We start from the raw sequence: 72,089 nt of genomic DNA, 5'->3' as shown, positions 1-72,089 counted from the left end.
ACAGGGTGCTGATTATTCCTCCACACTATCCAAATCTTTTGCCATACTTCCTTAACTTGTGGATGGGGGGAGGGATGGTAACAAAGGGTGTAACAAAGTCTCCATTTGTCCCCAGGAAAAAGAAATTCCAGTCAGCCAACCACAGGCATCTTCCAAGCATAAACAATACATGCCAAAACTTTTCCCTGAAAGAAGGAATACGCAAATACAAGTTTCTCTTCCATGCTTTGTCTGCCTCCCATTGTTCATGCTTCCCTTAGCTCGTGGGGGGATGGTAACAAGGCTATAACAAAGTCACCACATATACTTGTGGGGAGATGGTAACAAGGCTATAACAAAGCCACCACATGTACACTCCATTCAGCCAACTGCAGACACCTTCCAAGCATAAACAATAGACACAAAGAAAAATAGTCCACAGTACAGCATCATATGATGCTTATTGTTGTTTGAATAAAGAATTGTGTGCCGTGAATAAACCTCGGATGTGCGCGGTTTCTCATTCTCAATTGAACTTTAATACTTTAGGAGTGTTACTTGGCATGACTTCGATGTCCCCACCGGAATGGTCACTTTCCATTTCCTCCTCTTCCACCTCCTCCTCCATTTTGCCCCATCCGCGCTGCAGCAATGGGACGCAATGAACTTCCCCGCTAGCCTCTTGTGTAACAATGAGATCATCTGCCACTTCGCCATCCTCCTCCTCTTCTTCCTCCCTCAATATACGCTGTGAAGCGGACAGGAATGTGCATTGACTATCCTGCTGGGATGGTTCTGTTCCTGTGCCTGACTCCTCAGCATATAATGCGTTATCCCTGATGGCGATGAAAGATTCTCGCATCACACACAGGAACGGGATTGTGACACTCATGAGTGCGTTGTCACAGCTGACCCTCTTGGTGGATTCCTCAAAGACACGCAAGATCTCGCATAAGTCTGCCATCATGAAAGCACATAGTGAAATACTAGGAGTCATAGCAACTATAAAGAAAGAAAAAACTTGGCCACTCGGTGCAGAAACTGCAGGAGCTGACTCTGAGGCACCCTTGGGTTTTGGAGATGGTACTCCATCAAGGGTCTCTGCTGCTCACACACTCTGCTCAACAGGTGGTATGTCGAGTTCCAGCATGTGGGGACGTCGCATAACAGCCGGTGTTCTGGCAGATGGAGGCATTGCTGGAGGCTTTGGAGGCTAGCAGTGGCTACTGTAGACTTGCCAAAGTGGGTGCACAAACTTTCAACAGTAGCTCTGGTAAATTGGGGTACCTTTTTAAAAAACGTTGCACCACTAAATTGAAAATGTGGGCCAAGCATGGAACGTGTTGGAGGTTGGCAAGCTCCAGAGCCGCTACCAGGTTCCGGCCGTTATCACACACGACCATGCCTGGCCCCAGGTGCAGCGGCACATCAATGAGGGCATCCCTTACCTCGGAGGCAGTGTGCTGTCTGTCCCCCAAGTTGATGAGCTTCAGCACGACCTGCTGTCTCCCCACTCCTGTGCTGCAGCATTTCCAGCAGGTAGCTGGGGTTGATGTGATGGCGGAGGCGGAGAAGGAGGAGGAGGGTGGTGGTTCAGAGCTCCTGCCAGGAATGTTGGGCAGGGAAATGAGGTGGACCGCCCCAACTACATTCACCCAGTGTGCCGTCAGTGAAATGTAGCTTCCCTGTCAGCATGCACTTGTCCACGTGTCGGTGGTCAAGTGGACCTTTGTGCAAAGCGCGGAACTTAGGGACCGCCTGATGTTGCTTGACACATGTTGGTGCAAGGCGGGGACGGCACAGTGGTAGAAGTAGTGATGGCTAGGGATGGCATAGCGAGGTGCCGCATTTGCCATCAGGTCACGGAAGACTTGAGTTTCCACAAGCCGGAACGGCAACATCTCCTGGGCCAGGAGTTTGGAGATGTGCGTGTTTAAGGTTTGTGCATGGGGGTGGGTAGCATTTTATTTTTGCCTGTGCTCAAACGTTTGGGAGATGGTGGGTTGCTGGGAAGAGGCGCATGACGGTGCAGGAGAAGGAGCTAAGGCAAGAGAAGGAGCTGAGGCAGGAAAAGGGGAGGATGAGGGAGAAGTCTCCAAAGTATCGGAGGCAGATGTGGAGGGGTCCTGGCTGTTGGTCTGGACAGCACTGGCAACAGTGGGAGAGGCAGTGGCGGCAATGCAGGATGACGATTTTCCTGCATTTGCTCTCTCCCACTGAGCCCATTGATTGCTTTCCAAATCACGGTGCATGTCAGTGGTCGTAAGGTTGCTCTTTTCAGAGTGCAGAGTGTGCAAACCGCACTATATTTGTCCTCCGCACATACATTAAAAAATTTCCACACCACCATTGACCGTGGCCTCGATGTGGGAGTTTTTCTAGGCTGGCTAGAATAGGGAACATTTTGGGCCCTGCTGGCTGTGGCCTGGCTTCGGTGAAGCAGCTGTCCTCTGCCTCTACACATGCCTCTGCCTCTAGCCACCCTCTTTGGTGCTACACTTCCCTCCACATCTACACTGCTTTCCCCGCTTGACATCCCCCTGTCCAGGTCGGGTCAGTGTCCTCATCGTCCACCACCTCCTCTTTCAATTCCTCTCTCGGCTCCTCTTCCTCCTGCACACCGACCATGGCAACAGGTTGCCCTGATGGCAACTGTGTCTCGTCATTGTCGTCACTGAGGGTCGATTGCTGGTCAACTACAACAACAGGAGATGGCAGATGCTCCAGTGTTTGGATATCAGGACACAGAAACTCATCTGGTACCTCCTGTGATTTGGGACATGGTGGGACAGAGAGAGGGACAGTGAATGGACTCGAAAACAGCTCCTGGGAGGTGGGAAAGGTGGGATTAGTTTGCTGGGAAGATTGGGCATGTTGTGAGGAAGGAGGACCAGACTGTTGAGTAGGAGGAGAAGTTGAGGTAGAAGCTGAATGGCTGGTGGAGAATGTGCTGGATACATTGTCCACCAGCCATTATAACACCTCTTCCTGGTGCTCGGGCCTAGTTAGGGTTGTACCCTGCACCCTACTTAATGTGGCCATCAAGCCGGGGACTGTGGGGAAGCACAATGCTTGCTGCCGCAGAGCAATAGGCATGGGAGACGCTGTTGGTTGACCACAACCTTGTTCCCCAGGTACATTTCCACGCCCCCATCCTCATCCCCGTCCTCGTCCCTTTGCGCTAGCCTTGCTCATTTTCAGATATATAGTAAGGCCCTTTTTATGGTCTATACACCGAGGAAGGCTGCTTTGAGCGTATATAGTCAGACTGAATTGCTCTGTATCCCTGTTAGGTGTTTGTGGGGACACTGCCTGCAAAGTTGGGTTGAGCGTATATATCTGGACTGAATTGCTCTGTATCCCTGTTATGGGGGAGACACTGCCTGCAAAGCTGGGTTGAGCTTATATATCTGGACTGAATTGCTCTGTATCCCTGTTTTGGGGGGACTACCCGTGGAAAGCTCGACTCCTCTCCCTGCAGTATATAGCTCCGAAAAGAGCTCTTGGTTTTCTTCCGTTTTTCCCTGCCTACTGGAAGCTAATACCTATCTCTCACCGTAAATGTCACGAAGATGGCGGCCGATGTTCTTATAAATCAGAGGTCACATTTTTTTCAGCAGCCAATGGGTTTTTTCAATTTTTTTCAATGCCACCGTTGTCGTAGTTCCTGTCCCACCTCCCCTGCACAGTTATTGGTGCAAAAACGCGCCAGGGAAGGTGGGTGTGGATACAAATTTTTAATGCGTTTGCCTCGTGGTATTCGATTGGAAACAAATACCTCGAACGGCCTGATATTCGATCGAATACCTATTCAATCGAACGGCGTTCGCTCATCTTTACATATGATGCATTTTTTACTACAATCACAAATTCCTGAATGTTCTCTACAATTTTGCATTAAGAATTTTCGGAAATTTTATATAATTTTGGGTCATACAGCACAGGTCACATCACACATGTGTGACATGAAATGTATAGTTATTTTGTTTTATTTCATTTTGTTCAAAAGGAGGGGATAACAATTTGTATGTGATATCTGTAATGTGTAATTCTTCTTCATTGAATTGGATAAAGTGTGATAGGGACACTAATATGCATGTCCGCAATATTCATATATATATATATATATATATATATATATATATATATGTTAATATTAAATATGGAATGCCAACTGTAGTGTGTGTAGCGCAAGCAATATAAAAATCATATCAAATCAAATTCTATACCAGTTAATAACACTCTTTTATCTCAAAGAGAGGGGTTAAACCAGGCTAACATTAGTAAAAGAAATGTGTAGAACCTTGTAATTAAATGCCATCAGGTCTCAGCAAAGACTAGGTAGTCCTAGAGTATAAAAATAAGAAAACCTCATTTTATGTTATTATTCTATGAGTCAGAGACTTTATGTCTCGAAACGCGTCAGAGTCTTTTAGGGGGTCCTTTTGTTTTTCTTTTTTTTTTTTCCACTGTATGCATTTATTTTTATTTTGAATGGATTAAAAGTTATACGAGACTTGTAGACTTCAGTGAGATGCCAGCTTGTTCTTTCTACATGTAGAGATCAAACATAAAAGACACATCTGCTGCTATTTCTTCTAGCCCCTCTTTCCTTTGTATGTAAACTGCATGCTATATGGTTAGAAATTCATTGTGTTGGATTCTCATAGTCTCCAAAATCTGAAGTCCTGCTCTGGACATTTGTTGCATGACGAATATGTTTAATCCTCCAAGGGAGGAAGAATTGTCAGAACTAAGCTCGTGTGATGAACTAATCCTGTCATTCGGGGATGAAGCGAGAAGTGAATTAGAAGAATTCATAAAGTCATTTCCTTGGTGATTAGCTATGATGATGTTGACACTAATGCAGTTTTTGCTCATTTCACTAAGCATACATGCTATGTGCACTGAGGAAAACATTGATCAAACAAAGAAAGTACATATTCTATTAATGCGTCTCAGACATCTTTTCAGAACTGACTCTGAATCACAGCCATGAGTACTTCATTATTGGCTGATTTGAAGCTACTTATCCTTTTTCATAAAGAAGAAAGAAAAGTATTAACCATTCAACCCGCTATGTAAGAAGTGCATTGAAAATAGCCTGGATCAAAAACTGATGTTTTTATGTAAAAATATACAATTTGCATTTCATATACAGATGAAGCAAGCATTAAAGGGGTTATTCATATACTGCTATTGATGATCTGTTCTTAACATTACAGAGCAATCAATTGGTTTCTGATGGTTTTTCTTAAAAATAAGACAGTCATATGCAGTATATCTAATACTGTCTAAGCTCTAGACTACAGGACATAGTTACATCCTTAAATAGGTGCCATTCTCTATCCCCCACGGTTACTGAGCTATAAGTACAGTTAGTTTTGGTGCCTGATGTTCTATTTAGATTCTCTCTACTATCAAATGGGTGGTCTTAGACCAGAGCAGGCAACAATGTTTCTGGTCTCTCTGACACTATTGTCTTCTGACTGGGTTGTGTCCAAGAGCTCTGCATCATGCCCACCTGCACCTGCTTGACACTACGCACCTGACAGTAGAGAGCCAAATTATCATATCTGGCACTGAAAATAACTGCACTGTTGCTCACAAATGGTGGGAGCTAGAAAAAAAAATAGAGGAACAGCAACTATTATCCTAGGATACATGACAATATAGGTGTAAGGGAATTGCTAGAGGAGCAATTCCCCTTTAGCTGCTGGAAAACCCTTGAGGAAGGGACACAACAAGACAATGAGCCCTAAGCTGAACCCACTGCTGTCCCTTCCTGCTTGCCTCACTGCCTTAGGCGGCAGAGGACAACTAGTCGACAAAGTCCTTCCAGTATAGGTGACAATACAGAACGAAGACAAGACAAACAACAAGGGAGGTCATCTAGCCAAGGGTCCAGTAACAGTCGAGCAATGCAGTACAGAATCAAACTCCAAGAGAACAGTCAATAGGGAAAGTCAGAGGTCAGAGATCAGTAATAATAGTAGCAGACAGAGAAGCTAGCAGGGACAATTTCTAAGGACAGAGTCTTAATAGCCAGCATGGCTGTGTGGGCGGATGGCCTGTATATAGAAAGCCCAGGACTAGCCCTAGACTTGATTGGAAGACAGGCCGACAATCACAAAGGCAAGGCTAGAATTAACCATTTGAAAAACAGAGAGAAAAAAAGTACAGGAGAAGGGTGTTCAATTTCTGAGATAAAGCAGTGTTCACACAGTGCAATGAAAAACACTAAGTAGTGAATCAAACTGGACACGCCTCCTGCGCTGCATTGTGTGAGCAGAGGGTAGCACCGAAACCCAAACAGGCAGAGACTTTACAATAGGATTATAGCTATGGAAGTGCTCTTACTTGATGCCATGATCAATTGAGACCACAGCTTGGAAGGTGTTAGTTTGTATGGGGACACACACACACCATTTTTCAGCCCTTTCCTGACATCCGCCTTAATCCCAGCAATCAGTGTCAGAATATGAGGACTTTAAGAAAAAAAAATATTTTTTTCAGTTTTGTTTTTTTGTTAAGGGAATAAAATGTAAATAAAACCATATAAATGTGGTATCCCTGCAATCCTACCGAAACATAGAATATAGAATATACTGTACATGTCATTTTGGATGCACAGTGAACATCATAAAAACAAAGCCTGCAAGAAAGTCACACAAATGCGCTGTTTCTCCAATTCCACTTCATTCTGATTTTTTTTTCCAGCTTCCCAGTACAATATACAGAATTATAAATGGTACCATTATGAAAAACATTTTTTTCCACAAACATTGGCATCCATATGGTGTCTTGGTGTTTCAAAAAAGGTGAATCAAAAACGAAAATCAAAAAATGCCCATGGCGGGAAGGGGTTAAATCAATCAGTACACCAGCAACGTCATAGCAGGTTGTTGATTGATTGTCATAGCAGCTGGAAGCCTATTGAAATCTCCTAGTTTAGGCTCTGTACTGGCAGGTGTGTAGTGTCAGAGCTCAGAATCCCAAGCCGTAGGGGCATTCATACGGAGTAACGCGGCGCTGATTCTGGCACAATAACTCGCTTAAGAATCAGCGCTGCAAAACAGAACCCCATTAACTTAATGTGTTACACATGTTAAACGGAACCCATTGAAGTCAATGTGATTCTGTTTTGCAGCGCTGATTCTTACACGAGTTATCATGCCAGAATCAGCGGCGCATTACTCCGTGTGAATGCCTCCTTACCTGTTCCTACCTGACAATACTCATATGACAGAAGAGAGCCATAATAGGCACCAAAAGTAACAGCAGTTATTGCTCATGAGCGGGGGAGGAGGGCTAGAGAAAAAAAATTCAACTGTGCTGGTATCAATGGCGCAGCGACCATTAGTTGCAAAGCGTTGGACTTGGCAGAGGTAGTGAATAGTCCTCTTTAATACAAAGTATTTTTTCTCTGTACCACAGTATGTATGATCCACATTGTACAATATCACCTATTAAAACCTGACTAGTTAATTGTTTTATTCTTCTCTAACTATCCAGTGTTTGTGTATATTTGTGTAGGCTATGCATGAAAGCAGAACCCCAATAAAGCACCTGTCACACTGTGATGTATGACTGTTCCTTAATTGCTTTACTTGGTAAGATTTTTATTTTTTTAATAAACAATTGTATTAAGCTCAAACAGAGACAACCGTGCGCTATCTGCAAATTGTTTGTGCTCAGTCAAGCATGCCATGCTTTGTGTTGTCAGTTCCATGGAAATTGAGAGGCTGTTTCCACTGGCAACAGGAAGAACTGAGGATGGATTTTAATGGGGAAGAGATATGCAAATTGCCATAGGGTTTTAGAGATCAACCCCAGGTGACTGTCAGATGCATATTCCTACAAATGACAAGCAAATACGCATTTCTGTAAACAGGCTCCTGCTTGAAATCTGTATGTGGTAGCAGTTCAGTGAAGAGAAATGCTGGATGCTAGAATTTCACCTGTCTCTGCGCCATTAAAAGCAGATTCACACAAATAAGCAATTTTAGCCACCGTTGACTAAGATTTATAATATGTTTTCGTGGCTACATGGAAACACATGAATTACTAAAAAGTTGTGTTGTATTGCAAATTAATTTAATGTGAGGTTTATTTGATTATGATGTTGGTTTAAGGGCTTACAGAATCCATGTGTATTACTTCCTGTTATGTCCGTACCCATCATTTGTCAAGGATCAAAGATGTGCTGTACATCATTTATTATAGTTCATTGGGATGTCCGGACCTAAAATGAATCCCCTCAAGTTCTAAGCAAAGGGGGACTTTGGACTCTTGAGAGTATTTATTCTCTGTATGTAATTTCATGGATATAGGGTGGGGTGGTTCTACTTTGAGAAGACGTTGTCTTTCTGTGTGAAAGGTGGTTAGGCTAGGCTCTATGACGATATGTAACGTCTAGAGATGAGCGAGTAGTACTCGATCGAGTAGGTATTCGATCGAATACTACAGTATTCGAAATACTCGGACTTGATCGAGTACTACTAGCTGTTCGAAGTTAAGATTTGATGCAGAACCAGCGTTGATTGGCAGAATGCTATACATTGCCAATCAACGCTGGTTCTTCTCTTACCTTTAGAAGTCTTCTCCCTGCGCAGCTTCCCCGCGGCATCTTCCGGCTCTGAATTCACTCTGCCAGGCATCAGGCCTGGGCAGAGCCGACTGCGCATGTCCGTTTGTAGTGCGGGCATGCGCAGTCGGCTCTGCCCAGGCCCGATGCCTAGCAGAGTGAATTCAAGGCCGGAAGAGGATGCGGGGACGCTGTGCAGGGAGAAGAATCCAGCCCGACCCTCACTCATGGACTTGGTAAGTAGAATTTGATCGAATGTTGCGTACCCATGAAACGAGCATTTCCCCCCATAGACTATAATGGGGTTCGAAACCCGTGCGGCTGTTCGAATCAGATTTCAAACCCCAAACATTTTAGTGTTCGCTCATCTCTAGATTACTAACGTCCTGTCTTGCTGTCTTTTCATTTCTCTCTCACTAGAATAAATGGCGGAAACCTTTTCATCGGCATGACGCCATTATCCTCACTTGTCATCATTCCTGTAGCCTTCCATTCCTCTGACACTAGTCTAAATATCAATTGGTAAAATTGATAATGAGCTGCAGTGCAGGAAAAATGGCTTTGTAGTAAGCATGCCATATTTCAGAAAAATCTGTATGGCTATTCCTTATTAAACATATTAGGATTCATCTACTCCGTGTAAATCTGCTATATCTAAATGGAATTATTATCCGAGCTACACATCTCACAAAGAAGATATTTTACCTTCCAAATTTATCCGAAATGTTTTAACCCCTTAGTGACCAGCCTGTTTTGGACCTTAATGACCAAGCCAAATTTTGGAAATTTGCCCTGTGTGACTTTATCAGTGAATAATTCTGTAACAGTACTGTATATTGCATTTAAGCAATTCTGATATTGTTTTTTCGTGACATGTTGTACATTACCGAGAAGGTAAAATTAGACTGATATAACTTGCATAAATTTATTTAAAAAAAACTCGCAAATGCTGAAAATTTTGAAAATCTTATTTTTTTTTCCATTTTCAGCTGTGATTTCTCACATATACACAATAAAACAGGGCAAAAAAGTTAGTAGTTATATATTTCCAAATGTTCCTTTTGTGTTTCAAGCATATTTGAAATAATTTTAGCATATTTGAGTAATTTAGATAATTTACAATTTTATAAGCAAATTTGGGAAATTTTGAGTATGTGATTTTTCTGGTAGCAAGCTATGTTTCCAGACAGGAATAGGTGGCATAATGATAGAACCTCCCATTAAATGGCCCAATTTGTAAAACTAGACCCCTTCAGGTATTCTTTGAGGGGTATAGTGAGTATTTTGATCAAACAAATATTGTTTTGCAAGAATTATTACAAATGATTACATTTTCATTTTATTCAAATGTGTGTCATTTTAAAGGCATTCTTTTGCACACAATACATAAAAAAAGAAACACACCCCAAAATATATCACCCCACTTATCCTGTGTTAAAAAATGTACACTTTGTGGCCTTAATCCTATGTACGGATGCACGGTAGGGCCCAAAAAGAAGGGAGCACCAACTAAATTTTAAGACACAATTTTTGCTTGCAGATATTTTAGGCCCATTGCACATTCAAACAAGATTTGAGTTACCAAAACAATTAAAACCCCCCATAAATGACACCATTTTATAAACTAGACTCCTTAAGGTATTCATTGAGGAGTATAGTGAGTATTTTTACCCCCTAGGTTTTGAAAAACTTTGCCTCAAACAAAACAATTTCATATTTTTTATACAAAAGTGTCATTTTAAAGGCAGTTCATTTGCACACCTCACATAAAAATTAAGAAACACACCCCAAAATATATCACCCCACTTGTCCCATGCTCAAAAATGTACACTTTGTGGCTTTAATCCTATGTACGGACGCATGGTAGGGCTCAAAAAGAAGGGAGCACCAACTGGATTGCAGGGGATTCTATCATTAAAATCACATTTTTTTTCGCGATCATATGTAGGAATAACCTTAAAGAGGACCTTTCTTCAGTTGGGTACATGCAGTGTTATATACCGCTGGAAAGCCGACAGTGCGCTGAATGCTAACATAGTTAGCTGAAAACCTGGTGAATTTCGGCACTGATAGGGTTAAAAACCTATCCTAACTGCCTGACGTAATTTTACTATAGGGTAGTCAGAAAGAACCTGTCAGTGCCGACATAATTTTACTATTGGTCGTTAAGGGGTTAAGTGACCAAATGTTAATTACACAGTATATATATATATTATATATCTGCGCAGCATGGAGGTTGTATACATTATGGCTCTACTTATTGTGCTTCATTACACAAGAAGAAACCATCGTACAGAATCTAACGCAAACAAAAAACTGGATGTAGGATCCTAAGAAAAGTTATACTAAAATTTTCTGACATTATATAGACTTACAGGCCTGTACCTCTATCGTATAAGAAAGAGGAAGCAGGATTACTTTAATGCATATCCTTATGTCAGATGTCATCTTCTTATACGAGGAAAATAAGGCTTCATGATAGGAAGTTTGCCCATCAACGAACACCAGCTAAGCAAAATTTCACAGATTTGCTGACCTCTAGTTAAAACTAGGATCAGAATCAAGTCATATGTCTTTAATAAATTAGACCATACGTTCTGGGATAAGGAAGGTTAAAAAGTAGGAGAATGCAGACAAGCTTCAGTCTTAAATAAGATTGTTGTCCAGTTGCAATAAAAAAGGGACAATGCTGAGAAATGATATAAAATAATAAAAACAGCATTACTTACGGTATCTATTAGATCCAGTGTTGCTGCTTTGGTTCTCCCCACCAGGCATTACAGACATCATATTGACACACATGCCCAATAAGTTTTGCTTATTTTCATAGATTTTTTTGTTTTGCTGAAATTGGATAACCCCGTTGCGGTTTTGGAAATCGCAGCATATCAATTATAGGTATAATTGAAGGCAAAAGTCTTCAGAGGAAACATTTGCAGACTTTGTGTAAAAAACACTACGGGAAAAACCACAATGCAGTTCCACTGCGTTTTTTTCACTGTGATTCACTAAGTGGGGCCTTAACATTACACTGGCATGTGAGCACTGGTCCAACATGCCAATAGACAGAGACTAAGAGTAAGTTCACATGTGGTTTTTTGGATCAGAACCTGAGGCGGAGGCATCCAGCGGCATCCAGCTGCGCACTCCGCTCCGGATTAGGCCTAATGAATGGGCCTAGTTCAGAGGAGGGAGTGTCTTCATGCCGAATTGCAAGGTGACTCAGCCTGAAGAATTAACATCTGGCTTCTTTTTTCCGGGAGTCGGAAGAAACAGCCCCTGGAAAAAAATCCTGAGCGGCTCCCATTGATTTCAATGGGAGCCGTTTTTTTTGGTCAGGATTTTGACGCAGATACGGCCTCAAAATACTGACCAAAAAACTATGTGTGAACTTACCCTTATTTATCTACCATAAAGATAACAGATTTTGCACAGATATGGATTTTTATATTTTTTTATCAGTATGTTTTTGAAGTATGGGAGGAACTCCACACAAACACAGGGAGAATATACAAACTCCTTGCAGATGTGGTCCTTGGCAGGATTTGAACCCAGGACTCCAGTGCTGCAAGATTACAGTGCTAACCACTGAGCCACCATGTTGCCCCCAGATATGGCTTCTTAAAGATGCCAGTCACCTGCTGACATATTGTTTTTTTTTTTTTAGGCAATACTGTAATGTAAAAGGAAACATGTAAAATAATTGTTGTGATTAATGGCAAACATTTGAGGTGCTTTAGGCCGAGTGTTTTTCTTTACCCAAAAGGGACGTCAGAGCTTTACAGTCCAATAAAATGTTTTGAACGCAATGAACGATGAAAGAGGAGAGAACATTTCAATAGCATTGTTAGGAGGCTGCTTGGTCTGTTGACTGCTCTGCTACAAGACATTAAAGATTAAGAATCAATAGAAAGTGATTCATTATTATGGGATGTGTTTCCATCACCCCTCAGTATCATATCAGTTAGCATCGCGGAGTGTCTTTCAGTGTGTTTATTCTGCTCTTACTTGCCTGGCAGCTTTTTCAGAATGACTAACCGCCCGAGATGTGCACGTTTGGTTGTGTAGCAGTAACATTCTCCTGACTTTATCTATTACCAGTGAAGCATATTCTACCAGTAAATCGAAAAAAGGACATAGAAGAACGAAACTTGATCAAACTCGAGATAAACAGTATACTGAGAGCTTGTATCATCTCAGCACAGACATTCTGCACAATGTTTGGCTTTAAATTCTTCTATTTCTGCTACATCTGGTATATAACTTTTCTATCTGATACATACAGTATATGTGTAAAGAACAAGATCATATAATATCCTCCTACTATTGTTGGGGGGGTCTCTTTTCTAAGTGGTTCAGTGATTGCCATCAGAAATCCAGCGATCTTAACCTCTTCTCGCAGATGACATTTTTTGAGTTTCAATTTACATATCTGACTCCCCGCCTTCCAAACCCCATAACTTTTTTATCATTCCGTTCTCAGAGCCATATGAATGCTTAATGTTTGTGGGACAAATTGTTCTTCATAATGGTATCATTTATTATTTTGTACAATGTGCTGGGAAGCTGGAAAAAGATTCAGAATGGGGTGGAATTGGAGATAGTTTTATTTACATTTTAACCCCTTTAACTTTTTTATATGTCCGAGTATAAAAATTTTGCGCGTTATACGCCCGTAACGACACATTGAAATGAATGTGATCTGTTTTGAGCGCTCACATTATGACATATGTATACGTGCCACAATGCGTGCGCTTTAACTCCATGTGAACTAGCCTTAAGGGTGTAGTTTCCAAAGCGTGATCACTTTTTTGTTTTTTATTGTATTGGTACTCTAGGAGTTCTGCAAATGCTACATGGCACCCAAAAACTATTCCAGCAAAATCTGCATTCCAAAAGCCAAATTGTGCTCTTTCCATTCTCAACTTGTGTAAGTTAAAGTGTCTCAAAGTAACTGCCATTTAAATTTGAAAATTTTTGTATAATGATCGGAGGCCCGGGAGAGATAAGAGAACATAAAAAAACACAGTTACTTACATCTCTGTGCTCCATACAGGCTTTGGGCCTAGTTGTTTGATGTCCCTGACGTCACTTGACCGGGACCTGCATCCCGAGTCATGTGATATCCTGATGTCATTGAAGATGGCTGACACCACCGAGGACTGCAGCGAAACGGGGGATAGGTAAGAGATAGTGTTTTTTATGTTTGTATTCCCCCCTTCGGTCTCTGATTATTATTGTTCTCTGGGGTCTGAAAAGACCCAGAGTATAATAATTGTTCATGGGTGTCCACAGTGGGGCATAATACTGTGTGCAGGGGCCACTATGGGGCATAATACTGTGTGCAGGGGCCACTATGGGGCATAATACTGTGTGCCGGGGCCACTATGGGGCATAATAGAGCGCACAGGAATGTGAGGGGGGGGGGGGTCAGTGGGCGAGCTCGTCGGTGTCGTTCGTGGGGGGGGGGCATTTCAAAAGTTTGCCACGGGGCCCCACCACTCCTAGTTACGCCACTGGCGGTGTCTTTAAGGGGTTAAGAAGAGTAGTCCCTTTTTGTGCCTCAACATGCCCCTTTTGTGATGCTGACACTGTCTATGCTGGCTTTGACTCTTTTTGGAATGTGACATAACATAAAGTGCCCAAGTCACATATTAAATGACTGCTAACCCAGTGAAATATGAGTCTTTTTTGGGGGGTTTGGGAGAATTGCCCAATCTTCTGGGAGTCCGGCAAGTCACTCCTCTTGTCAGTAGGGATTTTAAGTATGTTATATGGCCCAAATGTGGTTGTAGTTTCCCAAAATCTGAAACGTTACTGGTTTTTAACTATCCTTGTCTTGTCTTCAGTGTTATCCTATCAAGTAGTAATAACCTATATGATTAATTGACAAGTATTGCAACCATGGAAAAATATCTTTACTTATTGATAAATATACTTTTCATGTAATATTCACACACTAATGTGAAAAACCAATCACTCCAGTATTCTAGGTCATGCTGGAAGATGTTTGTTTTCCTATACATGAGGCTCCCATATGTTACGATAAAAATGGAAACTTCTGTCGCTGAACATAAACAGTCTTTGTGATGAAATCACAAGATGGAGATGATTATCTGTTCACATAAATCTGCCAAGAAGTCCTAATGAGTATTTGTATAAACCATTAAACAGCAGAGTCTCCCATTTTCATCTCACTATCATATAAAAGGAAATTGTGATGCAAAGTGGTGGTGTCTATGAAATGTCTGCACACTGCAGCCGTTGTATGAATACATCTGGAGATTTACGTAAGGCCCATGATCAGTCATGACCTTTGCTCAGCATTTTAATGGAGACTGGCCTTACTTTTCAGTGTGTACACTACAAATAGAAATAACTTGCTGCATACTGTACAGAGCATGATCACTATCATGTAGAATGGTAGATGCAACAAAAGGTAAAGATGTTTTGAAGAAACCCTTCTTCGATAAATTCTGCATAATCTTTCTTTTGCGGTCTATTCAATGCCATCTGCTGTTTAGGTAGGTTCCCTGATAACCTATGTTCAACTCCTTAAAGGGGTTGTCCATTTTCAGACCAGTATTGTGACGCAAATGTTCTATATAAAAAAAAGTTATGCAATTTTCCAATGGACTTTTTCTATTAATTTCTCACAGATTTTTCTAGTGCTCTGCTTTCTGTCATTCGTTCATTTTATATAGCTCTCTTCAAGTCAATAAAAAGCTGTCCATGGTCATGTGATATACAGACTATTGTCATATGATGAATACATAGGTGCACAGTAGATGTTTGATTACTAGGATGTGACTATATCGAGTGGTACACCTGTGTGTTCACCACATGACCATGGACTATATATCACATGACCATTAGAGGTTCGAAATCCGATTCGAACAGCTGCGCACTGTTCGGCTGTTCGAACGGATTTCGAACCCCATTATAGTCTATGGGGGGAAATGCTTGTTTCAGGGGTACGCAAAATTCGATAAAATTATACTTACCAAGTCCACGAGTGAGGGTCAGGCTGGATTCCCCTTGATGTCCTCTCCCGGCGCAGCGCCCCCCACGGCGTCTTCCGCCTGGAATTCACTCTGCCTAGGCATCGGGGCCTAGGCAGAGCCGACTGCGCATGCGTGGTTGGCTCTGCCCGGCCCGACGCCTGAGCAGAGCCGACTGCGCATGCGAGGGCATGCCCGCGCATGCGCAGTCGGCTCTGCCTAGGCAAGATGCCTAGGCAGAGTGAATTCCAGCCGGAAGACACCGCGGGGACGCTGCACGGAGAAGACTTCTAAAGGTAAGAGAAGAACCAGCGTTGATTGGCAGAATGTATAGCATTCTGCCAATCAACGCTGGTTCTGCATCGAACCTTAAACTTCGAACAGCTAGTAGTGTTCGATCGAGTATGAGTATCTCGAATACCGTAGTATTCGCTTGAACATCTACTCGATCGAACACTACTCGCTCATCTCTAATGACCATGGACTATATATCACATGACCATGGACTAGTTTTATTCATTGTAATTAAGTAGAATAAATGATAACAAGCAGAGATCTAGAAAACTAAGAGGATTTGATACATAAAATATATTGGAAAACTAGCAGTTACCCGCAACTTCGTCTGGGGGTTGGCGGTGGCGCCGAACCGCTTATATTTCTTGTTCTCCCATGTCTGCCCCCAGTTTCTTGTCCCCCCATCTCTGCCCCCAGTTTCATGTCCCCCCTTTATCTGCCCCCAGTTTCTTGTCCCTCTATCTCTGCCCCCAGTTTCTTGTCCCTCCCTTCATCTGACCCCAGTTTCTTGTCCCCCTATCTCTGCCCCCAGTTTCTTGTCCCCCCTTTCATCGGCCCCCAGTTTCTTGCCCCCCATCTCTGCCCCCAGTTTGTTGGCTCCCCATCTCTGCCTTTAGTTGCTTGTCCCCCCATTGCCGCCCCCAGTTTCTTGTCCCCCTTTAATCTGACCCCAGTTTCTTGTTCCCCCTCATCTCTGCCCCCAGTTTGTTGCCCCCCATCTCTGCCTCTGGTTTGTTTTCCCCCCCATCTCTGCCCCCAGTTTGTTGTCCCCTCATCTATGCCTCCAGGTGCTTGTCCCCCATTCATCTGCCACCAGTTGCTTGCCCCCCCTTCATCTGCCCCCAGTTTCTTGTCTCCCCATCTCTGCTCCCAGCCTCAGGCCCTCCATCTCTGCTCCCAGCCTCAGGCCACCCCCCATCTCTTCTCCCAGCCTCAGCCCCCCCCCATCTCTGCTTCCAGCCACAGGCCCTCCCATCTCTGCTCCCAGCCTCAGGCTCCCCCCATCTCTGCTCCCAGCCTCAGCCCCCCATCTCTGCTCCCAGCCTCAGGCCCCCCCAGTTGCTTGTTCCCCCTTCATCTGCCCCTAGTTTCTTGTCCCCCCATCCCTTCTCCCAGCCTCAGGCCCCCTCCCCCCATCTCTGCTCCCAGCCTCAGGCCCCCTCCCCCCATCTCTGCTCCCAGCCTCATGCCCCCCATCTCTGCTCCCAGCCTCAGGCCCCCTCCCCCCATCTCTGCTCCCAGCCTCAGGCCCCCCCATCTCTGCTCCCAGCCTCAGCCCCCCCATCTCTGCTCCCAGCCTCAGGCCACCCCCTCATCTATGCTCCCAGCCTCAGGCCACTCCCCCCACATCGTCCCTAGTGTAGTTGGACTTACCTTGCCACGCTCCACCGCTGCTCTCTCCGCTTGCTTGCTGTTCATCAGTGTCAGGCGGCTGGCTGCGTGTGGCGTATAGGAGGCAGAGCGAGGGCGTTAGGTTGCTATGACAGCCGGAGCCTCGCTCTGCCTCCCTGGCCTGTCAGGCGTGTACTTGTATTGCAGCCTAGGCAGGTAGACTGCAATCCAGGCGCCGGTATCATACAGTGCATTGGCGAATACCAGCGCCTGTATTGCAGGGTACCTGCCATACGCAGCCAGCCGCCGGACACCTTTGTGCAGCGAGCGAGTGGAGAGCGCGTCGGGGGAGCATGGCAAGGTGAGTTCAACTACACTGGGGCCAATGAAGCTGGGGAATGTGGTTGCCCCCCCCAGGACACCCCAACCCCCTGTGCCCGCTGCACTTACCTGTAGTATGTCGGGTGCAGCAGCTTCCTCCGTCCGAGAGCTGTGTAGGTGGGCTGGGACAGCTGCGGCGCCGGGAGCATGTGGGCTTCCACCATCTTCCTTAGTGTTTCCATGCTGAATCGGCACACCCACCTTCAGCCCCAACCTATGGTGCCGCAGCCCTGGCTCCAGAGCCCGCCCACAGCAAGCCATGCACCAATAGGAGGTGCTTGCACAGACCAGCGCTGGCAGAATGCCAGCTTCTACAGCCGAGCCCGGAGGATTGTTTGGAGGGTCACGGTGGCGATTTGGGGTGAGTGACCCAAATTTAAAGTAGCCTACTACCTTTCCCTGGCAAATATGTGTGTGTGTGTGTGAAATCTCCCCAAACTCCATTCAGCCGTTTGGCTGTGATTGAGGAACAAACATCCAAACATCCAAACACACAAACCCACAAACATCCAAACTCAAAAACTTTCACCTTTATAATATTAATAGAATTGTCTAACTTTATTATACAAACAATATCTTTTGTCTCTCAGTATTGGTCTGAAACTGGATGACTCCTTTAAGGGGAGGTTTAATATAAAAAGCTCATCAATATCAGGTCATTCAAGGTGTAGCTCCTAGCACCATTCATCAGATTAACCGGTTAAGGACCAGGCCCAAAAGTATGTTAAAGACCAGGCCTCTTTTTTCAAAACTGACATGTGTCACTTTAAATGGCAATAACTTTGAGACGCTTTAACTTACACAAATGAATTTGAGATTGTTTTCTTGTAACACATTATACTTCATGTTAGTGGTAAACACTAATCAATATTTTTGCATTTATTTATAAAAAAAACTAGGAAATTTGATGGAAATTTGAAAAAAATTGCAATTTTCAAAATGTGAAATTATCTGCTTTTCAGGCAGATAGTCATACCATCCAAATACATGAATAAATATTATCTCCCATATCTCTGCTTTATATTGGCATCATATTTTGATTGTCTTTTAATTTATTTTGGACGTCACAAGGCTTACAAGTGTAACAGCAATTTTCCAGATTTACAAGAAAATTCTCCAAACCAATTTTTTAGGGACCACTTCAGTTCTGAAAGTAATTATAAAGGCCTGTATAATAGAAACCCCCATAAATTACCCCATTTTCAAAACTGCACCCCTCAAATTATTCAAAACAGCATTTGGGATGTTTGTTAACCCTTTAAGCATTTCATAAGAATAAAAATAATATGGCAGTGAAATTTAGACATTTCATTTTTTTCACTAATACATTCATTTAGACCCAAAATTAACACATTCACAAAGGGTTAAAGGAGAAAATGCATCTGACAGTTTATTGTGCAATTTCTCCCGTGCACAGAAATACCCCACATGTGGGTGTAAACTGATTTTTGGGCACACGGCAGTGCATGGAAGGGAAGGAGCGACACTGGGTGTTTGAACAGCAGATTTTGCTGGAATAATTTTCAGCGCCATGCCTTATTTGCAGAGACCGTAGAGTACCAAAACAATGGAAACCCCCCCAAAAGTGACCCCATTTTAGAATCCACACCCCTCACAGAATTCATCAAGGGGTATAGTCAGCATTTAGACCCTACAGTTGTTTCACAGATTTTACTAACATTGGGATGTGTAAATGAAAAATTACTAAAATGTCACTTTATCTCCAAAGTTTTCATTTTCACAAGGGGTTAAAGGAGTAAAAGCCCCCCACAGTTTGTTAAACAATTTCTCCTGAACACGGCAATACCCCATATGTGGCTATAATCTGCTGTATGGGAACATGGCAGGGCTCAGAATGGAAGGAGCGCTATTTTGCTTTTGGATGGCAGATTTTGCTGGAATTATTTTTAGGTGCCATGTCGCATTAGCAGAGCCCCTAGAGAACCAATACAGTGGAAACTCCCTAAAAGTGACCCCATTTGGGAAACTACACCCCCCACAGAACATATTAAAGGGTAGAGTGAGCATTTTGACCCTACAGCTGTTTCACAGATTTTATTAACATTGGGCCATGAAAATGAAAAATTACTTTTTTTCCAACAAACTGTCAATTTAGCCCCAAATTTTTAATTTTCACAAGAGGATAAAGGAGAAAAAGCTCCCTAAAGTTCGTTACACAAATTCTCCTGAACACAGAAATGCCCCATATGTGGTCATAATCTGCTGTATGGGAACATGGCGGGGCTCAGAATGGAAAGAGGGCTATTTGGCTTTTGGAGGGCAGATTTTGCTGGAATATTTTTCAGGTCCCATGTTGCATTTGCAGAGCCCCTAAAGTACCAATACAGTGGAAACCCCCTATAAGTGACCCCATTTTGGAAACTACACCCCTCATAGAATTTGTCTAGGGGTAGAGTGAGTATTTTGGCCTCACAGGTGTTCACAGATTTTATTAACATTGGGACGTGAAAATGAAAAATTACTTTTTTTCCCAATAAATTGTCCATTTAGCGCCATAGTTTTAATTTTGCAAATAGTTTAAGAATTAAAAGCCCCCCACAGTTTGTTACACAATTTCTTCTGAACACGGCAATACCCCATATGTGGCCATAATCTGCTGTATGGGTACATGGTGGGGCTCAGAATGGAAAGAGCGCTATTTGGATTTTGGAGGGCAGATGTTGCTGGAATAGTTTTCAGGGGCCATGTCGCATTTGCAGAGCCCCTAAAGTATCAATACAATGGAAACCCCTCAAAAGTGACCCCATTTTAGAAACTACACCTGTCAAGGAATGTATCAAGAGGTATTATCCTTTTGAGCCTAAAATGCTTCCCAAAAATTTAATGTACAAAATGAAAATTGAAATTTTTAAAAATATGCCATTTCGGTGCCCAATACGTTGCACCCACTTTGTGTTGTCAGAGACCTGCACTCCTAAAACTATTAAGGGGCCATCCCGGGGGTCAAAAAATTATATATGTGGGTGTAAACTGCTGCTTGGGCACACAGCAGGGCTCAGAAGGGAAGGACCACTGTGCGTTTTAGCTTTTGGGGTACAGATTTAGAGGGACATTCTGGGTGCCATGTTGTTTTTGCAGAGCCCTGGAGGTGCCAGTAAACTGGAATTCACCAAGAAGTGACCCCATTTTGTAGGGGCAATTTTAGGGTCTCTGCAAATGTGACATGGTGTCCAAAAACGAAGAATCTAAATCTGCACTCCAAAAGCACATATTGCTCCTTCACATCTGCGCCCTGCTGGGTACCCAAATAGCAGTGTATGCCCACATGTATGACACTGGTGTACCCCGGATAACGGACTTAATACCAATATGTGGGTAGAATCGGCTGTTTGGGCACAGCCGGGGACAGAAGGGAAGGAGCGCTATTTTGGTTTTTGGAGCACAGTTTGGTTTTTGGACGTCATGCCACTTTTGCAAAGCCCCTGAATTGCCAATAAAGTGGAATCCGCAGACATGTCACCCTATTTTGGACACTACCCCACTGATGGGATTTATCAAGTGGTGTAGCGAGAATTTTTAACCCTTGAGTGTTGCATTTATTTAGTTTCCAGAAATGAAATCGCAACTGATAGAGAAGTTAAAAATGAAAATTTTACAGATTTGCCATTTCAGCGTGCAACATGTTGTGCCCGACTTATGTCAGCAGAGACACTCCAAAAACTGTTAAACGGGTATCCCAGGCACAACAGCTTTTAGAGCGATCATCTCTGATACAAGGTGGACACAACATATTACGCACTGAAAGGACGTATTCCTGGAAAAATGGTCATTTTCACCTCTCACAATCCGCTTCGTATTCATTTATGGATAATAAGTTATAGCAACACTTGGGGGTTAAAAATGCTCTCTGTACCCCTGGAGAAATCCTTCAGGGGTGTAGTTTCCAAAATAACGTCTCATATCAGGGGATTCCACTTTACTAGCGTTTCAGCTCTACAAAAGTGTCATGGCATCCAAAAACCAAACCGTCTGTGCTCCAAAAACCAAATGACCCTTCTTCCCTTCTGTGTCCGGCTGTGCCCTAATATCAGTTTATACCCACATATGACATTACGTGCATTATCCGGGGTACACCAGTGTCATACATGTGTCATACATGTGTCATAAACTGCAGTTTGGACGTACAGCAGGGCGCAGAAGGGAAGGAGCGCTATGCGGCTTTTGGAGTACAGATTCAGATGTTTGGTATCTGGACGCCATGTCATGTTTGTAGAGCCTGTAAGGTACCAGAAAAGTGGATTCCATGGGGCACCAGGAGTGACCCCATTTTGAAAACTGCACCCCTCAAAGAATTTATCAGGGGGTGTAGTGAGTATTAGTATCCCGGACGTGACTGCACAGCGGATGGCGAAGAGGGAATATATAAGCTCTGCGGAGGACATTGCAAACACCAAATTCCCTACTATGTCCCAGTAGCTCCTATGATTGGGGGAGTCACTCTGGGGGTCACTCTGGGGGTCACTTCTGGTGTCTGTTCCCTCATAAGCTGTAAATCTGGGGTGTCCCCTGATATTCGCTTGCACAGCTTATATATTCCCTTCCTGACGCCGCCAGTTGTATTCTAATAATTTGGCGATTTTTGAGGGTTTTTGTCTTCACATTGTGAGATGCTATATTTTCTTTATTTTTCTGGTGACGCGGCCATATAAGGGCTTATTCTTTGCGGGATGAGATGCATTTCGTAATGACACCATTTTTGGGTGTCTACATCTTTATGAATACATTTTATTAACCCTTTTTTGCTGGATTTAAAAAAAAAAAATCAATCCTGGCATTGAGTTTTACTTTTTTAATTTTGCGCCATGCAGCGTACAGTATAAGTAACATGTTCCCTTTATTCTGCGGGTCGGTACGGTTACGGCGATACCTCATTTATATTATTTTTTTATGTGTTACTAGTTCTGCAGAGGAAAAACACATTTGGGGACATAAATCAATGTTTTTTGCATCGCATCTTCTAAGAGGCGTAACATTTTTATTTTTCGGTTGACAGTGTTGGTTGAGGGCTTATTTTTTGCGGGACAACCTGTGCTTTTTATTGGTACTGTTGTCGGATGCATATGACTTTTTGATCACTTTTTATAGCATATTTTGTATGGTGAGATGGCGAAAAATCATTACTTCCGGCGAGTTTTTTCCGTTTTTTTTTCCCGACGTTCACCGTGTACATTAAATATTATTTCACTTTTATTGTACAGGTTGTTACGGACGCGGCGATACCAAATATGCATTGCTTTTTTTAATTTTTAGTGCTTTTTTTATATAATTCATTTTGTATAGAAAAAAGGGATTTTTGGACTTTAGAACTTTATTACTTTTTTCATACACTTTTTTTTTTTTTTTAAACTTTTTTTTTTACTTTTTCATGTGTCCCTTTAGGACACTTGAATCAGTTGATGCTTTGATGAAAGCATCAGCTGATTCAGCACAGTAGCAGACAGGACACGAGCAGGACATGAGCCTGCTCGTGTCCTGTAAGCTGCAGAGGAAGTGAGACACATCGCTCACTTCCTCCACCGCCTGGCAGGATCACCAGGTATGTGGGGGCTCCGGTAGTCTGGGGTCACTGGCCAGACCCCAGACTACCTTCTACTGACATCGGCACCCCCCGATCTCGCCGCGGGGGGTGCCGATCACTTTCAAATATCGGCGGATCCCTTTCGATCGCGCCGTGATGTTTGACGGCGCGATCGAAAGGGTTAACACGTCCAGTCGGACTCAGTTCCGACTGGACGTTATGGAGGAAGGGGTTAGGTGTTAGTAACCCCTAACCCCTGTCCCCCCCGCACCCCTCCCCCCGCCAGAAAGGTACCTAAAGGCCGGACGTATTTCGGCAATAGTCCGGTCTTTAGGTACCAGCACATGAGGCCGTAAATTTACGTACGGCGGTCCTCATGTGGTTAAATGGGCCATAGTACTTTCTACATTCTGTGGTGACTGTGCCTGGTTCTGAGGCTCACTATAGCTCAGTTCTATTCAAAACTGACACCATGACATAGCAGACTTAATATAATAATATAATGATATATAATAATAGTCAAAATATATTATACTGTCTATCATGATTTAGATTACTTAGTTTACACCAAAAAATGCACACACAGTTGCATCCTAAGTCACTCCTAATTATAAGTCACTCCCCTTTCACTTAAGACCATGTCTTTTTCATTTTTTGGGCTCAAAATACCGCAGAATTCTGTTGCATATATCTTATCTGCCTGTGTATCTAAATATCTTGGCCAAGGTAAGAAGGCTAGTTGATACCTTCTCTTGGCTCCTAGCACCATCAGCTCCTGCATAGATACTGTAGACCCCTGGAACAGTTGAGCTCAATTGCTTCCTGACAACCACCATAATAGTACAGCAAATATCAGATATTTAACGGGTCTCTATCATTGGGAAAAGTCCTTTTTAGCTAAGCACATACTTGCATAGCCTTTAGAAAGGCTATTTCACACCTACCTTTGTATGTAAATTGCCTCAGTAATTTTTGAACAAGTCTGTTTTTATTCAAATGCTAATTAGCTTTCTCCATGCACTGGAAGTCTCACTGCGCACCCCTCTCAACTATCCTCTATGTGTATGAGAGCAGAGAGGCTGCTGTGCTGATGACTCACCTCCCTGCTCTCATACACAGAGCAGACTGTGATCACAGACACTTCCAGAGTGTACGGAGGAGGCTAATTAGCAATTACATACAAAAGGTATATGTGAAACAGCTTTTCTAAAGGCTATGCAAGTATGTACTTAACTAAAAATGACTTTTCCCAATGATAGAGCCCTTTTAAGTATGGTGCCATACCTTACGGTATAATGCAATAAAGACCCAGTGCTATTGCCTGCGATCAATGCCTGCACTTATTACGGGAGTTAAGGCCCCTCGCACCTCAATGAAAGCTGATCTAGGTGCCATTTTCCCTGCAGTGCATGGCCGCCGACATTTTGGCAAGGTTCACCGGCACCCAGAACGAGATCCGGGGCCAATGTTCCATTGCTATGTCAGACTGAAGCCTATTGATGGCTCCCAGGCTTGTCTGACATGCATTTGTATGACAGGTTGCTTTATGCCAATATTTAGCAAAAAAATAAAAAGAAGCAAAAGTTTAAATTACCCCTCTAAAATATATACAAAAGATTATAATGACTATGAAATACACATTAGGTATCCCATATCCCAATAAAGAGAATGGTGTAATTCAAGGTGTTGATTTTTCGCTGTTTGGAATAAAAAGTCATCAAAGCAATAAACATTCCCCAAATTGGTATAAAACTAACGTTTTAGAATCAAAAAAATTTTTTTCAAAGATTTTGATTTTATTTAAGGGGTTAAACGGTAAATAAAACTATATCAATTTGGCATTTCCAGAATCGTACTGAAAAACAGAATACAGATGACATGTCATTTGGGCTGCAGAGTAAATGCCGTAAAAATGAAACCTTTAAGAACGTAGCGCAAATGCACTTTTTCTCCAATTCCACCCAATTATGATTTTTTTTCCAGCTTCCATGTACATTGTAGACAACAATAAATTGTACCATTATGAAGAACAATTTTTCTCGCAAACATTAAACTTTCAAATGACTCTGTGAATGGAAAAATAAAAAAGTTATGGGGTTTGGAAGCAGGGAGTCAAAAACGAAAATTGAAAAATGTCACCGGTGGGAAGGGGGTTAAAGGACTCTGAGGGAGTGAATATTAATTTCTTAGTTCTGTATTCATATCTGCATTGGGGGTTCTGTGCATAACTCACTGTAGGCTGCAGAAATGAATGCATTACAATTTACATATAGAATATGTGTACAAAATTTACTATAACATAATAGTGATGCCCCTAGGTTAAAAGGATGTGACACGAATCCGGTCTCTGCTCTAGATCTTCCATATACTGTACCTGATTGTGATTAATGGTTAGTCTTTGTCCACTGCTGCAGTGTCCTATATTTAGAGAGAGGACATTAACTGTTAATAGGAAGATGCAGCAAGAGCAGCACTTTCTGTGGCATTGCTACTATTTATCAATGTGTAAAGGTAGATATTAGCAAACAAATTTTGTGCACCGAATATTATAGTAAAATTAAGACTTGTAGTTAGTGTAAAAAGCTGAATTATCTTTAAAATAGGATATTATTTACCATATTTTATATTTAGCTTTATCTTTTATGTATTAAGTTTATATATTTATATTTTGTTCATGTTTTTTCCCTATAAATTTTCAAACTCTTTAGAAATTTTTTATTTCAGGGGCATGGCCTATCATTTGCAGGGAGCGGACATACTTTTTCAGAGCTCCATTGGTCTGGAACTAAAATCAAGTATATTGGAGGCTCACTAGCAATATTCGCTTCCACAACAGCTTCACTGAGCCTCCGAACCTACCTGGAATATATCTCGCCCATCGGAACCTCCAAGTCACCTTTATTACATTTGTGGCTTAACCATCTTGGCAAAGACAGAGACTGAATTTACGGCTGCCAGACATTGTGGCCCTGCGATTCCTCCACTGACCACCAGTACCCTGCTTGGGCCATAGGTGGAGTCACCTCGGCCCTGCAGTACCGCATCCAAGGTTATCTGCTCTGGATGATCCTTCTAGGTCCTGAGCTGCCATTTCTTTGGGGCACACCCCCTTCTGGGGCCGCAGCAGTCATCTTGGATTTATACCCTCCTGATTGCCACCATGATTCTGAGGTGCAGACGCTATAAAGTGCAGATCCCTGCAGTACAACCTTCAGCAGTACTCCAGGTTTGACTAGACTTACCTGTATTCACAATTTGTAAATTAAGGCCTGCTGTACTATTTAAAGAGACAGTACAAGCTTTCACTATTTGAGCTTACTCAATTCTCTCACCGCTCTTTACTTGCATCAGCAGAACCCGAGGGCTGGATGGGTGCTCTCTCTCTTCTGGGCCTCCAATATGCAGACATCAGGTTGATTGGCCCTGAAGAGGTATATCCCTGTGGACTCTAACCATTCCCTTGATGCAAACCTAGGACCATAATTCCTACCCTACCAATACCCGGCTCAGATTGACATAATCCTTCCTACCTCCGTCATGGTTAAAAATGGCCAACCTAAAAATACATGATAATGCATGGTAATAAAGGTGGCAAGCTAATGGCTTATCTGGCTAAAAAGAGATGCTCACAGAACTACATTTCAGAAATGTCCTCAAAGTCTGGGGCTAGCTTAAAAAAAACTGCAGATTTAACCTTTACAAAGGCTACAGGTATTCCACCGATCAATCACTTTACCGACCCTACAAACCTGACACCAATGAGCATTAACTGCACCGTTTACATTAAAAGAACTGCAGACGACTCTTTCTGACACGTCTCTAGGGATATCTTCTGGCCCTGACAGCCCTCCAGCCATCTACTATAAGAAACTTAGTTCTATTCTTCTCTAACAAATCCAACAGGTTTGCAATTCCTTAGATGCAACCCACACATTCCCGCCCCAACCACTAGAAGCACATATATCTATAATTTCTAAAGAAGGTAAAGACTCAACAAAATGTGGGAGCTCTTGACCAATCTAATTACTTAATGTAGATGTTAAACTTTATGCCAAACTATTATCAAATAAACTTAAAAACCTTCTTTTTGGACCTGGTCAACTCCAAACAGACAGGCTTAGTACCAGGTTGGGTGGGGAAACATAATATCCCACGTATCCTGTATCTGACCCACTCTACCCTGTTGAAGAATGCTCCTTTAGTGCTTTTCTCAACAGATTCAGAAAAAGTGTTCGACTGAGTAGACTGGACACTAGGGTTGAGTGATCGGGATCGGAAAAGATCGAATTCTGATCGGCGATCAAGCAAATTTCACGACCGGGATCGGCTGGAAAATGATTGGAAATCGGATATTAAAATCAATCCTGAAATCTCAAGATCGGTTCAACCCTACTGGACACAAAAGTCACAGAATCTCGAAATATTTGGACTCCCTATAGCTTTTATACACAAGATAAGGTCCTTATATCTGCAACCCAGTATGAAAGTTACAGTCAATGGCTGACTCGCTGAGGCATTCACTATTAGAAATGAGACCAGGCAGGGCAGCGTCCTATCTACCTTATTATTTGTACTGATGATTTAGACCTTGGTACAGAAGTTGAGCCAAGACCTGATGATAGAGAGAATTACCATTAGGAAAATTACCCATAAAGCTGCCTTCTTATCACCAATACTAAACTAATCTATTGCACTACTTCAAGTTTCTCTCTGACTTTAAAATCAATGCTTCCAAGTCAGAAGCCTAGGTGTTTACTGCCTCTGAAACAGAAAACTTCCTTTGACAAGATGTCTCCCTTCCCACTCTGCACAGACTTCATCAGGTACTTAGATTTGACTGTTGTGACCTCGCCAAACCATTGGTATGACTGTAGTTATGTCCTTCTTTTAAATTGAGCCTCTTCTAGCCTCCTGGCAGGTACAATACATTTCATGGACAAGAAGGTGTAATCTTTTAGAAATGGTTATTCTCCCAAGAATCCTATGTCTTTTTCAAGCCCACCCTATACTGCTCTCAATGTCCTTTTTTACCTCATTAAAGAAACTTTACTCTAGATAAATTTGGCAAAACTCACACCTGCTGACATTACCCAGGAAGTCCAGTGGCATAGGTCTTCCAGATATTATGGCCAAAAAAAACCTGACCTCAGTAGTCCATAATAACTGGCAGTGGGTTAAACGGCTCCTACCTGTTTCCCTTGGCCCATCCCCAATCATGTACATTCAGGACCTCATACTTTCTTTAGTGTCATCCCTTGACTCTCACATAGCTCTTCCGTGAATCTGCTGTATGATGCCATATTAATAGACTGAGCCTTCCCCTTCTATTCTGAAATTAAATCCAGGCCTAAATTTATGTCTATACATGTACCAATCCATCAGGGGCATTTACCTGGGAGTGCTCAAATTGGAACCTGCTGAACATTCAGTGACATGGCTGGAAATGCCACCAAAAAAACTCTATCCTTATTTAATGCTAACCTAAAAGCATGGAAATCTGTATTACAGATTTCCTTCTCTCTAGAATATATACAATCTATATAAATATATAAACGATCCCTAAGTCCCTTTAGCTGCTCCAGGAGTATACATGCAAGTTTACTACCAGATGGTACAGGACACCATCATTGATACATAAATACTCTTTGGAAACTTGCCCCTTGTGTTAGCACTCCCACAAGTACAATGGCACATACCTTCATCCCTAGTGGGAACGTGAGGAAATTAAGTCCTACTGAACCAAAGTCCAGCATATCCAATCTGCAGACCCAATATATGTCTTTCATCATCTATCATTTTTCCTCAACCTCTGGCTCACATTTCCAAAGGTTTTCCCAAACATCTATGGCTTCAGTTGCTATCAATATCTAAGGCCCTTATACTGGGTCTCTCATTCTCTCCCCCCAGATCCCAAACTTGTTAAAGTAAATATCCCAAGTTGGATGAATGGAGGAATTTACTATTCTAAAACTCTGTACCATGTATAAACACAAAACCATATGGACCACTCAGGCAGCCTACAAGTACTGTATGTCCAAGTACCAACTCCTTCATAAAGAGAGACGAATGGAAATACTTGTAGGTTGCCACAACTAATTACTTAAATCTGCTGATCCCCCCTCCCCACTTTAGTTATTTTCTTTTTTCTCTGTACCATTTACCAACCCTCGTTGAACTTTGCACTCTGTAGATGAGACCAAATTCACAAATAAAAGGTTGCTGTTCAGTTTATTTCACAGGTCGAACCTTTAGATTTTTTTTATGATATAACAGATCATTTCCAGAGCCTCTGTTTGATGTAATGTTTATATTCATTATCTTGTTGTCCTATAAAATTAATTCAAAGATATTTGAAAAGAAAAAAAGATATTCTTCCTTTTAATTTTCTTCAGCTTTATTTACATACGGTAAGAGATTATTCAGAAAGCTATATGAAAAGTTGTCTAATGAAGGGGCAACACGGTGGCTCAGTGGTTAGCACTGCTGCCCTGTAATGCTGGAATCCTGGGTTCGAATCCCACCAGGAACAACATCTGCAAGGAGTTTGTATGTTCTCCACGTGTTTGCGTGAATTTCCACCCATTCTACAAAGACATACTGATAGGGATAAAATGTACATTGTGATCCCTATATGGGGCTCACAATCTACGTAAAAAAATTTAAAAAATTGTCTAATCGAGCCAACAAGGCTGTAAATAGATGATTTTTCAGAAGTGTCATAGATTTAATGTTTCATCAATTTTTTAAATTTATTTATTAAAACAATATAGTGAAATCTATAACTTTTTTCTAATTTGATTTTTATTTTAGGACTATTTTTTTAATTCTATTTTGTGCACATGATTATGAGGGCTGCCATAGCTCCTGAGCGTCTTTTCTGCTCTATTAACAGCATTTAGTAATACGCTTTACAGCCATAATCAGTAACAGCCTGGAGCTGACTCATTGAGGACTATAGGAAAGTTTTCTAGACATGCTCTGTGTATGTCTTGTCTATGATGTAAATGAGGTGATTGCTGCAAGAAAAACCCCAACAGAATTAGTAAGTAGGGAGACAGACATCTCCAGCAGTCTCCAGGTCTATGTTCTGTGCAAACCAAACTTGTTGAAATGGTTCCTGCTGACACAGTATAGACATAAGTTATGGCTACAACTTTTGTTGAAGTTCATCTTGGGACAATTTTAGTCTCTCAATCTTCATTTACTTCTCTGGAGATTCAGATACTGAAGCAGCCTATGAAAAGTAGCAGGTAAAAAAAGATGATGGAAGAAAAAAAAGAAAACATCAGGAGTATATATCAAAGTACGATACAATTCTATATTTATTGAAATGCATACCATAAAAAGCTTATTATAAACACCCCCCCCCCCAAAAAAAAAAAAAAAAACACAACATAGAGGAAGGATATAAAATGTAAAGCTCAACTATATAGAACGCATGTGACAGGGGAACTACAGCACACTGGACCAATAAAAACATATTAATGCAGGACAACACCAGTTATAACATGCCTGCATTACAGTCAATATAATGGCATAAATATATAGCACATGGTATAGTATGTATTTAGACTCCACAGTCATCTCATATACACATTAATAATAATAATAATAATAATAATAATAATAATAATAATAATAATGTAATTAATATGGAAATACATAGATACATACATACAACTACAAGATAACCCAATACATCTTTAGATGATAAATAAAAATTACTCAATAAAAATTAATAATATCTGGATGTAAAAAATAAAATGGACTCCAAATGAAACAGTAAACAATCTCCATAGAGAAAGGCTTACCATCAATAATGGCAAGCCAAACAACAAATTCAGATATTTTATACATACATACAAACATACCCACAGACATGGTACCAATGAGGGGCGGTTCACACTTGCGCCCAGTGTCCGGTTTGTGCATTCCTTCGGGTTTCCGTCTACAACACCGGCAAAAGGGACGGAAACCCGATGGTCAGTTTTAAAAGCCATTTACTTGAATGGGTTTGTAAAAGTGACCGACAGTGTGCACTTTTTGTCTGTCTGTGAAGAAACCTTTTATTTAGCCAAACACAAAGTCGGACATGGGCGGTCACCTTTACAAACCCATTCAAGTGAATGGGTTTTAAAACTGACCTCCGGGTTTCCGTCCCGTCTAGTTTTGCCGGGGTTGAAGACGGAAACCTGACAGAATGAATAAACCGGAAACCAGACGCAAGTGTGAACCGCCCCTCAGTTGGAATATCCCCTAATGCTAACCCCAAATCTCATTTCACATCACCAGGTCAATAAAACCAGGGGTGATTTTACCAAAAGCACACATGAGCGTCTGAGATTTTTTGGTCAGGAATTTGAGGTGGAATCCACCTCAAAATACTCCTACAAAAACCACCTCACCATACAGTCCTTTGTAACCTGCTTTTTTTTTCTGCTAGCGGAAAAATCTGCTAGCGGATTTTCCGCTAGAGGAAAAAAGAAGCAACATGTCCATTCTTCAGGCCTGAGAAAATCAATGCAAGTCAATGGGACGCAGAAAAACCGCTAGCATTTTTTTAGATGTTTTTTGATACGGAATTGACAAAAAATGCCAGGTGGGTTTTCCGCCTCCCATTGACTTACATTGATTTTTTTAGGTTGAAAACGCCTCAAAAAAGCCTCACAAATTTAATGAGCAGATTTTTCCTGACCAAAAAACTTGTGTTCACACGGGGTATTTTCGGAACCCGCCTCAAAATCCTGACCAAAAAACGTCTCTCATTGAAATCAATGGGAGCCGCTCAGTGGCATATTCATTCTTTCAGGCAGATTCACCTCACCACATCCACCTGAAGACACCTCCCTCCTGACTAGGCCCATTCAAAATAACAGTTGCATCCAGTCACAGCTACCCGTATTTTGGACCGTAACCTGAGGTGGTTTCCACGTCAAATTCCTGTCCGAAGTACCCCATGTGAACCCGACCTTATATTGCAGGCCATTATCTTCCACATCTGGTGACGTCCATAATTCCTAAAGGGATGGCATTGAGCAGAGCTACCTGAGGAGAACTAGAGCACTTGCTTTCTTGAGGCAAATCTGGCCTATCACACTTCCCTTTAAAACCACAATTCCTAAGCAGCATACTAACCATTTGGGCAACTGATAGATATCAAAGCCTTTTTATGTAAAAACTTGCAGCAAAGGAGTTATAATATTTCTAGAACTGCCTCACTGGCTTTAGAAAACCTTACCTGTAAATCCAGGGAACATCAACATGCTCTGAGTAATATGCATAGATACATATGGTCAATTCAAATAAATGAATATTTTAGTAGTCTCCTGCTCTCTGGTGGCTGCAAAGCAGCGATATGTTCCCTCTTTTGTCATTCCAATGGATTTCCTGCTGTTCTGTATATTTTTAACATTCAGACAGCATCTGTGCAAGTTCCATGACTTAACTAGTTAGGAGTTCAGTGATGGCAAAACATAGCGGTTTTGTCATAAATGAATGGTTGTAATGAGAATTGTGCCGTTTAGCAGGATGTCAGTCATTTGAATACATTTGCATATCTAAGTAGACGGCACTGCACAGCAACTGTAAAAACTAATCAAGAAATGCACAAACAATATAAATCAGAAGAGTATTTACAATTTATATAGCGTGGTCTTTTAATAGGAATGTGCAAGATGGCATTACATCTGAGGATCTGAAAATAACTAGGATTTATCAAAGCACTTTCAATAGATTTTTCACTTATCAAGCTGGTTCTATTTTCTGCCACAAATTTGCTTTCCATGTCTGCAGCTGGAAATATTTGTACGAAATCCCTCCTATATGAAAATGAGTGGCGCTATGTTAAAATAAGCACTGATGGTAAAAAGTAGCCGGTGTGAAGTTTTAGAGATGATTAAGGCAAGGCTACTTATTGAAATTTAAAATTTTTTATATTCATTTATTTTAGAAGTCTTTCCTATCTCTAGTTCTCATGCAACTCTAACAGTCAGCTGCAGAATCAGAAGCAAGAGACACAGCAGGATAAAGATCTAGACTGAGTCCTGCAGCATTGACAAGCAGCACAACCACTGTTATTGGCTTTGTAGACCAAAATGGTTCCCAACCTCCTATGTGCTGCAAGTGACATCATGTCATAAGTCATGTGACATGATCATATGGTGTTGTTTGAGACAAATGAGAAGGGGAACGGACCTGTGGTGGGTAAGTATAAGGGAAGGTTCACACGGTGTAACAGCCGCAAAATAGTGCAGTGCATACGATCCCCGCTCCCATTGAAATCAATGGGAGCGTGTACGGCCCGCAAAGGCTCCCGCGGCGTAGATGTTCCACATCACGCGACACGTTACACCATGTAAACCCTACCTAAGTAGTGCCAGCAATATGGCTTACATAGAATAATGCATAGACACACCACTTTGTATAAAGTATCTATATTTAACACTGTGTGATATACCACTACAGTCACTAGCGGAGTTGTACATGTGTCTTGATTTTCTACCTGAAAATAATGATAGGAGGGAGAATTGTGGTGACTCTACTGTATGTATATATGAAGCAGCCATACAGCCATAGAGAGCATAAATAATTCAGAGGAGACCATGGATCAAAGAGACTACTATAAATGGAGAGGAAGGAAGGAAGGAAGGAAGGAAGGAAGGAAGGAAGGAAGGAAGGAAGGAAGGAAGGAAGGAAGGAAGGAAGGAAGGAAGGAAGGAAGGAAACATTATACTCTCTTTGTCCGTTTTTACACTTTCATATATATGTATCTATATTCAGCTGTTCATTTATTGCTTAGTGAACTGAAGTCTTTTGAGGGTTTTGCTACTATGTCACAATAATGTATATTATTGGTTTCATGAAGTCCTTTGTCAAATTTGATGTAAAATAAGGATGGGAACATCTGTATATCAGAATTCTCCTGAGCAAGAAAGAGATCAGGTTTGGAGCTGGATCTCCAAGAGCCCCATTGATAATATGTCTTTGTAGGCAATTCCCAAGAGTCCAGGCTATAAAACAGTAATGAGTCTCTCATACAAGAAAAGGTCCAGCAGAGGACAACCTGATTTGTTACTAGGGTCTAAAGATCTTATGGGCTGAATCACAAATAATCTAATGGTGACGTGTACTGAATAGATGCAGGATCCTCAGATCATTTCTTCTGTGGTCTCAAGGAACTCTAATATGACACTGGGTCACTGGGTTTACTCTATAGTTTATTACAATACATCTTTATCTTCAGTTTGTGTCTCAATTTTTGTTACCTGCAATCGAGAAAAGGTTAAAGACGTGTCAGGAGGGTACGAACCACAAGGCTCATACAGTATGCATTTACTTGACTCATATAACAGTTCGTAAAATTATATTCTAATACATGGAATCAATTCTAAATATTCTAAATATTCTAATATATAGAAAATGTGGAGGTGAAAAATTTTATTGAAATGCACATTAACTGTTGATAGATGTGTCAGCTTTGTCATAAGGTGTCCTAATTTTCTATTTTTTATTTCTAAATGAAGATAAAGGCACAAAGCTAATAACTTAATTGTTTAATTTTTACACAATGATCCAGGCATGGTCACCAGCACCGAAAGAGGATGCAGTGGAGAGGCATTCCAGAAGAAGATGAGGCAAAACTGGAGATTTTCCAAGCAGCATTGGGGGCCCCCAGTGCTTCGAGAAAAATCATTTGCATACCAAAGAGAACTGGGGATATCGAAATGGTGGCTTTTAAAGGTAAGAGAGGAATAGACTTTCTTAAGGCTATTCCTATGTGTTAGTATTAAAAAAATAGGGATTCTAATGATAGAATCCATTTAATAATAGAGATAATCCTGCCTGCAATGACAATGAGAAGTCTGCATAGATGTGAAGGCAACTAGGCCAACTTAGTCACTAAAATACATGGCTGTCTCTTCTTAAATGACTGCAATTATTGTAAAGTCATCAGTCTCCAAGTGCAGAATCTGTGTGTTATAGCATAATCCACAATGTGTGAATATGCCTTAAAATAGATATTTAGATTCTGTAATTGCAGATAACCTGTTATTTGGGACATATGCATACCATTAATGTTATGGCATTCTTATAATGAATATATTTAAGTAGTGCCCGAATAGCCTTTGTAACCCTACATGACTTAGCTACTGAAAATCAAAGGTAAATATGTCAGAATTCTTAATGGTGAAGAGATCTGTCGGGAAAGCTTTAACATTCAGACTGTGATTCTCCATCGTGGGTGACTGCTATATAAGAACCCAGTACATTTCCAGCCTGACAAATCTGGCAATTATTGATAAATCCCTAGTACTTTCCTGAGGCTATTAATCCATACTTCAATGACGGAGTCATTTCTTTTAATGCTGTGCCTTTGGTTCTCATTTTTCCACAATTTTCTTCAGAAAACACAATTTCACACCTAAACTCTTTGAGTCTTTGTAGCATTCAATTAATGCCGACACTTTCTGCAGCACTTAAAATTGGAAGAAATATATGATAGCTAATAAGTGATAAGAGGAAGTGTTACTGAGATTTATATCAAGTGAAATGTCAGCCTAAGGACCCTCACATGTTGCAGAAATGCAGCACTTTTTGTCTGTTGCGGAAATGCAGTGAAAAAAATTTGCAGTGTTTTCACTCCCAAAAAGTAAATGACATTTCATTTATCTCATCCACACATTGTGAAAAAAAATTCTATGGAAACAGCAGCATGTTAAAAAAAGAATGGATTTGTGAAAAAAAACAGCATGCTCATTTTACCTGCAGAAATGCTACAATTTCCCAATAGACTTATATGGGGAAAGGCAAAAATGAATAATGCATTTTTTTTCTGCAACATTTTTAGGCCAGGACCCCATGTGGCAAATCCTATCTCCACAAAGTAGTAAAATATGTGCAGTGGACATGCTGTGATTTCCAAAACCATCACAGTTTTGGAAATCACAGCATGTCAGTTAAACCTAAGGAAACGCCAGAGGTTTCCCCGTAGGTATTTAGGAAGCAGAAAGTCCACAGAGGAAACCTTTGCGAACTTTCTGTAAAAATCTATGTGGGAAAAACTGTAAGGGCTAGTTCACACGGGCAATGAGGGGGCGGATTATGGAGCTGAATCTACGTTATAATCTGCCTCCTCACAATGGAGGTCTATGTAGACCGCCAGGCTACTTTTTTCCGTGAGCAGTATGTTGCCGCTCACAGAAAAAAGAAGCAACATGCCCTTTCTTCAGGCGGACTCCGCGGCTGATTCAGCCACGGCATCCGCCTCGCGACACCTCCCTCCGGAGAAGGCCCATTCATTTGAGCCTACTCCAGAGCGGAGAGCACTGCACTGTCATCCCATCGCAGCAGTCACCCCGGAATATGCGCATATTTGTCGCATTTTTTTTCTCAGCAATTTTTCGCTGTGGCCCACTAAGTTGGGGCTTTAGCCTAAATTAGCTTTACAGATTTCCTGTTAAAAAACAAATGAAAATAGCAGGGCACTCACCACAGTGTTGTAAAATCCTCAAAAGACTTTATTTAATCTTCTTTTAAAAAAAATCTGCATACATGAAGGAGGTGAAAAGACATTCAGAGCAGAGCAACGATCGTTTTGTGTCAAAAACACTTCATCAAGCTGTGCTGAGTGCCCTGCTATTTTCGTTTGTTCTTTCCTGTGACTTTAGCAGTTTGCAGAGAGCACCTTACTCTGAATAGAGCAGCGTTCACCATCCTATTCACCCCTGGTCACACTCATAAGATTTTCTCTGATAATAAGGAATTTGAATGCCCTATGCAATAGTGCCACTGTTGTTTTTTCTTTTTGTGTCTAGATTTCCTGTTAATTTAAGTCAACCATATGTTGGGTTGTCCAATCACAAAAAAATAAACTTTCACTAATTTGCATATATAAATTATAAACTTTTCTAATATACTTCAATTCTGAAAACAGCGCCGATAGTCTGAGTTCAGGCTTCATTGCATGCTCCTGAAAGTGTGGCCTCTACTATACACTGTCATATTCTGACACACGCAAAGAACTTCCCTCCACTCCCACCAAAAGACCTAGCCCTAGGCCTTTTGGTGTATTTGGATAACCTGTTTAGGCTGAGCCCACAATATGGAAAAGCTGTTTTTTTTTGCTCATTTTGTTGTGCCTTTTTGAGCCAAAATCAGGAATGGCTTCAAAAGGAACAGGAAATATATAAGAAGTTCTTATTCTTCTCCCTTCTATTTAGTCCCCTACTGACTTTGGTTAAAAAAAAATGCCGCAAAATCTGCTCAGCTCCTCCTGCTCTATAACATGCTGTCTGGAGATTTCTTTGCTTTTTCCTGGGGACAGTGAAATTCATCTATGAAAGCAATTATGTCTTGGATCATCTACTTCATTTACTTTTTTCAGACATATTTTGTACATGTGTGTCTAAAAATAGAGGCTCAATATTGTCCCAGGTCATAAGAAGACAAAATGAGAAAACAAATCCAGAAAATCATATTGTCTAATTTGGAAAGAATTTATTTGCAAATTATGGTGGAAAATAAGTATTTGGTCAATAACAAAACTTCACCTCAATACTTTGTTATCTATCCTTTATTTGCAATGACAGAGGTCAAACATTTTCCATAAGTCTTCACAAAGGTTGGCACACGCTGTTGCTGGTATGTTGGCCCATTCCTCCATTCAAATCTCCTTTAGTTGTTTTGGGGCTGTAGTTGAGCAACACAGACTTTCAACTCCCTCCAAAGGTTTTCTATAGGGTTGAGATCTGGAGACTGGCTAGGCCACTCCAGGACCTTGAAATGATTTTTAACGAAGCCACCCCTTCGCTGCCCTGGAAGTGTGTTTGGGAGCATTGTCATGCTGAAAGACCCAACCACATTTCATCTTCAATGCCCTTGCTGATGGAAGAAGGTTTGCACTCAAAAAATCACGATACATGGCCCCATTCATTGTTTCATGTGCACAGATCAGTCATCCTCTCAGTCAGTCCCTTTGCAGAGAAACAGCCCCAAAGCATGATGTTGCCACTCCCATGCTTCACAGTATGTATGGTGTTCTTTGGATGCAACTCAGTATTCTCTCTCCTTCAAACACGACGAGTTGTATTTCTACCCAACAGTTCTACTTTTGACCATATGACATTTTCCCAGTACTCTTCTGTATCATCAACTTCAGTCGGGACAGGACATGAACTGACTTAAGCAGGGGGAAACGGCTGACACTGCAGGATCTGAGTCCCTGGCAGTGGAGTGGGTAATTGATGATAGCCTTTGTTATGTAGGTCCCATCTCTCTGCAGGTCATTTACTAGGTCCCCCCCCTCCCATGTGGTTCTGGGATTTTTGCTCTGCGTTCACCCCACGTGGTGAGATCTTGTGTGGAGCCCCAGATCGAGGGAGATTATCAGTATCCTTGTATGTCTTCCATTTTTTAATTTTTGCTCCCACAGCTGATTTCTTTACACCAGGCTTCCCAGCCTGGTGCAGGGCTACAATTTTGTTTCTGGTGTCCTTCGACAGCTCTTTGGTCTTCACCATAGTGGAGTTTGGAGTGTGACTGTTTGAGGTTGTGGACAGGTGTCTTTTACAGGTGCCATTACTACAGGTAATGAGTGGAGGGCAGAGTAGCCTCTTAAAGAAGAAGTTACAGTTCTGGGAAAGCCAGAAATCTTGCTTGTTTGTAGGTGACCATATTTTCCACCATAATTTGCAAATAAATTCTTTCCAAATCAGACAACGTGATTTTTTTCGGGATTTATTTTCTCATTTTTTTTTTTTTTTTTTTTTTTTTTTATGTAGATTGTGAGCCCCACATAGAGCTCACAATGCACATTTTTTTCCTATCAGTATGTCTTTGGAATATAAATCCATGCAAACATGGGGAGAACATACAAACTCCTTGCAGATGGTTTTTTGCCCTTGGTGGGATTTGAACACCAGGACTCCAGCGCTGCAAGGCTGCAGTGCTAAACACTGAGCCACCATGTGGGCCCCTTTATTTTCTCATTTTGTCTTTCATAGTTGAGGTCTATCTGTGATGTCAATTACAGGCCAACCTAATCTCTTTAAGTGGGAGAAACTAAGCTCAATTGGTGGCTGACTAAATACTTTTCCCCCCCACTTTAAGTGTGAAAAATGACACAACACGTTACATAAAGATAGGATGACTGCATTATATTTTGATCTAGCTTCATGACAACTATGAAATATTCTGCATCTCACTTGCAAGTGATACGCTTCATAATCCTTAAAGTCTTTAATTTTTTTCTTAAATAATGATACCTATTACACACCCTTTCCTTCATATGTCGTATTTATGACTTGTTCTATTGTCTTCGAAGCACCATATAACTGTCACCAGCCAGTATTACAATCAATATTAAATGTATAAGCCCTCATTACGTACTGACTTTATTGCAAATTGGACTACAACATTAATAAAACATGGAATCTAAGTGCAAGAATTAATTCAGCTGAAGAGCTATTTGGAGTTGTCAGCTAATTAGTAATGCTTCTTCTCAACAGCAATGATTTACCTCAGCTTCCAAGTGATAGATCACTGCCAGGAACCGTGGATCAATAGTGTGCATCCTCTCTGTGCTCGCACCGAACGTTGAAGGTGCTTAATTTGTTTACGTTGCTTAAGTGCTATAGTGAGTCGTGAATAAATGTTTATGCAAAGTTTTGCTTGAATACACAATGTATGAGGTGTGAAAGACTACAGTGAATGAAATTTGCATGTCATTTCTTTAGACTTGGCAAATAATAAACTGCGCTATGTATCTGTAATAGCAAATCTAATGCTAAAGTTAAAAGTGATGTAACATCTGAAGTCCGATGATATAACCTACAGTAAAGTAAAGCACTCACCAGAAATATTTTATATACTTTCTAGCTGAGAAACCTACCCTGTGATTGCAATTTAAAGGGGTTGTCCAGTTTCACACAAATATTAAGAGGGAAATGTCATTGCTTGTATAATGAAAAGTTATACAATTTTCCAATATACTGTATCACTTCCCCATGCTTTTATAGATGGTTTGCTTGCTGTCATTCATTCTGCTTATTTACAATGTATAAAAAAAATGAGTCCACAGTCATGTGATGTACAATCCATGGTCATGTGATGTACACACAGGTGCACAAGCAGTGCCCTGATTACTGTGCTTTGATTATAACATGTTGTTAATCTGTGTGTTCATCACATGACCACGATCTTTATACCACATGACTACGGACCAGTATAGTAGCTTATTTTTTATGGGACAAATTGTACCATTTAATATTTTACCAAATGTCCTGGGAAGCTGGAAAGAAAATTCGGAATGTGATGGATTTAACCACTTCCGGACCACCCATAGACTTTATACGTCTGGATAGTGGTTGCCTTGTTCTGACAGGACATGCCGGTACGTCCTGTCAGAACACAGTGACTGCACAAGATTGTGCAGCTGCTATTACAGGGAGCCGGCTGTAACTTCAGCCGGAGCTCCTGGAGAGATGGCAGGGAAGGTTTATTACCTTCCTTGCCTTCTCGTACACTGTGTATACAGTGCTCAATGAGTGCTGTAGACATAGCTATGGGCACCACCATTATGCGGCTGCCCTCTGACCCGGCGGTCACAGGACCCAGATCAGCTCTGAATACTGTGTTTTCAACATGCAGGAGGCTGGATTCCTCCTGCAACTGGGGCTATATGTACCAGATCCAGTTGCAGGGAAAATCAGCCTCCCTAACAAAGAAAAAAGTGATCAGATGTCCCCAAAGGTCTCTTATGACCTTATGGGGACACCACCTGAAAAAAAAAAAAAAATATAAAAACAATTAATAAAAAAGTTTAAAAAGAAATTAAATAAAATAATAAAAAAAATAAGTAAAATAATACGCCAATAAAATGCCGTTATTAAAGGTTCTAGCCCCACCCCCGACAACACCATACAAAATAATTACGAAGAGGAAAAACTATTTTATAGAGTTTTTCAGTAGCACTTTGTGTTATTAAATAAAAAAAAAAAGAAAAGAAAAGTGAAAAACAAACACAATTTCCCTCCTATTTTGTTTATATTTTCCCGGATATATAAAAAAAATAAAACACAATCGAAAATAAAAATAACATAAAAATAAAGCCCTATGTGTCCCTGAAAAAAGATGCAGAAATTAGTTGAATGAGATGTATGAGAAAAATGTTACAGCCCTCAAAACTGCACATACAAAATAAACCTAAAATGTGTCTGGTCCTGGACCACAAATTGGCATGGTACTGAAGTGGTTAAAGGAAAACTGCGTTTGTCCATTTTCTTATGGGTTTTGTTTTTACTGCATTCACTGTGCAACCAAATTGAAATTACCTATATTGTGCAAGTCAGTATGATTACAGAAATACCAAATTTGCAAAATTTTGGTTAGGATTTAACACCTTTTTATTTCTTGGAGTCACCATATTTGGACGCCAGTAACTTTTTAAAATATGTTCATATATGGAGCTGCATATGGCATTTCTTTTACAGGGCCAGATGTTCTACTTATTTACACCATTTTGGGGAATATCTGAAGTTTTTCTCACTTTTTATTCGAAATTTTGGCAAAAATACAGCAGCTTTTTAAAATATTATTATTATTATTATTATTATTATTATTTCCCACTACAGCATTTACCATATAAGAAAATTATTTTTATACTTTTGTAGATCTGGTATTTTCAGATGTCTGGACATCTTTTTATATTTATTTATTTATTTATTTATTTAGACTTTTATTAGCCCCTAGAAGTTTTGATCCAAAGAGGGTCTGATCACTATACAATACACTGTTATGCTAGCACAGTCTGTAATAGAGCCCATTGAAATTAGGCCTTGCAGCATTTAATAGGATCCTGCCTGCCTATTGATGATCCTGCAATGGATCACCATGGGGTATAACAAACAACAATGTAAAAATTCTTGTAATGGAATTAGTGATTGTCTCCCATAAAGAAATATTGAGGTTGTGCATGAGACACTTTACTGTATAGATGTGATGTGTGCGCCCTTACCTTAGTTCTGTTTTGCTTGTCCAAATTGTAATGAAAGAAATGTAATATTATATCAATAAATACTTGCAAAAGCCTTGGCAACACAATAATTGTGTTCACAACACAATATTTGACTGGCCGCAAATAGACACATATAGAATACACATCTTGAGATATTCATTGAATCGGATTATTGTTTATACCTGAAGATTTCCCTCTTTTATTTTTATAGTAATAACTTGCTGTCTGGGCCCTAACAAATGGTTCTTCAAGTGGGGTTTAGACTAATAGTAATGTAAACATTTTTTATGAAATCTCGCAGAGAATTCGTCAAGAGCACTTGAAAAATCAGGTCCAGGAGATTGAAAATACACATGAACAATGCTAGGAAATGTATTTGTAAATCAAAAGAGAAAACCCTGTGTGAAGAAAAATCCTAAAGTAGAATTAATATTCTGATTATATAGTTATAAATGCAGTATTTTGTCATTCTGCTATACTTTACGCAGGGGTGAACCTACCTTTTTTGCCGCGGACGACAGAAAGACGCCCCCCCCCCCCCCGAGGAGGGGGTGGAGCGGAGGGGGCGGAAGGGAGTGGAGGGGGCGGAGCGAAGGGGAGCAAAGCAAAAGGGGCGGAGCGAAGGGGGTGGGGTGAGGTGGAGCGAAGGGGGGCAGGGCGGAGCGAAGAGGGGCGTGGTGGAGTGGCGTTAGCAGGCAGAGAGCAGGCAAGGAGAGGACCTGCTCTCTGCCTGAGCGTGAGGGGAGGCTGCTGGAGCAGCGCTGCGTCCACAGGACTTTCCCAATCCACCGCCCGCTTCCCGTGCCGGGCTGCCGAGACGGTGACGCTAAGCCAGTCCAGGACAGTTTGTCCTGGACTGGCTTAGGTAAGCAAAAATGCCGTCCCTCCCCCGGGGCCCTGGCATAGCGCCGCCTGAAGCGGTCGCTTCAGGTCGCCTCATGGGAGGTGCGGCGCTGACTGTACAGTACATACAGTTTGCTCCACAAGTTTAGATTGGGTAAGTTTAGGACTAGGTAAAATATACCTCTCAAGTCATACAGTAAAATCTTGCAAGTTGCTTGTTGAGCTGGACTTCTGCAGGGCCCTCACTCTGTACAGCTTTACACATGTCTGTGAGGCAGTTGAAGAAATATGTTGGACACCCACTCAGTTTTATTGAGTTATTATAAAAATTAGTGGCCTGCTTAGCAATCTAAAAATAATATCTGTAGCCCTTGACTACACCATGCCTCTGCTGCCGGTTCAGTCTACGGATGGCGGATATTTTCTTTTAATGATATCATATTTACAGAAATATAGACTTTGCTTTATGGAGAGCCATTTTAGTCCTGAATGGAACTAAGTGGTGCAAAAGTTTTTTGGGCTTTTTTTGCTACTGTGTCAGGGATTGCTTGGTGAACATTATAATACACCGAGTTAACCTATCTAACTTCCTGGTAATAGAAAACAGACTCTAAAATTCTCCCCAGCACCCCTCTAATTTATCTGTTACCAAAGAAAGTCTGTACATATTTATATTGCCAGTATGTAGAACTTACAGAATTTATACATTGCTCAAAAAAATAAAGGGAATATTCAAATAACACCTCCTAGATCTGAATGAAAGAAATATTCTCATTGAATACTTTATTCTGTATAAAGTTGAATGTAATGACAACAAAATCACGCAAAGATCATCAATGGAAATCAAATTTATTACCCAATGGAGGCCTGTATTTTGAGTCACCCCTAAAATTAATGTGGAAAAAACACACTACAGGCTGATCCAACTTTTATGTAATGTCCTTAAAACATGTCAAAATGAGGCTCAGTAGTGTGTGTGGCCTCCACGTGCCTGTATGACCTCCCCATAATGCCTGGGCATGCTCCTGATGAAGTAGCGGATGGTGTCCTGAGGGATCTCCTCTCAGACCTGGACTAAAGCATCTGCCAACTCCTGGACAGTCTGTGGTGCAACGTGGTATTGGTGGATGGAGTGAGATATGATCAGGTCTGGGGAATGAGCGGACCAGTCCATAGCTTCAATGCCTTCATCTTGCAGGAACTGCTGACACACTCCAGCCTCATGAGGTCTGGAATTGTCCTGCGTTAGGAGGAACCCAGGGTCAACTGCACCAGCATATGGTGTCACAAGGGGTCTGAAGATCTTATCTCGGTACCTAATGGCAGTCAAGCTACCTCTGGCGAGCACATGGAGGGCTCTGTGTGGCCCTCCAAAGAAATGCCATCCTGGATGAGCTGCACTACCTGAGACACTTGTATGGGTTGTAGAGTCCGTCTCATGCTACCACGAGTGTGAAAGCACAACCAACATTCAAAAGTGACCAAAACATCAGCCAGAAGGCATCGGTACTGAGATGTGGTCTGTGGTCCCCACCTGCAGAACCACTTCTTTATTGAGTGTTTCCCGATAATTGCCAATAATTTCCATCTGTTGTCTACTCCATTTGCACAACAGCATGTGAAATTGATTGTCATTCAGTTTTGCTTGGAGTTACATTGTGTTGCTTAAGTGTTCCCACTGTAGCAGCGGGCCCAGACGGTCAGAGACAGACACACAAAAATTGGGGTATAAACAGGTTTTACTCTGTATGTTTATTTTCAAAAAAACTGGCAGAAACAAAAAATAAGCCTTAACTTCAGGCAACAACAATAAAACAAAACCTGCTCACTTGAGCTGCTAACTAAACACAGGAACACTGACTATACGTGTGGCTTGCTCCAGCCACACAAAAAAACCCAAAACAAAGCAGAGGCTGTATTCACACAGGACTCTCACCAGTAGACAGGCTTTTAGAGACAGGACCCGGCACCTCCTTTCTCCCCCAGGAACTGCTCAGGACTGAGGGCTTGACAGGGTTTTATAGGCTTGTAATGAGCCCAAGCTCCCACCTGTGCATGAGCTTCTTCCTGCAGCGGGACAAGAAGTGGTTAATCGCCCAGGTGAGGGTTTGCTACAGCTCTGTATTAACCTCACTCACCACACATATGTGAGGAATCTGGGGGAGATATAGCGTCCTTCTAGAACTTTCCCTGTCACCATCTCACAATACACATTGTGAGGAAGTTAGCTCAGTAGAAGCAGTGGTGTGGACCCAAATAGAGATGAGCGAACAGTGTTCTATCGAACACATGTTCGATCGGATATCAGGGTGTTCGCCATGTTCGAATCGAATCGAACACCACGTGGTAAAGTGCGCCAAAATTCGATTCCCCTCCCACCTTCCCTGGCGCCTTTTTTGCACCAATAACAGCGCAGGGGAGGTGGGACAGGAACTACGACACCGGGGGCATTGAAAAAAATTGGAAAAAGTCATTGGCTGCCGAAAACAGGTGACCTCCATTTTAGACGAATCGTGGATTTCAAATCCGGGTCATATGAGAATGTGAACTTTGTGACTATGAGACAGGGATAGCTGTACAGGCAGGGATAGCTAGGGATAACCTTTATTTAGGGGGGAATGTTATTAAAAATAACTTTTTGGGGCTCTATCGGGTGTGTAATTGTGATTTTTGTGAGATAAACTTTTTCCCATAGGGATGCATTGGCCAGCGCTGATTGGCCGAATTCCGTACTCTGGCCAATCAGTGCTGGCCAATGCATTCTATTAGCTTGATGAAGCAGAGTGTGCACAAGGGTTCAAGCGCACCCTCGGCTCTGATGTAGCAGAGCCGAGGCTGCACAAGGGTTCAAGCGCACCCTCGGCTCTGATGTAGGAGAGCCGAGGGTGCACTTGAACCCTTGTGCACCCTCAGCTCTGCTACATCAGAGCCGAGGGTGCGCTTGAACCCTTGTGCACACTCTGCTTCATCAAGCTAATAGAATGCATTGGCCAGCGCTGATTGGCCAATATATTCTATTAGCCTGATGAAGTAGAGCTGAATGTGTGTGCTAAGCACACACATTCAGCTCTACTTCATCGGGCTAATAGAATGCATTGGCCAGCGCTGATTGGCCAGAGTACGGAACTCGACCAATCAGCGCTGGCTCTGCTGGAGGAGGCAGAGTCTAAGATCGCTCCACACCAGTCTCCATTCAGGTCCTTAGACTCCGCCTCCTCCGGCAGAGCTAGCGCTGATTGGCCGAAGGCTGGCCAATGCATTCCTATGCGAATGCAGAGACTTAGCAGTGCTGAGTCAGTTTTGCTCAACTACACATCTGATGCACACTCGGCACTGCTACATCAGATGTAGCAATCTGATGTAGCAGAGCCGAGGGTGCACTAGAACCCCTGTGCAAACTCAGTTCACGCTAATAGAATGCATTGGCCAGCGCTGATTGGCCAATGCATTCTATTAGCCCGATGAAGTAGAGCTGAATGTGTGTGCTAAGCACACACATTCAGCACTGCTTCATCACGCCAATACAATGCATTAGCCAGTGCTGATTGGCCAGAGTACGGAATTCGGCCAATCAGCGCTGGCCAATGCATTCTATTAGCCCGATGAAGTAGAGCTGAATGTGTGTGCTAAGCACACACATTCAGCACTGCTTCATCACGCCAATACAATGCATTAGCCAGTGCTGATTGGCCAGAGTACGGAATTCGGCCAATCAGCGCTGGCTCTGCTGGAGGAGGCGGAGTCTAAGGTCGGACCTGAATGGAGACTGGTGTGGAGCGATCTTAGACTCCGCCTCCTCCAGCAGAGCCAGCGCTGATTGGTCGAGTTCCGTACTCTGGCCAATCAGCGCTGGCCAATGCATTCTATTAGCCCGATGAAGTAGAGCTGAATGTGTGTGCTTAGCACACACATTCAGCTCTACTTCATCAGGCTAATAGAATACATTGGCCAATCAGCGCTGGCCAATGCATTCTATTAGCTTGATGAAGCAGAGTGTGCACAAGGGTTCAAGCGCACCCTCGGCTCTGATGTAGCAGAGCTGAGGGTGCACAAGGGTTCAAGTGCACCCTCGGCTCTCCTACATCAGAGCCGAGGGTGCGCTTGAACCCTTGTGCAGCCTCGGCTCTGCTACATCAGAGCCGAGGGTGCGCTTGAACCCTTGTGCACACTCTGCTTCATCAAGCTAATAGAATGCATTGGCCAGCACTGATTGGCCAGAGTACGGAATTCGGCCAATCAGCGCTGGCCAATGCATTCTATTAGCCCGATGAAGTAGAGCTGAATGTGTGTGCTAAGCACACACATTCAGCACTGCTTCATCACGCCAATACAATGCATTAGCCAGTGCTGATTGGCCAGAGTACGGAATTCAGCCAATCAGCGCTGGCTCTGCTGGAGGAGGCGGAGTCTAAGATCGCTCCACACCAGTCTCCATTCAGGTCCGACCTTAGACTCCGCCTCCTCCAGCAGAGCCAGCGCTGATTGGCCGAATTCCGTACTCTGGCCAATCAGCACTGGCTAATGCATTGTATTGGCGTGATGAAGCAGTGCTGAATGTGTGTGCTTAGCACACACATTCAGCTCTACTTCATCGGGCTAATAGAATGCATTGGCCAGCGCTGATTGGCCGAATTCCGTACTCTGGCCAATCAGCACTGGCTAATGCATTGTATTGGCGTGATGAAGCAGTGCTGAATGAGTGTGCTTAGCACACACATTCAGCTCTACTTCATCGGGCTAATAGAATGCATTGGCCAATCAGCGCTGGCCAATGCATTCTATTAGCGTGAACTGAGTTTGCACAGGGGTTCTAGTGCACCCTCGGCTCTGCTACATCAGATTGCTACATCTGATGTAGCAGTGCCGAGTGTGCATCAGATGTGTAGTTGAGCAAAACTGACTCAGCACTGCTAAGTCTGCATTCGCATAGGAATGCATTGGCCAGCCTTCGGCCAATCAGCGCTGGCTCTGCCGGAGGAGGCGGAGTCTAAGGTCGGACCTGAATGGAGACTGGTGTGGAGCGATCTTAGACTCCGCCTCCTCCAGCAGAGCCAGCGCTGATTGGCCGAATTCCGTACTCTGGCCAATCAGCACTGGCTAATGCATTGTATTGGCGTGATGAAGCAGTGCTGAATGTGTGTGCTTAGCACACACATTCAGCTCTACTTCATCGGGCTAATAGAATGCATTGGCCAGCGCTGATTGGCCAGAGTACGGAATTCGGCCAATCAGCACTGGCTCTGCTGGAGGAGGCGGAGTCTAAGATCGCTCCACACCAGTCTCCATTCAGGTCCGACCTTAGACTCCGCCTCCTCCAGCAGAGCCAGCGCTGATTGGCCGAATTCCGTACTCTGGCCAATCAGCACTGGCTAATGCATTGTATTGGCGTGATGAAGCAGTGCTGAATGTGTGTGCTTAGCACACACATTCAGCTCTACTTCATCGGGCTAATAGAATGCATTGGCCAGCGCTGATTGGCCGAATTCCGTACTCTGGCCAATCAGCACTGGCTAATGCATTGTATTGGCATGATGAAGCAGTGCTGAATGTGTGTGCTTAGCACACACATTCAGCTCTATTTCATCGGGCTAATAGAATGCATTGGCCAATCAGCGCTGGCCAATGCATTCTATTAGCGTGAACTGAGTTTGCACAGGGGTTCTAGTGCACCCTCGGCTCTGCTACATCAGATTGCTACATCTGATGTAGCAGTGCCGAGTGTGCATCAGATGTGTAGTTGAGCAAAACTGACTCAGCACTGCTAAGTCTGCATTCGCATAGGAATGCATTGGCCAGCCTTCGGCCAATCAGCGCTGGCTCTGCCGGAGGAGGCGGAGTCTAAGGTCGGACCTGAATGGAGACTGATGTGGAGCGATCTTAGACTCCGCCTCCTCCAGCAGAGCCAGCGCTGATTGGTCGAGTTCCGTACTCTGGCCAATCAGCACTGGCCAATGCATTTCTATGGGGAAAAGTTAGCTTGCGAAAATCGCAAACTGACAGGGATTTCCATGAAATAAAGTGACTTTTATGCCCCCAGACATGCTTCCCCTGCTGTCCCAGTGTCATTCCAGGGTGTTGGTATCATTTCCTGGGGTGTCATAGTGGACTTGGTGACCCTCCAGACACGAATTTGGGTTTCCCCCTTAACGAGTTTATGTTCCCCATAGACTATAATGGGGTTCGAAACCCATTCGAACACTCGAACAGTGAGCGGCTGTTCGAATCGAATTTCGAACCTCGAACATTTTAGTGTTCGCTCATCTCTAGACCCAAACAGAGACACAAAATTGTGCAGCAAACTGGTTTATTTTCAAAAAACAGGAAGAATACTTTCACTTCAGGCACAAATAAGCAAAACAAAATACAGCCTTAACTTCAAGATGTAAGACACTGACCTGGAGCTCCCAGAAATCCGTGACCAAGGAGAGTCCCCAACGTCCCTGCAACCTCTAACCTAGATTGATTACGGCTGGGTGCAAATCCAGGAACATAGGAAGAAACAGATTGGGAAACTTTCCCTAACACATTCCGTGACAGAACCTGCCTAACCTCAGAGCAACATCCTTACAAGGACGCCACTCACTGGAACCTAAAATAGATTCCCTACAGTTACTCTAACAGTGGGCTGAGAAGTACTAAAAGAAACAAACCAAGTATTAGTAGTAGTGGCAGATAACAGAGAGCAATAGCTGTTAAGAGTAGTCAGGCTAGACCAGTGGTGGATATAGGTAAGCAATGGAATACAAAAATAAGCAATGAAACTAAACAGGCAAGGAACAGGAAGGGTAAGGGAAAAACAAAGCTTAAAGGGATATTCCCATGTCGCATACTCAGCAGTCTTCACTCCTGTAAAATCTTCTTTCTTCCTGGTTTCTTGCATCAGTTGGTGGGCGGGGTTTCACATGCAACCTGCCGTTTAGCTCCACCCCCAAATTCACATGTAGCTCCACCCACCCATATTAGACTATGAAGTACAGGCAGCAGCAACTCCATTCTGTGTTACATACAGAGACTGCCTGTCTCTGCCATAATGAACACAATTGAATTAGCTAGCCTGATAACTGGGGGAACAGAAGAAATGAAAGCAGCTCCTCTCCCCTATCTGAAAGCAGGAAGCTAGGTCACATGGTGTAGCTAGATACACAGGCTCGTTCCCTGCACTTAGCCCCTCCTCCCTCCCCCCTGAGAGCAGCAGATACATCACTTGACTCATGAGCAGCTAAGTCAGGGCTGTGGCCACAATGAATTGAATAAAGTAAGATAGTGGACAAACAAAGCAGTTTTGCTGAAGCAATGTATTTAGGAAAAGTCTTAAATCCACAATAACAAGCAGTATAGATAGGATCCTTGTGATGGGACAACCCCTTTAAGGTCATAAGCAAGTGTACAGATAAAGTTATAGAGAACCTGGAAGTTGGCAAACAGAAACTGAATGCTATAGCAGGCACATGAACATGGAGGAGGGACCTAAATAGGAACAGAGATACAAACCCACCCGCCACAGATAAGAATGACTGGCCAGACAGCCTGCCAATCAAGAAGATAACAAGGAGACAACTTAACCCCTTAATGTACTAAATACAGCCAGAGGAGTCTCTGACACGCCTCTGGGCCATGCGCCACATATCAGGAAGGTCGTGGCGTCCCCGACACAGGAAAAATAAAACTAATTCCTGCTCGTCCGAGTGACTAACTAAGCAGAAGTTATAACCAACTATATGTGTTACTTACTAACAGCCACACGAAAAACAGAAGCATAAATTGGTCTCACCAGACTCAGGGTTACAGGACAGACCCAGTCACTTCCTCTCCTCCTAGGATCTGCCCTGAAATGCAGGCTCTGTAGGCTTTTATGGCACAATAATGAGTCTATCACCCATATGAAGAAGTGTGATGGATGTGGGTGGCTAGAGGGTGGGATAGGGTCCCAATCCGTAAACTATATCATAAATGATCACACCGAGAGACAGTAAATCTTTTTGCGTTATTGTGTTTTATTCACAAAGCTTCTACAATGCTTGGTGAGGAATGAAAATAAATGTTTTCAGCCTGACCGGCCTTCATCAGACTCTACAAAATAAGTATAATACAAAACAAAAGACAAAAGTGAGTATCACACCATAGCATGTGTCTTATACATTAGAGGTGGGTGAACAACAATGACTATACAAAATATACAAAGTCATCACTACTGCGTTATGTTAGAAACAAGACAAGATAATCAAGTAGATATCACGAGAAACAATCCTGGAGCGTGCAAGCTGGTTATCGTAAAGTACATAGAAAATATTTCGCCGTCTCATCGCGTAGGTCCTTGGTCACATATAAGTAAGTATGAAGCATAGAAATGTACTGAAAGATAATATCACCGTCACACTGATAGTTTATGTAGTGATCTCTTGATCTTCTATGCACCCCTATAAGACGTAATTAGAAATGGGAAAGTGATTAGAGATAAATGTATAGTAGGACATACCGTTTCAGGTTTTGGTAAGTTAAGAGATAAGAGGACTTCCACAGAAGGGTGAGTGGCCCTGTGGGTAGATGCATAATATTATATGATACAGGATAGTAAGGGAGCTATGTAATGCAGAGTTAGAACGTGGCTTACCCTAAGTATTTATCAAGAGTGTTAACTGATTGTTGTTAACCGGACAGGGTATTGATGTAATCACAGATATCGTGTAAGAGTTCTGTAGGCAAAGACACAAACTTATGATTAGGGCCATGACAAGACTGTATATGACTATATAGAATGGATAAGTAGCCAAGTGTAGAGTCAAAACGTAGCTTACCCTCTGTAAATATATAAAGTAGTTATGCACAGACCAGAATGCTGGTATCATCAAATGTAAAGAATATGGTAACTGTGGATAAACATGCAGATGATGCTTAAAATCTGAGTATGACATTGTGTGTGACTAGTTAACCTGATAAAGAGATTTACCTGAGCAGCTTGTCCTCACAGTGCTGGCTGAAGCATTGGTGGTGCAGTGTGCCCTATGGGGTAGAGGGATCGCTGATGAACTGCTGAGGTTACAGGGTCATATGCTAAATACTGAAGTAGATAGGGTCCCCAGTTAGCCCCCTTACCTGTGGAGGAAGCTCAGAGTGTGTCCTCTATCATTGGTGGTGTGGTAGAGACTGCGAGTGGCCCGCGCTTTAACACACGCTGAGCCGTCCTCGCTCTGACGTCACGACGCATGCGCGTCGCTCGTCATGCCGTCTCACACTGCGTGCGTCCCTTCGCAATGCCGGGGATTACGGCGTGCGGGGAGACAGAGCGGTCACATGGGACGGAGTTCCCATGTGACTGAGGTTGCCTTAGTAACAAGAGACGCCCTGGTTCCTGCCTATGTATGTCAGTAGCGTCGTTGTTATGTATAAAGGGCTATAAGGGCGTGTGTTGGCAATGAAGTATGTATATAGAAATGAGATAAAGGGTATAATGAATGTCAATGTATTTAGAATGTCAATGTATTTATAAAGATGAGGCATTGGGGACAAATGGAGAACAATATGTGTGTTTGTATTAAGATACACGGTAGGGAATACCAATTGGGGGGTTATGAAATGAGTTAGAAAAAAGAATTAGTAGTACTGGGGATATTGTGAAAAATGGAAATTAAAAGAGTAAAGATAGTGTACAGGATATATTTAGAGGAACTAAAAAAGTGGGAAATAGAGATCCAGTATTGCTGAGAGAAGCAATACCAAATTATGGTGGACCAAGGATACCTTTGGCACGATGTCACAAATTCTGAGATTATAGTCATCTTACCTTTAGAAGTCTTCTCCGTGCAGCGTCCCCGCAGCGTCTTCCAGCTGGAATCCACTCTGCCTAGGCATCCGTTCTAGGCAGAGCCGATTGCGCATGCACGGGCATGCCCCCGCATGCGCAGTCGGCTCTGCTCAGGCGTCAGGCCGGGCAGAGCCGACCGCACATGTGCAGTCGGCTCTGCCTAGGCCCTGATGCCTAGGCAGAGTGAATTCCAGCCGGAAGAAGACGCGGTTACGCTGCGCCGGGAGAAGACTTCAAGGAGAATCCAGCCCGACCGTCACTGGTAGACTTGGTAAGTATAATTTTATCGAATTTTGCGTACCCCTGAAACGAGCATTTCCCCCCATAGACTATAATCGGATTTCGAACCTCAGACATTTTAGTGTTCGCTCATCTCTAATAATGATGTCCTATCCTAAGGATAAGTCATCTGTTTATAACTCCCTGAACTCACTTTGGGGTTAAGGCCCCACGTACAAGGCTGCAGTAAAAAAACTGTGGGAAAATTCGAGGCAGCAACGCATTGGGGTTTTTCTCACAACGCTTATTTAAAAAAAATCTGCAGAGGTTTCCTTTGCAGACTTTTTGCTTCCATTACACCTTTAGGGAAACCTTCAGCGTTTCCGTAGGTATAATTGATATGCTATGATTTCCAAAACTGCAATGGTTTTGGAAATCGCATTGATTCTGTTTCACATATTTTTCTTCAATGTGTGGATGGGATTTGCCAGAATTCAGGATTTGTTTCTGCCACGTGGGGTCCCAGGCTACAATGCAGTTAGAATGTATGGTTTCACACATACTAGAATACTACACTACAGACAAATCTACCAGCATATCCATATTTTTATGTAGGGATATTGATGTGGATGTTGATGCATCTTTGCCATGCAATTGCTGTACATTTCACCCTTTACAATGCAATACAAAGTGTGAAATGCACAGCTATTCTGTGGCAAATCTGCATAGAAATCCACATCAAAATCCCCATATAAGATATGCAGATTGTGCAGTGGGTTTGACTGTGGTGTAAAATTCTAGTACGTGTTATGCAACTCTAATGCTGACAATATGCGCAACTGGACTGCAGTGTAACGCTTCATAAATAACCTGTACAAATTGCATTTCCACGAGCTCAGTTAATCCTCTGAAGTGGGGACCTTATATGATACGTTTTCAGAAAATTTCATATTCTGGTTTTGTTCATAACTGTGGGATATGAAAATGTAAATGATTAAATCCCACACTGTTTCCATTAGGAAGACAAGCAATTAAACAACTCTCTGGTTTTCTGAGCCACATAAAAGCTTTTCCATTATATTATTAACCACACATTAAGTAGCTGTGCAAGCCCTCAACATAAGGAATTAAATGCAGCAGTAAAAGGTACAAGGTTAGCTGTGTTTGGTTTCTTTCACTCTTAGCAAATACAGTGCACTGGGTCAGATCAAAGTGATATCATTAATATTCATTTTTACATTTGGAACATTGATTGGTAATCAGCTTAATTGTAATAATTTTAGATTTGGCCATGCTAACACAGTATGCTAAGACAAATCTCTTTATTAAGGTCAACTTCCCGAAACACAAAATATTACATGAGGAATGGGTACAAGTAATAGACAAGTAATATAGAAGACAAATAAATAACCATCACTTTATCTCCCTAAAGTGCTATGCTTTTCAATCCAGTTAAAACATATTGGGACATATTTATAAAACTGTCTAAGGCTAAGGTCCAAGCCAAAAAACGTTGCGGGAAAGGCAGCGGCATAAACACATCGTGGCTTTTACCACAGTGCTTTTCACAGAAAGTCTGCAGAGGGTTTCTTCTGCAAACCTTTTGCTTTCACATAGGGAAACTGCCAACGTTTATGTAGGTATAATTGGCAATGTGTGGATAGAATTAGACAGAATCCCATCCACTTTGCAGGTAATGTAAAATGCAGAGTTTTTTTTACTGTGGCGTTTTTGCTACGGCCAAAATGCTGCATACTTGAAATGTATGGACCTGGCCTTTTTATTTTAGACTAACTCCTCATAAACCACCATTCTGCAGTTTAAAGTTGACTTTCTTGGAATGATGACACAAGTGCAGGTACATTGATGCAATACACCATAGGGAGAGAAATAGTGCTGCACCCATTTCCCTCCCTGTGGTGTACTGCATTGGTGTACCTGCACTTGTGTCATCATGACTACTGGTATGTAATTACATCTAACTTATTCCTTCATGGGTATCTATTTTAGTACAACTGTGGTTGTGTCTATATTAGCACTTTAAATTGTTATCAGAGGCCCAGGGAAGGTAATTAAAAATAAAAAAAACACTGATACTCACCTTGCCCCACTTTTCCTGTTTGTAAAAGAAAAAATATATCCTTGTACCGTGTTAGCCAGTGGATATGAAATGAAAGACTTTTTTTGAGAGAAGTCCTCAGTAGTTGATACCTTTTTTAATGGTTAACTTAAAAAGTTTTTTGATGACATATTTCGAGCTTTTGAGACTCTATAGAGGTCTCTACATCAGGATGGTATAACACAATTACTGAAGGTAGGCATATATATAACACAATTTCTGAAGGTAGGCATATATATAACACAATTTCTGAAGGTAGGCATATATGGTAGGCTAGCATCTATTGGAAAGTGGCCCTGTGATATGCCAGGGTGCCTTTTCATTTATAATATGTGTAGCAGTTGAGAAACCAGGCTTTCCCCGACTGCTATCATAGTGGTAGGGGGCCCGGCCATCTCCAGCTGGCCGCTTGCCCTGTCCCCTGCCAGGCCCAGTCACAGTTGCAACCACAATCATTATGCCACTGTACTTTGTACCTTATATGCTTCTCATCTGTGTACTTGTTTGCATTTTCTCTTTGGCTAAATGTGTATGGATATTTCTTGTATACAAGAATAACTATTATTACTATTTTTCTATACTTGGAGTCTCTATAAAAGTATTTTCTCTTTAGTAGTTTGAATATTATGTGATTTTGAGACATTTCTATTGAGGAATATCTTTTTGGACTTTCCTGGAATGTCTGTTTTCAGAAATACTTGGATGGGGTTTCAATGGAGCAAGTTCCTATACACACTGACTCTATACAGTAGAGATCTCAAAGTGTTACACTGTATAATATAGTCATACGTGTCAAGGTGATGTAACAGAGGGAGAGCACAACACAAAGAGTTGTTACAGTATTACATCAAGAATACAAGTATCTACTAAAACTTCTATGGCAGGGGTATACTTTCTTTAATCCCTAAAATTATGTAAAGATTTTATTGTAGTCTTTATTTGTCATGCCATTAATTTTGCTTTTGTTCATTGTCTGCAGTTGATCAGGAACACTAGGAGTTTGGCAGCTTACAATTTGATGTGTGCAAGTTAAAAGCATATTTGTAGAGATTTTCCTGACAGCGAAAAAGATTAAGATGGACTTGCACTTAGGAGGATTAAGATACTGCCTTTTGTCCTTTGATCCCATTCCTGTTTTGCAAAATTCTGTGAGGTCAGTGGTATGGGGGATTATCCCTGGACTAAATAATTACCGAGCCTTAGAGTGTCAGAGTATGGACAGTGATCTGAGGCAGAGATTCTGGAGCTAGCCCCCCTCAGGTTCAATCTGGGAGTATAATGCAGAGCTGTAGCCTTTCAAAAGCTCTTAAAATAATTGGACACTTCTGTCTTTCATCATTAAATACATTTTAGTTCTGAACATCTGCAGTTTCTTTACAGTTATTGAGTTCTTTATATTTGATTGTATGTATGGGGACAATGTCCTACAATATATTAGGTAATGCTATGTACCAGAAGTCTTCATTTTATTAAGAAAAGTTTAGACATTTAGTATAGAATGTTTGTGTGTGTAGGACAGGGGTGGGCAATTAATGTTCCCATGGCGCCACATGAGAAATTGTAATGGTTCTAGAGGGCCATGCGCGTTGCGGCAAATTTAGCTCCATCCACTTCTCCGCTGACTCCGCCCATTCTCAATCCTTTTTCCATGTGCCCCACAAAGTAAAATCCTCCTAAAGTCACACTAACATTATACCCCCCACACACACACACATTATAATGTTTCCCTCCAAATGACCTACAGTATTAAGTCCCTCTCCTGGTGCCCCAGTATAAACCAGCAGAAACTAGAGGGGACATTAAACTGGGGCAGCTGGAGGCAGACATGTCCCCCTCCAGCTACCCCACATGGTTTAATATCCTCCTCCAGCTGCCCCAGTTTAATGTCACCTTCCATCTGCCCCCTAGTTTAATGTCCCCCTACATGTGCATTAAGTTTAACTGCCCCTAGTTCCCCCCTCTTGCTCACACATGCTGTCTCTTCTCTCTTCATCATCCAGCAGCCCCCATTGCCGGCAGCTTGCAGAAAGCACATAGTCCCGTGTGTCTCCGCCCACCCTAATTTGATTTTCTCATTGAAAAGAGATATATATATATGTTCACTATACCATTAAGTGGTTTAGGTTTTTGTGGACTCCTTTTAAATATTCTATTTTATTTTTTTAGCACAAGTAAAATATTACTGTTTATTTATACTGTGGGAATTTAGCTCGGTAGAAGCAGTGGTGCGGACCCAAAGAGTCAAGACAGGGACACAAAATGTGCAGCAAACTGGTTTATTTAAAAAAAAGAACAACCAAAAAAAAACAACCAAAAAAAACCTTCAGGCACAAAATAAACCAAACAAAATACAGCCTTAACTTCAGCAAAAACAAAATAAATACCTGCTCGTCTGAGCCACTTGCTAAACAGAATGAATAACCTAACTATACGTGTGGATTACTTCCAAACACACAAACAAAACAGGAGCAATATACGGTAGTCTCACCGGACTCAGAGTTACAGGACAGAACCATACACCTCCTTTCACTTCATGGAACTGCACTGCAATGCTACACATACAGTATGTCAGAAACCTGGGGCTAATATATCTGGACTCCAGCACTCGGTCTGTCACCTTCTCACAATACATAAAGACACCCTTGTTATTTTGTCATTCCTCCCAGAACAACTAACTAATGCACTCATTGCCAGAGGACACACACGCCCAGTAGTTCATCTCCATTTCAGTTTGTTCTAGTACACAGGCAGTAAAGGAATTGCTGGTATTCTTCAAGTCTTTTAACTGAACATGCTGCATAACATGCAGCTTCTTTTTACTTTCCCAATTGCCATTGAACCTGGAATTGCCTGCATTTCTTGGTGATAGCTAATATAGGCTATGTTTGTCTCTGCATCTATCTTTTTAGAGAAAAAAGGGGGTGATGCTAATAATAGAGAGATCGCTAACACTGACTGACATGGACATGTGGTAAGACGAAACCCTAGGGAACAAGATTTCTAATCTTAGATAGAAAACTGGAACACAAGGCAAGGGTTCAAAGACATATCCAGTGAAATTGCACAGACATTCACACGTTCAGATTCTTACATGGAATAAAATTATAGTTTACATATTTTGTACATGTGTGAATTTTAAAACAAGGAAAAAATCTGTATTTTACATATGGGTCTAACTTAATGTTAACACCCATGTGGGTAAAATATGTTTTATAACACCAGATATTCCATACCCATGTTTCACTAATATAAGGAAGCCTTCTTTCTAAGAACAATAGCAGTTTTTCATGATAATTAAAATATTACTCAACAGCGAAGAGGCTTCATATAAAAGGCGTCTAAATTAATGAGACATATTAGCAGTGCGAAAATGTAAAGTAGGTTAAAAGTTTTCACTTACTCAACATATTCTTTGTGGCATCATATCCCAGCCTCTGTTTTCAGTTTTCTTGTTCTCTCGTAAAGAAATACCTCTAATGATTTTGTGTTGTTGCATTTTGTGCTGAGTTTACAGTAAAAACCTCAAAGAACCCAAATTTAATTGGTCTCACCTGCACCAACAGTGACAGCTCTTCTTCTCCGCAATGGATAGATTGTCAATTAAAACCCTTTAAATATTTATTCCGAGCACATACCTTGTCTCTTTTTTATAGTGCTAACATTCGCAAATGTTGAGGTCACTGCGTGAAACATTTCATTATTGTCGGTATTATCTTTTGTTCTAATGCTTTTTTGCGTGGTTCCCCACATTTTTCAAAGAAATGTTCCCTTTTTATGAAATATTTCAATTGAAAAAGAAAAATATATAAGTTCCAAGAAACACTGCTCTCCTAGCTTTCATAGTACCTCCATGATGTTGTCTACCTCTGATGCAATCTCTTGGACCTATGTATACAATTCCAATTTTTTGCTTTCAGTTTTATGTATGTCCAATGAAATTCAGCACTTCAGAATTTTTATTCAAATGAGGAAACCCAACAAAAAATTGATGTCCCTCTTCTGCATGCTTTAGTCCCATGTGGTATTGCCAGTGTTACTACCTACCATTCAGCTTTTCATGGCCGATGCTGCTGTACTACAGTCCTTGCCTGAAGGGTATACTGGCCATTTAAGAAACTCCCCAACAATCTCATCCATCTGAGGACTAATAAAAGCAGCTTTTACCTTAGGAAGATGGCTGACCAAAAAAGGGCCCCAGCTTACTAGATCCTGTGAAGATGCATTCCAGCTTTTTCATTCTGTTTGTACCTGTGTTTGACCTCAGCTTGTTACTTGACTCCGATCCTGTTCCATTTGTTCATTGTATCTGCCTCATCTTATTACCTGACTATCCTTTTCTGTCTCCCTTGACTCATTGCCTGTTTTGTAGTGTCCAGTGTACAATACATTTCATTTGAAGATGCCTTGTAACTTTACATGGGCTAAACCATTTGGGTCTGGAGGTGACAGGATGACTTAAACCTTTCTATTTAGGAGGAGGAAATAGTCTTTGTGAGGGTGCATTTGGTATGATTTATACTACATTACTGTTGGGGCTGATATTCTTAATGAGTGTTGGTGGCGCTGCTGAAGGCTACAACCACCATGAACTCAAATACTGGTGCTCCCATCCTCTGCACAATCCTCTACAGGAATGCTGCATTTTATCATATTTAACAAACTCTCCCTGCCCTGACCTCCCTCTGCTCCCTGACCACGTCTCACAAGGGTTCAAGCGCACACTCGGCTCTGATGTAGCAGAGCCGAGGCTGCACAAGGGTTCAAGCGCACCCTCGGCTCTGATGTAGCAGAGCCGAGGGTGCACTTGAACCCTTGTGCACCCTCGGCTCTGCTACATCAGAGCCAAGGGTGCACTTGAACCCTTGTGCACACTTGGTTCTGCTACATCAGAGTTGATGGTGCGCTTGAACCCTTTGTTCACACTCTGCTTCATCAAGCTAATAGAATGCATTGGCCAGCGATGATTGAAGCAGAGCTGAATCTGTGTGCTTAGCTCAACTACTCCACCGGTGTAGTGGCACTGGCCAATGCATTCTATTGGCGTGATGAAGCAGTGCTGAATGTGTGTGCTTAGCTCAACTACGCCGGTGGAGTACTTGAGCTTAGCACACAGATTCAGCTCTGCTTCAATCAGCACTGGCCAATGCATTCTATTGGCGTGATGAAGCAGTGCTGAATGTGTGTGTTTAGCTCAACTACGCCGGTGGAGTAGTTGAGCTAAACACACACATTCAGCACTGCTTCATCACGCCAATAGAATGCACTGGCCAGCGCTGATTGGCCAGAGTACGGAATTCGGCCAATCAGCGCTGGCTCTGCTGGAGGAGGCGGAGTCTAAGGTCGGACCAAAATGGAGACTGGTGTGGAGCGATCTTAGACTCCGCCTCCTCCAGCAGAGCCAGCGCTGATTGGCCAAAGTACGGAATTCGGCCAATCAGCGCTGGCCAATGCATCCCTATGGGAAAAGTTTATCTCACAAAAATCACAATTAAACACCCGATAGAGCCCCAAAAAGTTATTTTTAATAACATTCCCCCCTAAATAAAGGTTATCCCTAGCTATCCCTGCCTGTACAGCTATCCCTGTCTCATAGTCACAAAGTTCACATTCTCATATGACCCGGATTTGAAATCCACTATTCGTCTAAAATGGAGGTCACCTGATTTCGGCAGCCAATGACTTTTTCCAATTTTTTTCAATGCCCCCGGTGTCGTAGTTCCTGTCCCTGGAGGGGAATCGAATTTTGGCACACTTTACCACGCGGTGTTCGATTCGATTCGAACATGGCGAACACCCTGATATCCGATCGAACATGTGTTCGATAGAACACTGTTCGCTCATCTCTAGTGAATAAGTATCTAAGAGCAAAAAAAAAGAAAAGAAACACCGCATGTTCAGAGGAGAATGGTGCAATTCAAATGGGAATGGCAATGATAAGGAGGTCTGTAAAGTTTAGTGGAAGGTGGATAAATGAAACCCTGTCGTCTAGGTGCTGTCACCCTGAACATTCTGTTTTTTTTTTTTTAATTTTGTTTCTTTTTATCTAAATCTGGTCAGCCATTCCAAAGATATAAGCCCTTTTAGTGCTGATGCAAATTAGGGTATACTGAACAGTACTGAGACTTATCTAGTCTGTGTGTGCTGTATGTCATGCAGTGTTATCACCCACTTGACTAACAGTCTTGCCTTATACTGTATCTTTGGAACTGCCAAATAGATTTGGACAAACAAAACACTAAAATACTAAGGGTGACAGTGCACATCAAATGATGTATGCCATTGGGATTTTCTGAGCTGGTCACCAGTATGTGAATGCCACATCTGGTTCACTTCTATATAAGAGAAGATCAGGACAGCTATCTGTGATGTGATTAACACCTAACATACAGTTTTACCTTGCAGGCTGTATGAGTCACGTCAATTGATAATCAATTCTTCTCTATTATGCAGCCTGCACTATAATGCAGATGTAGTTTTTCACTTTAACAGACACAAAGTCGATAAAATGTTGAATAGCTCTGGTTTCCTCACAACTCCATACATTTTCAGAAAGAAAACTTATATGACCTATCTTCAGAGTGTCCTTTTGTTACAGAATAACATTGATGTTGAATTGAGCCATTAGCTACTACATACATATTCAGATGTGACAATGGGTTCTTTGCCACTATAACATTATTGTACATTGAATTAACTCTGCTTTATGTATAATCTTATATTGTAATAGAAAGTTATAGATTTTGACCATTGTTTCTCTTTTGTACAAATTTGATGTCAGAACAAATGTGAACCAAACATCATGTTTCTGAATGGGTATTTCAATGTCACATTAAAGTGTCTCTTCTATTCCTGGTGTCATTTGTGAGCGTGTTTAGGAGACTACTGTTATGTCAAAAGAAAACACAGAGACGTATGCAACCCCATTCACTCACAGAAATTTCTGCACCAAATTCAGGATAAATCTGTTAAACAGTAGATGCTGTGGAATAACATTCTTTTGAGGAAAATAGATACAGTGAGTAAAATGGAATCCTGGCTACGATTAGCGTGTGATATAATCTCACTCTACTCCAGAATCCCCCATCATATTGCACTTGAAGCCCTAGCTTACCCCTTATACACCTACTCTAAGTATACTGAAGACTTCAATGAATATATTATGGAGGTAGTTAATTATCTACTCACTCACAATTTCTTTTCATTTAACAATAAATATTATTTACAGTTAATTGGTGTCCCTATGGGAGCAAAATTTTCACCTTCTTTGGTGAACATTGTGATGGCTTGGTGGGAGGAGTTCTACATATACTCTGACCATAATCCCTTTGCCTCTGACATCGCTTTTTATGGCCGGTACATCGACAATGTACTCTTGGTGTGGTCGGGGAAGTGAAGCGACCTAAACCCTTCACCGACCACATCAATGACAACCCATTTAACTTAAGATTCAACTCTAATTTCAGCTCCGACAGTATTGACTTCCTAGATGTCACTTTAAAGGGGGATATAGAGAAATGGAGGGTTATCACCAAACTGCATAGAGAAATGAACTCAGGCAACACGACCTTACATGCGAATAGCTCTCATCCCCAACACACAATAAAGGCCCCACCAGTAGGGGAATTGACCCGAATGAAAAGAATCTGTTCGGAAGATACAGATTACAGACTGGAAATCAACAATACCTGTAAACGTTTGAGAGATAGAGGCTATTCCATCTGCAATCTGAACAGGACAACATCTGCAAGGAGTTTGTATGTTCTCCCCGTGTTTGCGTGGGTTTCTTCCGGGTACTCCGGTTTCCTCCCACACTTCAAAGACATACTGGTAGGGAATGTAGATTGTGAGCCCTATATGGGACAGTGACTGTCATTGTCTGTAAAGGGCTGTGGAATATGATGGCGCTATAAAAATAAGCGTAATAAATAAATAAATAAATGTTCAACAACATATAGTAGCAATTACAAAGACATCACAAATGTGATTAAGAAAAATATTGGTATACTATATCAGGATGAAAAATATGCAAATCTAATCTCCAGGATGTAATTAGGAGAACAGTGCACTCTGTATGCCGCCCTCTAGAGGGCAGCATCCTTAACATCATGCATGACTCAGTTAAAAAGTCTAATATCATGATGCGGATTTAATTGCCAAATTAGTATTTCTATTCCAAAAGGAAAAGATTTTGTTCTCATATTTAGGGCTCATGCACACTGTTGTATTATAAATCTGTGACATAGCTTCTATAGAGTTGTATGGGCCTAGACTTGAGTGTAGGTATATTTTATTTGAAGGCACAATGAGTAAGGATTGCATGTGCTGCTGATCATGATCTGTGAGTAGGAGCAGATATATCAAATGAGCAGCTGCTTCCTCTGCATGGGGTCCCAGGGAGGGAGGAGCCCCACTCAGCTGACACAAATACTAATCAGTAAAGTACATAAAGGAAAGGGGTCTGCTCTGTTTGAACTTCCAAAACAACAAAGCAAGAGAGTGGACCCCCCTCTGCACTGTCTGCTCTCCCATTCATGATACTGGGAGCCAGAACGTGGGGGGGGGGGGGCTTCTCGTGGCCCCAGTGCTCTGAGCTGCAGCCAATGAGTGTAAGTATTCCTTTAGCTCCACCTCCTCCAACTCAGCTACTGCAATCAGTACAGTCACATTCCTGTGAGGGAAGTGTTTGGAGATTTGTAGTTATTCATCACTCAATGCATGGTGGCAAGGACCCAGGCTCAAATGTCAGCACTAAGTATAATGGGGTCTCCCACTCACTTTCTAACCCCACCCCTTATCCCCCCTTCCCTCTCTAATCACAAGGCAGTCACTAGTCGTTGGTCTTTGCACTCTACGGACATTCTGTGGCTCTTCTTCTCTACTATAATTTAGTGTAACTCCCTTTTTTTTCTTGTGTTATTGTATTGGGGGGTGTTTGGTGAACATTTTTGTAATATACTTTATTATCCTATCTATCTTTCTTTTGTATTGTAAATCAGGCAGCAACATTCTCCTTATCAACCCTGTAACTGAGATGTTACTAGGCAAAATCCATACACAGTTGTATTTTAAATATGCAGAGCTGAAGCATTTACCAAAAGCGGGATGGTGACTTCAAATGGATATATCTCTGGTTTTATGCCACCTAGAAAAATGGTTCTGGTATCTTAAAAAAGCTGAAATTTCCAACTTTCAGATGCTGAAATACTAGCTATAACAAAAACTGAGAAATTCACTAGCGAAAGATACAGTTAATAATTTACTTAATTAAATTAAGAGTTCATGCTGCATATAAAATCAGATTCTAACTGTGCTTTTAACAAGTGATATCTTTAATGCTTTTATAGCTAATACACTATAACATGACCTTCCTCCACTCTTTGTCTTTCTGCCTTTCCTATAGATCCTTCACCTGCTCTGTCCCTTTTCTGCTGAGGGATCTCAAATGGCTTGAGAAAATCCCTGACGCCGACAACCCCCAGAAGAGATTTACTTCCCACAAATATAACTGTTTAATCTCAACTTCCCCTTTCTCTTCAAACCATACTTTGTTGGTGAACGGGAAAGGGAGCTGGGACTTGCATTCTCATCCTCTGATGTCAAACATATCCTGTTATGCTCCCATGGCTTCTCAAGGTGTGTCAGAATTCAGGAAAACTCATTCAAGTTGCTCACCAGGTGGTATAGAACTCTGTTTTTTCTCCACAAGATTGACTCTTCTATCGCTGATCGATGTTGGTGCTGTGGACTCTCAAAGAGGTCCCTCTCGCACATCTAGATTAAATGTCCTAAAATTCACCCTTTCTGGAAAGTGATCCAGACAGAGATCAAGTCCATTTGCCATATAGATTTAAAGCTGCGTCCTGAGGTCATTCTGCTCTGGGCATCATCTCCCGGTTTCTTACCCAGAAGGTCTTGCCTTATCACCTGGTTAATCCAGGCAGCCAAATTATTGATCCTTCTGAAGTGGTGGGAGACAGACCCCCCTTCCATTTCCCAATGGAAAGAAAAAATGAACCAACTCTATAGGTTTGAAGAGTTTTGCAGTTGGGGACTTTCTGTTCAATCTAACAAGAAAAAAAAAATGTTTGTAGCTCACCATATGCAGCTTCTTGAAAAACACAGTCCTTAAGGTGCACAAGGTTTCTCTGGACTTAGGGAATAGAGTAGAAGACTTAGTATTGATGATAAGTTAGCATCTCCATGATGCAAAAAATTTTAAATATACAAACAGGAAAAAAGAAAAGAAAAAACCCCTAAAAAAAACACTGAGCTTACGCGTTTCGAGGCTGTATGTCTCTTCCTCATAGTTTGACTGTGGCTTTGTCGATTTCCTTTCTTTCTACCCTAAGAACTACTTCAACTCATTACACCTGATAAATTTTAACTCTTTATGGTCTACATATTGTAAAGTTAACTATACAATACATCCTGAAGAAGTTGTATTATCTGAATAAAGATATGTATAAAATAAACTATATGAAAAACTGACATTTCTTCTTCTTAAGACTCTAATGAATTAACATGATTTTATCAAATGAAGTAAGTATAAACCTCCTATTGCTTGAAAAAGAATAATAAACAAGCTACTCCACTTCTATGATATCAGCCTCTTTCAATATTAAAAGGATGAAAATACCAAAAAGTTTCCTTCTAGGATTATATAGTACTAAAATTACATATACAAAATGCAAACTATGTTCTTCATAATTAGTTGAGTTTTCTCATAAATATTGAATACAAATTCATGTTTTGCATCCCATGCTGTAGCATTCATAAGATCAAATATTAATATATTAATATATTTATAAATTAATTAAGGATCTGTTAGGCTGTAGTATTCATATTTTGTTGGAATTTTTTGTCCTGACTGTAATATAAAGAAAGGAAAGCGACAAAGACACAGACAAGCTATGAGGAAGAGACATATAGTCTCGAAATGCATAAACTCAGCATTTTTTAGAGGTTTATTTTTTTTTATTTTCTTTTTTCATCTGTTTGTACATTTTTATTTTTTTGTATCATGGATTAAAAATTAAATGTTACCACTACCTTGGAGAGATGCTGGCTTTTTATCATCAATTCCTGTTCAATCCACCTTCCTCTTTACCTGAGAACATTGATACCTACATATCCGCTGAGACACTTAGTCGCTTCCTCTTTTTTTATGGCTTGTAGCAGCCTCATGGTACCCTACATGTACTCGCATACTCACTTTATATGGATATTTCTAGTGTTATTTGAGCATACCATCCACCTACCCGCTTCCCTCTTCCCCCTCATTTTCTTGTTTTTGATGTTGATTGATGATCTTTCATGTAGACAGATCCATTCCACACAAACACTAAACAGGAAGTACTCAAAATATGGACACCATTTAAGGAAAATAAAAATATATTTTATTGATAAATTTTAAATACCACAAGACAAGACTAGAGATGAGTGAATACTGTTCGATTGAATAGGTATTCGATTGAATATCAGGCCGTTCGAGGTATTCGATTCCAGTCGAACACCACGAGACAAACGCAGTAAAAATTTGTATCCCCTCCCACCTTCCCTGGCGCTTTTTTTTCACCAATAACTGTGCAGGGGAGGTGGGACAGGAACTACGACAACGGAGGCATTGAAAAAAAAGTAATTGGCTGACCAATTCAGGTGACCTCCAATTTATAGGAATGGTGGATTTAACATTCGGCTAATTTGAAACTGTGAACTATGTGACTGTGAGACAGGGATAGATGTACAGGCAGGGTTAGCTAGTAATACAGTGACTTGGGCATGTTAGATGCTTCCCCTGCTGTCCCAGTTGCATTCCAGGGTGTTGGCATCATTTCCTGGGGTGTGATAGTGGGCTTGGTGACCCTCCTGAGTTGAATGGTGGGTTCCCCTGAAACAAAGCATTTATCCCCATAGACTATAATGGGGTACGATATTCGTTCGAATAGTCGAATATTGAGGGACTATTCGAAACGAATATCGAATATCGAATATTTTACTGTTCGCTCATCTCTAGACAAGACAATACAGTAAAAAACTAGAATGTCTTGGTGTAATTTGTCTGCTTGGCACTCTAGTCTAGTTTTTTTTTTTTTTAATGTATTGTCTTGTGATATTTTAAATTTATCAATAAAATATATATATTTTTATTTTCCCTAAATGGTGTCCATACTTTGAGTACTTCCTGTTTAGTATTTGTGTGGAATGGGCTAGTTGTTTTTATATCCAGTGAGATACGCATTGTGGTAGGGTGTTCATGTATGTTTCCCTTACCACATCCACTTGTGATGAAGAATGTAGGGTTGGGTTCAACTTTCTAGCCCTGATTTTTGTGTTTTGTACATGTAGATGAAAGTTATGGTATTGTTTACATTGCACTGTCTGTATGTCTTTCCGCCATGTCATTTTGTCTCCTTTGCTTATTCTTTTCTTAGAAAGAATTAATAAATAAAGATTGGAAAAAGGAAATTTGATAGGCTAATAAAGTATATTACAAAAATGTCACTACACACTCCAATAAAATAGCAAAAAAAAAAAATGATGAAAGATATCACTTATAAGGCTAGAGCTATAGAGCAGCTTTGGCCACGACTCCTGTTATGCAAACATAGATCGCCGTGTCACCTTGCGACTCCTAGTGCTGCAACTGGCTTCTGTTTGCATAAAAATTGAACAGTGCTCAATCTGTGACTAGAAGTCATGGTTGCAGCGATGCTAGGGTTGCAGTTTGGCTCCATTCACTTACATTAGTGGAGAAGTCATAGGACAACACAGTGATCTTTTCTTACATGACAGCAGTTGTGGCTAAAGTTGCTGTTTAGCCCTATCCTTAAAGACTGGGCGATGATTCAAAATAATTTCAGTTAATTACCCTTTAAGTTATCTCACCATTCTGTTTTATAACCAAATTATGTAATTTGATTCTTACTAACTTAACCCGACATCTGCTGTTGTAGTACAGCATATGGTGAGACTTTAAATATGGCACCTTCTCAGATTAAAGTTGAAAAAATGTAAATTTAAATTTATTTGGCAAAATCGCCCAGCCCTACCCACCACCAATAAACTTTATACAGATAATTAAAAGCAAATCTCCCAAAATGTGTTTCCTATGTGTCATATTCAGCCAAACAAATAAATTTGGTATCATTCAAAAGTGTGCGTTTCTTGCGCGCCCTCTGCAGTTTGTATCCGCCCCTGTCTGTGACCATGCTTATGTTGCAAGTCTTCAGTAGGCTTGCAGTTTTTTTTTTTTTTTTATATTTCATAACCGCTGGCTAACACGGTACAAAAACAAACATTTTCCTTATACCATGCTTATATTGTGTACCTAATTCCTTTCACTGACAGGTACACAGCCAAAATACTAAGTAAAAAAAAAAAAACAACAAATCCATTTTATATTAATACATATGCAGAATCCCAAAGTTTCATTTTTTATCAAGAAACTCATTGACTATAGTATTTTTTTAAGTTGATGTAATGACCATGCCGAAAAATGACTATGACTGGCTATCACTGGTGCTGCGGTGCAGGAGGCGGGTTCAGTTTGGTTCTTGGATTAAAGTTTTTGGTCGCACTGTGTGAACTCGGCTCTAGTTCTGTGATTGCATTTGCACCACACCCGTCTTCTGCCAATGTTGCCTCTGTCCATTAAGTGGTTGATCTGGCCTTGCCCTGTGATTGACAGCCTGCCTTCCTGTGAACTCCATGGGCGGGTTCTTCCTCCCTATTTAGCCTTGGTTCCCATTCACACCAGTGCTTGCTATTGCCGTGTGCATACCTGCTCTTACTGTCCCTGTTTTGCTTATACTATTATCCTTGACCTTTGGCTTTTCTCATTGACTATTCTCTTGACTCTGATTTGGCACTTCATCGCTCGACTGTTACTGACCCCTGGCTAGCTGACCTCCCTTTGTTGTTGTTCGTCTTGTCTGCGTTTTGTGTTTCATGCATTCAGGGAGGGACTGTCTTCGTGGTTGTCACCTATTACCTAGAATAGGGTCTGGCAATAGGAAGGGAAAGTTGGGGGCTTTAGCTTAGGGCTCACTGTCTCTTGTGCCCGTCCCAGGGTTTTAACAGTTACTGAGGAATTGCTGTCCTAGCAATTCCCTTACAAAAATACTTAAAGTGACAATAGGACATATTGCCTAGTACAGCAAAAACTTATCACAGTCAAAGCAAAACATGCTAACACATGGTAAAATGCTTCACAGATCCTTCTACCAACAAAATATATGCACATAGTACAGAAAGATTACTTAGCTTATTGTGAGTGAGGACCTAGGCGGCATAGTCTCCCACCCAAGAGCATACTTGTGCAATGGGATGACTTCTATTTTGTTACAATGTAACTGTACTAGCTTTTACCCGCGACTTTGTCTGCGGTGATTTGAGAATTGGGCGGACACAGACGTGTGAAACTGTAAAAGTGCTTTAAAAAGCTTGGTGGGATAGCAAATGTGATGTGTTATATTGTGTATGTAGTAATACAGACAATGTGATCTGTTATATTGTGTATGTAGTAATACAGACAATGTGATGTGTTGTATTGTGTATGTAGTGATACAGACAATGTGATCTGTTATATTGTGTATGTAGTGATACAGACAATGTGATCTGTTATATTGTGTATGTAGTGATACAGACAATGTGATCTGTTATATTGTGTATGTAGTAATACAGACAATGTGATGTGTTATATTGTGTATGTAGTAATACAGACAATGTGATGTGTTATATTGTGTATGTAGTAATACAGACAATGTGATGTGTTGTATTGTGTATGTAGTGATACAGACAATGTGATCTGTTATATTGTGTATGTAGTGATACAGACAATGTGATCTGTTATATAGTGGAAAGCTATATGTAAATGTGAGTGAGTAGAGTGAGGGCTACTCCTGAGGTGACAGTAAGGAGTGTGCAGGCAGGTTGAGGCAGGAAATGCCAGGCAGTGTGTGTGAGTGTGTATGTAGTGATACAGACAATGTGAGTGAGTAGAGTGAGGGCTACTCCTGAGTTGGCAGTAAGAAGTGTGCAGGCAGGTTGAGGCAGGAAATGCCAGGCAGTGTGTGTGAGTCTATAGCTGGGGCTAGGAGTCCTGCTTTTGTGAGTCTCCTGCTAGGAAGCCATGTTGTTTAGTGGCACCAAAAGTAGCCTATGACTCAATCCTAATGGAAAACTATTAGAGATGAGCGAACACTAAAATGTTCGAGGTTCGAAATTCGATTCGAACAGCCGCTCAATGTTCGTGTGTTCGAACGGGTTTCGAACCCCATTATAGTCTATGGGGAACAGATACTCGTTAAGGGGGAAACCCAAATCCGTGTCTGGAGGGTCACCAAGTCCACTATGACACCCCAGGAAATGATGCCAACACCTCTGGAATGACACTGGGACAGCAGGGGAAGCATGTCTGGGGGCATCTAACACACCAAAGACCCTCTATTACCCCAACATCACAGCCTAACAACTACACACTTTACACACTCAATACCACCTCTCTGACAGTAGGAAAACACCTTGAAACATGTGTATTTGGCACTTGCAGTGAGGAGAGCTTGTCACCAGCAGTGAATTTGGCCCTTGTAGTAAGTTGAGGTTGGCACCAACATTTGTTTTGAAAATCAGGGTGGATTGAGCCTCTAACCAGCAGAGTTTGGGCAAATTCATGGTGGAGGGAGCCTCTAAAAACCCCAGTTTGGACCAATTCATGGTGGAGGGAGACTCTAAAAACCCCAGTTTGGACCAATTCATGGTGGAGGGAGACTCTAAAAACCCCAGTTTGGACCAATTCATGGTGGAGGGAGCCTCTAAAAACCCCAGTTTGGACCAATTCATGGTGGAGGGAGCCTCTAACCAGCCCAGTTTGGACCAATTAATGGTGGAGGGAGCCTCTAAACAGCCAAGTTTTGGGAAATTCATGGTGGAGGGAGCCTCTAACCAGCCCAGTTTGGACCAATTCATGGTGGAGGGAGCCTCTAAACAGCCCAGTTTGGGCAAATTCATGGTGGAGGGAGCCTCTAACCAGCCCAGTTTGGACCAATTAATGGTGGAGGGAGCCTCTAACCACCCCAGTTTGGACCAATTCATGGTGGAGGGAGCCTCTAACCACCCCAGTTTGGACCAATTCATGGTGGAGGGAGCCTCTAAACAGCCCAGTTTGGGCAAATTCATGGTGGAGGGAGCCTCTAACCAGCCCAGTTTGGACCAATTAATGGTGGAGGGAGCCTCTAAACAGCCAAGTTTTGGGAAATTCATGGTGGAGGGAGCCTGTAACCAGCCCAGTTTGGACCAATTAATGGTGGAGGGAGCCTCTAACCACCCCAGTTTGGGCAAATTCATGGTGGAGGGAGCCTCTAACCAGCCCAGTTTGGACCAATTAATGGTGGAGGGAGCCTCTAAACAGCCCAGTTTGGGCAAATTCATGGTGGAGGGAGCCTCTAAACAGCCAAGTTTTGGGAAATTCATGGTGGAGGGAGCCTCTAACCAGCCCAGTTTGGACCAATTCATGGTGGAGGGAGCCTCTAAACAGCCCAGTTTGGGCAAATTCATGGTGGAGGGAGCCTCTAAAAAACCCAGTTTGGACCAATTCATGGTGGAGGGAGCCTCTAATTAGCCCAGTTTGGACCAATTAATTGTGGAGGGAGCCTCTAACCAGCCCAGTTTGGACCAATTAATGGTGGAGGGAGCCTCTAACCACCCCAGTTTGGGCAAATTCATGGTGGAGGGAGCCTCTAACCAGCCCAGTTTGGACCAATTCATGGTGGAGGGAGCCTCTAAACAGCCCAGTTTGGGCAAATTCATGGTGGAGGGAGCCTCTAACCAGCCCAGTTTGGACCAATTAATGGTGGAGGGAGCCTCTAAACAGCCCAGTTTGGGCAAATTCATGGTGGAGGGAGCCTCTAACCAGCCCAGTTTGGACCAATTAATGGTGGAGGGAGCCTCTAAACAGCCAAGTTTTGGGAAATTCATGGTGGAG

This window comes from Leptodactylus fuscus, chromosome 1, assembly GCF_031893055.1.
Source record: "Leptodactylus fuscus isolate aLepFus1 chromosome 1, aLepFus1.hap2, whole genome shotgun sequence".
In the NCBI taxonomy this organism is placed as follows: domain Eukaryota; kingdom Metazoa; phylum Chordata; class Amphibia; order Anura; family Leptodactylidae; genus Leptodactylus; species Leptodactylus fuscus.
This window is presented reverse-complemented; position numbering follows the sequence as displayed.